The sequence below is a fragment of the Malania oleifera genome, chromosome 13 (genome assembly GCF_029873635.1).
Source record: "Malania oleifera isolate guangnan ecotype guangnan chromosome 13, ASM2987363v1, whole genome shotgun sequence".
NCBI lineage: Eukaryota > Viridiplantae > Streptophyta > Magnoliopsida > Santalales > Ximeniaceae > Malania > Malania oleifera.
Genome location: NC_080429.1, coordinates 46,865,937 through 46,938,025, shown reverse-complemented (window position 1 = coordinate 46,938,025; position 72,089 = coordinate 46,865,937). Strand labels below are relative to the sequence as shown.

General features: G+C 34.6%; 1 protein-coding gene across 1 annotated transcript; it reads right to left on the bottom strand.

Annotated features, from left to right (window-relative positions):
* Positions 1 to 36,404: 36,404 nt before the first annotated feature.
* Positions 36,405 to 40,799, bottom strand: LOC131146343 (WRKY transcription factor 72A-like). The gene is made up of 6 exons (XM_058095906.1): positions 40,242 to 40,799; positions 39,449 to 39,532; positions 38,916 to 38,999; positions 38,244 to 38,774; positions 38,026 to 38,139; positions 36,405 to 37,664 (listed from the first exon to the last, which is right to left on the bottom strand). Exons 1-6 carry the CDS (start codon positions 40,374 to 40,376, stop codon positions 36,747 to 36,749), a joined length of 1,866 nt encoding a protein of 621 aa, XP_057951889.1. The 5' UTR covers positions 40,377 to 40,799; the 3' UTR covers positions 36,405 to 36,746.
* Between the last annotated feature and the right edge of the window lie 31,290 nt (positions 40,800 to 72,089).

Below are 72,089 nucleotides of genomic sequence, written 5' to 3'. Positions count from 1 at the left end.
ATGGATAGCATTTTACAAGAAATACCAATGTCTGAAAAGACATGTGTACGAGCTGACTTGAACGGTCACATTGGCAAGGATAATATGGGATATGAGAGGATACATGGAGGTCATGGATATGGAGGTAAAAATAAGTCCGGTGATACAATCGTAGATTTTCCTATGTCTTACAATTTAGTTATATTGAATACTTGCTTTATAAAAAGAGAAGAACACTTGATAACTTTCAAGAGTGGGTACAAATAAAGCCAAATAGGTTTCTTCTTAAATAAGAACGAGGACCATCTATCTTGTAAGGATTGTAAAGTTATTCAAGGTGAAAATTTGACTACACAACATAGAGTCTTAGTATTAGATATGCATATTAACAAATGGAAGAGGAATAGCATTAATCAAAACAAGAGGACTAGATGGTGGAAGTTGAAGGGAGATAACATAGTAAAATTCAAAGATAAAATGAACAAAGAGTGTGATTGGAAAGTAGAGGATAAGGTTGATTCAAATATTGTTTGGAGTAAAATAGAAAATTCTATCATAAAATTAACAAAAAAGGATTTAGGTGAGTCCAAAGGAGTAAAGAAAGTTAGTGGTTGGACGAAGAAGTCCACAAAGTCGTTAAGACAAAATGAAATTGGTATAAAGTATGGTGAAATTGTAGAAATATAGAAAATCTTGAAAATATAAAGAAGCGAGAAAAAATGAAAAAAAAAAAAGGCTACCAATGAAGCTAGACAAAGAGCTTATGACACTTTATATACTAAATAGATACAAAAGAAGGAGAAAAAGACATTCATTGACTAGCTAAAGCTAGAGAAAGAAAATGCAAATATTTAGGTGACATTCATTGACTAGCTAAAGTTAGAGAAAGAAAATGCAAATATTTAGGTGATGTAAAATGCATAAAGGACAAGAATGATAATGCCTTAATTAGAGATGAAGATATGAAAGAGATGTGGCGAAGATACAATTAGAGTCCTTGAATTTAAGATGACATTAAATGAAAAGTGGGAAATCTATAGGACTAGATAAAATATTAATTGAAGTTTGGAAATGTTTAGGGGATAAAGGAATTATTTGGTTAAGTAATCAATTCAATAATATTATAAAAGCTATGAAAATGGTAAAAGAATGGAGAAAAAGTATGTTAGTACCTTTTTATAAAATCAAAGACGATATTCAAAACTGTAATAACTATTGTGGAATTAATATTATGAGTCATACGATGAAATTATGTGAAAAGGATATTGAACATAAAATAAGACTAGAAACGAAGATATCAAAAAGTCAATTTGATTTTATGCCTGGGAGATCAACAATAAAAGCTATTTCTCTTTTAAGAAGTTTAATGGGAAAGTTTAAGGAAAATAAGGAGGACTTGTATATGGTTTTTATTGATCTAGAGAAAGGTTATGATATAGTACATAGGAAAGTGCTTTGGTGGGTATTAGAAAAGAAGCGAGTTTGCAGTAGATATACGAAGGTATTTAAGGATATATATATGATAGAGTGTTGACAAGCATTAGGATTATTAGGGGGGGGGGGGGGGGGGGGGGAGGAGTTCTAGAGAGTTTCCAATCACAATAGGTGTTCATAAGGACTCTACTTTGAGTCATTATCTTTTTACTTTAGTAATTGATCAAATTACTAGGAATATCCAGAATGAAATCCCTTGGTATGTTGTTTACAGATGATATCGTGTTAATTAATTATAGTTGGAGTGGAGTGGAGTCTAAACTAGAACTTTGGAGAGCCACATTTGAGTCTAAAGGGTTTGGGATAAGTAGGAACAAGACAAAATATTTGAAATGTAATTTCAGTAAGGTAAGGAGTAGCAATAGAGAGAAGATTAAACTAGATAATCAAGAGATTAATAGCACTAATAGATTTAGATATTTTGGATCTATTATGTAAGGTGAAGGGGAAATTGAAGAAGATGTAGTACATAAAATTAACATAGGTTGGGTAATGTATAGGAGTACGCCAGATGTGTTATATGGTCGTAGAATACCCTTAAAATTAAAAGGAAAGTTTTATGAGACGACTATAAGGCTATGCTTTATGGTTCAAAATGTTGGGCAACTAAGAAACAACATGTACAAAAATAGAAAGTTGCTAAGATGCATATGTTAAGGTGGATGAGCGGTTTAACATTAAAAGATAAACTAAGAAATGAACATATACGCAATAATTTAGGTATAACACTAGCTGAAAACAAGATAAGGGAGGGGGACTTAGATGGTTTGGGCATTTGAAACACGGTCTTAGTAGAGCACATGTGAGGAGTGATTTAGTCATGGTTTCTAACATAAAAAAGGGTAGGGTTAGGCCAAAAATAACTTGAAATGAAGTAGTAAGGAAGGATTTAATAGCCCTTGTTGACTCTATGAGCCCAATCCGATTTTGATAATGACAAATCACTTGGTATTTGATCTGTGCATTGAGTTTGTGAATAGGAACTATATTAAGCATGCACGGAAGGATAATAAGTCATGGAAGCCATAAAGTAAAGCTGACATATCTTGGCAAGATCCATGGAACTCAAAGAGTACGAGAATCAAGATGCAAGCGGCAAAATTTAAGAACGTCATGGGAATGGGTACTTAGAACTCATGTATTTACATTTTCGTATGATTTAATTTGAGGCTTAACATATACCTTAGAATGACTTTAGGACTCATGCATTTCATGAACATCATTAGGGGACTTTCATGGACTTAAAAATGTTCTTAAAACCCTGGAAAGTATTTTTATAAAGGACCCAAGAAAGAGAACAAAGTAGATTTTTAAATTAGAAAGGAAAAATTCAAAAAAGGGCACTTCGGTAGCCTGAACTCAACCCCAGTTGCCCGAAGAATTTCTTTAGGAGCCTGAAGATTAAGTTCGGTAGCCTCAAGAATTAATGGAAAACACAGAATCTAGCCGAGGCACTTCGGTCACCTGAACTTGGGACTTCAGGTGCCTGAACTTGGGACTTCAGGTGCCTGAACTCGCCACTTCAGGAGCCTGAACCATACTTCAGTCACCTGACCCTGTATTCCAAGTTAATTTTTCAAAGCTTTAAGGGACTTCGGTTGCCTGGGCTTCGACCCCAGTTGCCTGAACTTGGGGGAAAATTTAAAAATCAGATTTTTATTAAAAGAACTCACGAGCTATTTCTTTGATCCAATGGTTGAGGTCAATTCTAAGAGTAAGAAATCATATATACTGAATATCTAAACCCTAATAAAAAAGCCAAGATCAATGAGAAGAAAAGAAAACACTTTTTGAAAGCAAATTGAGAACGTTGAGCACTTTGCTATACGATTGCCTGCACTTCAACTTATACTTATCAAGCTTGGGCAAATCAACTCAGAAAAACAAAGGAATCTCATATACTCTTCTTGATTTCATTTTAGTATTAAGGTTTGGTAAATCAATCTTCTAGTTAGTAATTATTCTCATAGAGTTTCATTCTCTAAATAGATTTGTTGATTGATATTCATTTTTCAAAGAGCTTGGTATTGTAAAATCAATTTTTGATTAAGTATTAAGAGGTTGATCTTGAGTGTGTGCGTGTGTGTGTGTATATATATATATATTAAATCACTTTGATAGGATTACACTTGAAAATAGCTTTAGCTATTGATTAAATACTTTAGGTTCAAGTGAGTTTTTCCATTCAAAGACTTGATATTTTTTTAATACTACAAATCCACTTGATTGGATATCCTTGAAGTTCATAAATATATATATTGTTGAAGGATATTTTCTGAAATAGACTACATTAGTTTTTTATCTTTGGAATACATACCGTCTATATATATACTTGCATATTACAAAGATCTTGTTGTGATTGAATATTTGAAAGAAAGGCTTTTGATTTTGATTAATATAATATTCAAGATAAAGCTTTTAATAAGTTCACATTAGATATATTTGTGCATCTTTACAAAGTGAACTAGAACCCTAATATACTCTAAAGCGTTTCAAATATATCTTTACTTGGGAGTTTTTGATAAAAAAAGATTTGTGTGTTGAAGCATATCATTCATAAACGATTGTATCATCTCATACATTCTAAGCTTCACGTTACATAATATGTTAATGTATTAGGAATTTGAATTGTACTCACTAGCTTTTGTTGGAAGAGATTTTGAGTGTTTTACAGATTTCATTGTATTCATGATTCGCTTGTGAACCGGGGTTTGAGGAGAGAGCTGTATCTCTTGTAAGCAGCGGATTAGGAGGGAGTTGTACCTCTTGTAAGCAGCGGATTGTAAGGGAAACTCCGTCCCAATTTAAGGAGCAGAGATTATAGTGAAATCCTTGAGTGAGTTGCTCAAGGCGAGAACGCAGGCCTAGTTGGCTGAACCTCGTAAAAATTGCATTTGTCTTCTCTCTTCCTTTAACTCTTTACTTTCTGCACTACATTATATTATTTGCATTGCATGTGGATGTTGAATTACTTTACACTCAATTAATTGGGTAAACAGAACTCATTGATAAAATAATTTTAATTTTTTCATAAATCCCTAAAATTGATTTATTAAATATACAAATAGGGATTAAGTGGTAAATAGGTTTAAAGAATTTTAAAATACCCAATTCACCCACCCTTTTGGGATTACACCTAAATCAACAACCCTTAATCTAAAAAAAGAAAATGCTCTAGATTGGGTGAATTGGCGGAGAAGGATTCATGTAGCCAACCCCAACTAGTGGGACTTAAGGCTTGTTGTTGTTGTTGTAATCCTTGTGTAACTGCCTAGGATCTTATTAGGTGACTCAAACTTCTTATCTTCAGAAACCCCTATGTAATTTACTAAGAACTTATTAGGTGGCCTCTATATCTTTCCCAGCATAGGTAATCCCTACCTAGTTAACTAGGTCTTTACCAAGTGACTTATATTCAATTTTTCATCTTGAGAAACCCTTATGTAATTTAATAGGAACTTTGTAGGAAGCTCTATATCTTTTTTATTATATCTAATCGCTATGCAATAGGATAGGATCTTACCAAGAGACTCCTTCAACTTGTTGATGTTCGTTCAACTTGAACATGTGCAGCGGAAGCACACAATCACACATGAATCAATCAACAACCAAATGCAAACACTTGACGATGAAATATACTCAAGAATCAATTAAAAAATGATAAGAAGAACAAAAAAACACAACTAGAACATACAAGATTTACATGGTTTGACAATAGCCTACGTCCACGAGAGCAGCACTTGAGTTTTCACTATGATTATTGTCTCTCACCCCAATAGCGTTACATAATGATGTTTATATAACATGTAATGTGAAAGTAGAATAACGTTCCTAAGAGGGGGGGGGGGAGGTGAATTGGGTTAATTAAAAATTTTAAGTTCTTTGTCAACTTTTTACTTACTTGTTTTAGTACTTACAACAAAATCTTAAGTAAATAAACCAATTTAAAATCACAACCAAAAGACTCCACAAAACCAAGAATTTGTAACTTGATGCTTTCAACTTTTGATAACAACCTTGTCTTTTATATGTAAGCTCTGTTTTGTTTTTGGTTTGTAATGCGCTCTCTTAACCAAGATTTCTGTAAATTAACCAACATACTACCAACGTACTTTCTAAAATTAAGAGTCTTCTTTGATTTTATTAATTAAGCCCTGCAACCTGCACTTAGCAACCACAAATAGAAATATAGTGTAGAAAGTAAAGAGTAGGGTAGAGAAGAACACCAAGTTTTTATGAGGTTCGACTTATCCCCAGCCTACGTCCTCGCCTTTGGCAAACCACAAAAGGATTCCACTATATTAGTTCCTTTCTAGGCAGAACAACACCGGTACAATCACTCCTTCAATTAGGTTAGAGTGTGCCTCTCCAAATGATATCCTCTCGTTCGATCCAACGATTCAAGCACCCGAACCGTCAATCAATCTACAAGACAAGATTCGAAAGAAGGTGTACAAGAGATGCTCTCAAAAGAGCTGATTAGTACAAATTCAATCTATATACTTCAAAGAAATTCAAATATGAAATTCAGATTGAAGCTCAAAGAGTGTATCACCAAATAGTTCTTTCAAGGGATGAAAGAATTTTAGAATTGTAGCACAAGATTCGAGACTAAGAGTCAGCAAAGCCTTAGCAAATTTTGTGCAAGATGAGAGTGAGAGAGCCTTTGAGAGTTTGAGAACAATTGAGAGAGTATGAGAGTTGTAATTGATTCTTGGTAATTAAATTCATTGGTATTGGGGTTATTTATAGATTTGGAAAAGTGTCTAACTTGATCCCCAAGTTTACTTGGAGTAGTGTCCAAGTTTTGAATAGGTTTGAGCCCAGCAATCTATTTTTTTAAAATATATCCATTATAAAATTTAAAATCTGCTACGTGGCAGTAGCCTGAGGGCTTCTAGTCAGTCGTTTGTTAATAAATTACACAGTTACTTTTCACAGGCAATAGGGTGGCAGTCGCCTGTCACCTAAATCAATTTTAAAAAATAGGCAGAAGGGTGACAGTACCCTGATGAAACCTGGACATGCTTCTCAAAATACCTTGTCAGGCACTTGTCAAGGTCCAAGAAGTAGCCTAATGAGGTCTCTAAGTCTCTTTTACCTAATAAGCTTCAAAATGATTTCATAATCAAAATGTACTTGAAGTACTTACATTATATATCCTAATTGACTCTCTTCATTTATTTGAACTCTTTGAGAATATTAATGAAGTTGTTGCTTTGTGTTCCTGAGTTTCATGTTTCTTTGAGCTTTCAATATTTATCACTTGAGTTGATATAAGCTTTCAAAGTGTTCCCTTTGATCTTTATGAAGTATGCTGATCCTTAATCTAGTTTTCCTAAAACATCACAACTTTGAAGAAATCAAGTAACCTTACTTTAGTATCATCAAAATCAAGATTCGTAAGCCTTGTTTAGGCTAACAATCTCCCCCTTTTTGATGATGATAAATAAGGAGCAAAAATAAGTGAACCTTAAAAAGGCCCCCCCCCCTTCAATAAGCATAAAACTTCAAAGTAAACATTTAAGCACAATTTCATATACTTCATAATGTCATTAAAGCATCCATTTCATAAGCTCAAAATATCATCATGCTCATCAAAATTTTATGCACATCATGCTTATATAAGATATCATACTCCATAATAAACCTTTTGCTCATAAGCATACTTCCCCTTTTGACATCATTCAAAAAGGAGAATTACAAGCACATAGTGAGCATAAAAAAACGTGTTCCATACATTCATAAAAAATGTGAACAAAAGTCATAGTGTTAAAGTTTACAAAACATCATGAGAACAACTATTTAATCAGATTCAGTGGCATCATCTCCAGCATTTGCTTCTTCCTCTTTAGAGCCTTCTTAGAAGCTTCACTTTCATCCTCTGAATTCTTAGCAAATTCTTCTTTTGAAGCATTATCACTTTCCTCTTTTTCTTCTTATTCTTTATATAATTCCTCAGCATCATTAAGAGGTGCTGAACTAATGTCCATGGGAGCTGCATCCCGGGAAGAACTAGTGAGATGCTGTTTTAGTTTGACAAAATGCTGATCAAGTGAGGAGTACTGGGTTTCCATATTGGAGACTTTGTCTTGAAGGGAAGTAAGACCAGTTCTCATGTCAGAACTGAAACTAGAGTAGTGCTGATAGAAAGGAATATCTAGTACTTTACTAAATTTTGGATCGATGGCTAAGATGTGGTTTCGATATAATGATTTTGCGTGCGACGAGACTAGCCATTTCTCAATTTCATCGTTGCTTACTTGGCGAAAGGAGGAAGCCTTGTCCTTGTGCCTGACTGTTTTCGTTCTTGGCATATTAAGAAGTTGTTTGAGAACCAAAAAACCCTACGACAAGGAGGTTTAGGGTTTGATGTGGTGAAGTGGTGATGGAGTAAGGGAAGGTTTTTATTGAGAGATAAGGGAGAAATAAAAGAATTTGGAGAGAAGTAGAAGAGTAGAAATACGACTGGGGTTTAAAAAGAGATGTTTTTCACGTGTTTTAAAACTGGGTTGCCACTTGTCAGGTGCCTGTCTTTGAAGGGTCAGGCACCTGTTGAGTTATATTTCAACAGGTAGTAGCCTGTCAGGCGCCTGCCTCTTATTTGGCAGTCACCTGCTATGCAGGCTGCATGTGTATTTCTCTGTTCTTTCTTCTAGTTGACTTCATGTATATGTAACATTCCTAATTCTTGTCTAATAAATACAAATTGATCTTTTGAAAGTGGTTTTGTAAATATATTAGCTAATTAATCATTTGTATTAACAAACTCAAGAGTTATTTCTCCCTTTTGAACATTATCTCTTAAGAAATGTTGCCTAATGTCAATGTGTTTTGTTCTTGAGTGAGATATTGGATTCTTTGAAATGTTTATAGCACTTGTATTGTCGGACTTAATTAGGATTTTTTGATATTCAAGATTGAAATCTTTTAGTTGTTATTTCATATATAGTGTTTGTGCACAACAACTCCCAACTGCTATGTATTCAGCTTCAGCAATGGATAATGCTATGAAATTTTGCTTATTTGAAAACCAAGAGACTAGCGAGTGTCCTAGAAAGTGACAAGTGCCACTAGTGCTCTTTCTATCTATTTTACATCCGACATAATCCGCATCTGAATAGCTTATCATTTCAAGACCAGTTTGCTTGGGATACCACAATCCTAAATCAAGTGTTCCTATCAAGTATTTTAGAATTTTTTTGACAACAACTTGATGAGATTCTTTAGGTGCTGAATGAAATCTAGTGCATATGCACACACTAAACATAATATCGGGTCTACTTGCTATCAAATATAGTAAGCTTCCTATCATTCCCCGATAATGTGCTATCAACACTCAATATGGTATTAACAATAAGATGCTCAAGAGTGTTCAATACAAGAAAAATCTTGGAATCTAAGCAAAGTACTTCAATAGAAAATCAATATTCCAATGGTATGAATAAGATAATCAAATTAGTTCAAAAAAGTTTTCCTTAATGAAATATGCACAATACTAGTTTGAAAATATTTGCTTTTTTGAAAAATCTTTGCACAACAAAAACCAAGCTATTGGATACTTGCAACAAAGATGCATATATCCTAAGCTTACTTAGTTTATCCCCATACAAGATTTATAATATGAAAATCTATGGGATAAACCAAAACTAAGACTCCCCAATAAAAATATTGCATTCAATCAATCAAATGGGAGTTTCTAGCAATTTTAGCAATCACAAGCACTCTAGAAATGTTCTCACAATCTCAGAATATATCAAGGAAGTGAAGATTTTGAGATTATTTGGCCAAAGAGAGTATTTTGAAAAGAGAGAATTTTTGCTAATCTAATTTGCTAGTTCTTGTCTAATCTTGCAAATGAGCCTATATTTATAGGCAGGGGTAAAATTATAACCGTTTGGGATATATTGGGAATAATTAAAAAAGTCTGAAATAGTTAAAATACAATTAGCCCAATTTAACTCAGTTTTACTACGGTTAAAATAATTTTAACCCATCAAGGTTCAAGTGGTTAAACCGAGGTTCGGTCACCCGACCATACTTAGTAATAAAAGATATTCAAAGCAGTTTGGTCGCTCGGATTCAGGTTCGGTGACCTGAATCAAAGTCAGTAGCATTGATTCGTGACTTTGGGTGCTTGGTCCTATATTCGGTGGCCCGAATCTGTGTGTTCGGTCACCCGGGGTTCTTTTTGAACTAAAAAGATAGGTCGCTCGAGTTGGTGGGCTATCCCTTTCGAAGGGTTCGGGCACCCGAGGAAGGTCTGTACATTATCGGTCGATCGCCCGAGAGCCTAGGTCAACTGTTGACTTGACAACAGTTTGGGCACCTGAGGAGTTTTGAACTCCAAAGGTTCAGTCGCCCGAGCTCTCTTAAATTCCTAATAATTGTTCAATTTAAGGAATAAATCTAACACTCCTACATATTATATGATGTGTGTGAGTGTTGGTACCTAGAGTCATGCTATGGTCTTATTGAGCTCACCATATATCCTATATATGCATGATGTGCAGGTAAGATAAATACAAACCACATCATTGAATTTACTATTACAGACCCATATTACAATCATTGAATTTACAATTACAAGTTAAAGCCTTCAGGGTCTTCTAGTTGCTTCAAGTGTCATTCCTTGGGATATTTATTTAAGTCTGCACAAACACTTGACAATCATCAAATACCAGAGTATTTGTCATTATCAAAATCGGGTGCGACCTATAAGGTCAATAGTCACTACTACTTCTTTTATTGAAAAAAATAAAATAAAATTTATTTCATAATATTAGTGACGAATTTGTAGATTTGTCACTATTAGCCTCTTATTAGTAACATATTTGGGAACCGTCACTAATATTTATTTTATTTAAAAAAATAAAAATAATTTATTGAAGAATATTAGTGAAGGTTTTGAAACCGTCACTAATACTCAAAACCCTAAATCCCTTAACCCCCACATATTTTCCCAAACTCCCCCCAAATTCCCTCCTTCCTCTCCCGCCTGCTCCTCCCTCCTTCTCCCTCCCGCTCCTCGCTCATCCTCCCTCCTCCCTCTCAGCCTGCTCCTCCCTCTTTCCTACCATCTCCTCCCTCCTCCTCTCAGCTTGTTCCTCCCTTCTTCTCCCTCATGTTCACTCATCCTCCCTGCACGCAGCGACGTCCTCCCGCCACTGAGTCATGAGCTGCTGCCCACTGCATTGCTGTTTCGCCGCTTGTACATTTCCACTGTCTTCCCCTCCTGCCACCGCCACCTTCGCTGCTCTTAGGTAACACTTCTTCATCCTCCTCCTCCTCGTCTTCTTCTTCTTCTACAAAGGACTATATATGTGTGTGCATGTGTGCATACAGTTGTGTGTGTGTGAAAGCGAGTGTGTGTGACTGTGTGTGTGTGTGTGTGGCAGCGTGTGTGTGCAAAAAAAATATTTGTGCATATGATTTCCTATATATGCAATATCCATTGATCTATATGAATTATTTGGTATGTCAACTGAGGAGATGAAATGATTTTTGTCCTAAACTGAGGTGGGATATTAGAGTTGTAATAAAGAGTTCAATGAGTATGGTTTGTATCTCAATTCTTGGCATGATGTCCAGGATTAGTGTCCTTCAAATGACGCGTTTGCCCCTTTAATAATGATTTGAGAGTGGGTTTTACAAGCTTGTTCGAATCATTAGGGCTAAAAATAAAATCCCTTGGTGTACCGCTACCTGACTCTTTGGAATTGATGGAGACAACTTCCTTTTCTTTTTCTTGTTTAACATAACAAAAAGTATGACAAAAGCACACACATACAAATTAGTATGCTACAAATAGGTATTGCAAAAGTGCCCCAGGTGTGATCATATTCATCACTAGAATTATTGTCACTGGATTCAAGATTTGTTTGTTGATTCATTTTTTCAAACCATGCTTCATAATCAAATTCTAGTCTTAAAATGTTTATTGTTCATAATGGGACTCTATAATGGATAAGCTTAAAAGATGCAGTTATCAATTTGATGAAAAGCTTCTAGAAAATTAGATTATAAACTACAGTATGTGAGTTGTATTTCATACCTTATGAATAGTAGTTATACTATCATGTTCAAACTTAAATTTCACACTAAAAGAACCCAAAAAGCCCATCCTCCATTTATCACTACGAAAAATGTTATTAAAGTATTAATAGCAAACTAAAAACCATCACTAATAATGTACTTTTAGTGACGATAATTACATCCGTCACTAATAATGCATTATTAATGATAGTTTCTAGTTCATAACTAAAACTTTTGTTACTAAACGTACATTTTCCTACTCTAATGATGACGTCAATACATTAGTAACAATTTTTTAGTTATTAGTGATGAAATCTATTGGCCACTAATAGTCTACTTATATATATATATAAATGTGTGTGACAATGTGTGTGCTCAAGTTTGAATGTTGATAATTTAATAATGTGTGCGAGACAAAGTGCTATATATTATTTTTGTGATGTTGGAGTAGTGTTTATATTTTTTGAGAATATATTGTCGTCTTAACAAATCCTTTTTTCTATTGAAAATAAAGATTATTGTGAGAAGTATATGGATGATAGCTTTTTAACTTTTGAATTTTTAAGTGAAATTGAAATTTGAGATGTTAGGCACAACATGGTATTGGACGTCTTATGTCTAAATTAATTGTAGTTGTATAATGACTAATGCTCAACTGATTTATGAATTTCATTGATATTAATTGAATATAAATATTTAATATGACTAGATATTATAGAAAAACCTTGGTTTTGTAAAAAATCATGAAGCCATATAAAATTATCAACATTCAAACTTGAACACACATGAAAGATTGTATAGACTCGAAGACAATATGAAACATTAGAGAAATTCTAGAGTAAATGGGTGAATATTTTCTCGTAATGTTATTGTTAAGTATGCCTCTCTGAAAAAAAAAATTATTTTCAATATAAATCTTAGGGTTTCGTCTTTCTTGGATAGTTTGAGAATACAAACTTATTTATATTGTGAATTGTCCCTGGAATTTACTTTCTTTAGAATGCCCAGTCTGTATAGGCATGATTCCAACTTCATGTTCCTACATTATAAAAAATGCCCAAAAGTGCACAATTAAGAAATAAAACCAGTACTAAACTTCAAATTTTGAACTTGAAATTCGGATAAGTTGTTTTTGGTTAAATTATATTGAATTACGACATTTTCGATCCCTCCATTTAATGAATAGGAAGCAGAGGCAAGTTTTATTTATAACTATATGAACTTGAAATATTTTGAAAATTTAAATTTAAATGTTGAATGACTAAATCTTTTTGATGAATGGTATTATGTTATATGAATGATAAATTGAACTGCTGAAATACATGCTTGTTTTGAACACCAACTGCATAGCTGATGCAGTACATTGTGAATTGAATGCTGGCAGTGGATTCAGGTTCTCGCATGCTCAAACTCACTGGTATCTGCATGATATTTATTATTGTGATTTGTTTGCTTGAATCTATCAAGTTTTAGTGCATGAATTTTTTTTGGAAATATCCAATTTATAGACGGCATGGTGCCAAAATTTTGTTAAAGTTTTTCCAGAATAAAACCATGTACCACTACAAAAAACTCATTTTTTTGGGCTAGGGGAAGGGGAGCCTAGGGTTCTTTAACTTTATAGTTTAATTTCAACCATAATAAAATCCATGAACAAGCACTTAACAAAAATCAAAAGGTTAAACTTTGTTAATCTATCATAATTTAAATTTTAAGAAACAAAGTATAATTTAATAAAACCCTAGAGACATGTTAAATAATTTATCTTTTTTTTTTGGTTTATTGGAAGAATTATTAGGCTATACCAATAAGAATTTTTTACACTATTGAATTACACCTCATATTTACTCAAATTGTTACAATCTTATGCAAAACCTCATTGGCGGATGTCAAATGCAACAATTTCTCTTGGTAAATGTGAGTTTATTGAAGTCGTTTTAAAAATGTTTGGTCTCCTTGTGAAAAAGGAGCTACTAGAAAGAAAAAGCTAGATTTGAGTATTTGATGAAAAAATTTCTAAGGTGTTTAAAAGTATGTAATTGTTGGAATTGGTGTATTCCCAAGAAGGGAGGGGGGGGGGTGAATTGGAATTTTAAAATTTATCTCCTAGGTTAAATGAAATACCCGTATAATACAACCTAGGGTCTTTTTATGCAATTCCAAATGCACCAATGATATAATGTGCGGAAATTTAAGTCAAACGCATCATTCACACCATAACATATATGTGCGGTAAATGTAAAGTGCGGAAATATAAACAAGGCACATGATATGTTATCGGGGTTTGACTAACTGTGCTTACGTCCCCGCCTCTAGCTCGCCAGCCTGAGGATTCCACTAAAGGCTCACTTAATGGGTGGAGTGGCGCCAATTACACCTAGGTCAATTACCACAGGGCTGACCTCAACCTTTATAACCAGGTCAATTAGCGGGGCTAACCTCAACCTACACCTTACCAGGATGGTGTACCTAGCTTTCCTAACTAGGTCTATGCCAATCCAGGACCATTTCAACGGGCTAGTCTCCCTTTTTATGCCGGTGCCTGGAAATACAACAGATTTGCTCAATCAATGAAACGATATAGTGATTATGCTTTCAAGTAAAGCAGATGTGTACCTAGTTACGCGCAATCACATACACTACCAATAAGATATAATAAGTAAGCTCAGTGTGGTCTACTATTTCAACTCTCAAATTATTTGCTATCAATGTAATCAGTGCACGAGAGTGCAAATCGGTATAATCTTTGTATCACAAAAGGTATTCAATCAACATGCTCAAACAAAGATGTCAATCAACCCTCATATATATATATATATATATATATATTTCAACTAGCAGATTTTCTCAATAGTGTAAAGCACAAGTAATGTATATGCTTGGTTTGCAAAAGATGTTTAATCTTTGTATTCAGAAAATGATATATATGTCAGTAAATGTTGTAACAAAGATTTTAACTCATAAACAAATATCTCTTCAAATGTTTTTCAAGATAAAGCACAATAGATATTTGAAAATGATTTTGAAAAAGATTTTGCAACTAAAATGAAATACAAGCTTCTCAAGATGTTGCAATGAAAGTGCAATCTTAGAAGATCAAACGAGGTCTTCTTAGGAAAGACTTATTAATAAAGTCTTCTAAGAAAACTCAAGGTTTTGCTCTCAAACAAAATCGAATCAATCAAGCACAACAAATAGAAAAGCAAACCTTTTAAAGTAAACAACACTCAAACCAAACTTATGAATGATTTTGGCAATGAGAGAAGGTAAGTATGAGTGTATGGAGCATAGAAATGAGTAGTATAGATTTTGGGAATTTCAAAGAATTTTTCTTAATCCAGGTTGTTAATCCCATGCTAATTATTCCAAATGAGGGGGTATTTATAGACTTCCCCACAAATATAACCATTAGGGACACAGGTGGAATAATTAGAAAAGTTTTAATGACATTTAATTATTTTAACCCTATTAAAAAATAGTTAACCACGGTAAAAATGTAGGGCAACTCGAGAGCACCGGTCGACCAAAACACTTTCGTCCAAGTTCATATGGTTCGGTTGATCGAGAAAAAAATGAACTACCTAGGTCAGTCAACCGGAAAGGTATGTCCGAGGTGATTTTTCTAATTTAGCAAGGTTTGGTCAACCAGGACTAGAATGAACTAGGCTGGTCGGTCGACCAGACCGTTGGATTCCACACGTGGGAACTTGGTTGACCAGGTTGGTGCAATACAAATTTCGCTCAGTCGACCAGGGAGTCAAACTGTTGACTTCAAGGGGGTTTGGTCGACTAGAGTCAACTTAACTATCATAGCTCGGTTGACTAGACTGTGGTCAATTGGTTGACCTAGATCGGGGTCGGTCGACTAGGGGCAAAATGACCTGTATAGATCGGTAGACCGAAGGTGCACATATTGTGCAATTCAGTTTTGTTTCATTACACAATCACGTTATTCAAGTGCCTAACATATTCAAGTGCAATGGTGAGTGTCCTAAGGTCATTTCTACGTCTTTTTGAAGACCCCAAAAAAAAATACGATGTCAGTTGACCTTAGGTCGACCGAAGGGTAATCCCTATGGTCTTTCTAGGGTCATTTTCATTTTGAGCTTACCTATTAAATCATGCAAGTGATACATGCAATTATTACAAGCCATAGAACCTAATTACTGTTACAGACCCTTTGAATAAAAATGAAGTACAATACAACATATATATTGGGTCTTCAACTTCAATCTCTTCTTTGTGTAATCATTATGATCTGCCAATTAGAGTTCTTGCACATAACCTCAAACATGTATTAAATACAATGAGTATTTGTCGTTATCAAAATCGGGCGTGACCTATAAGGTCAACAATAATCACTAGAAAGAATATGGTCCTTTTAGAAAATTTAATTAATACATTGACCGTGTTATAGTGTTAGAAAAAATTAAAGACAACAATAGAAAAAATTGTTCGTGAAAAAAATTAGCTTCTAGCTTTTCAATTTTCAATTTTGTAACTTCTAAAAAAGTAAAAGTTGATTTTTAGAAACTAAAAAAATTACCAAAAGTTAGACCTACCTTTATCTTTTAAAAAGGACAAGACAAAAGAGGGGTATCAAACTCACCCTAAACAGCTTAAATGTTTATCTTATTATTTATGAATTAATATATTACAATTATATATATATATATATATATATATTAAAATGAAGTGCTCACCTGAGCCATCCGTAATGATTTTATTTGGTTTAGTAAATGAGTTTTAAAATTATATTTATGTTGAACTTTTCTATTCAATAGGTGTGAATATTTTCTCATAATGTTATTGTTAAGTATGCCGATCTGAAATTTTTTTTTTTGTTTTCAACATAAATCATAGGGTTTCGTCTTTACTGGCCAATGCCTCCGCAAATAAAGCCTTTGGATGCCTCAAAGTATGGCCACTCGCCACGATGCGCGGTAGAGGGTTCAGGACCCACCAAGGGGAGAGTCTTCTTCTAGGGGTTGAGCTGTACTGAGTGAGCACGAAAGGGTTTCAGATGAGATGAGAGCACCAAGGGTGACTCTTGAGGATGTGCAGTTGCTCCTAGCATGTTCTGCTATGCCACCCATTGGAGAGCAGTCCTCGAATGTTACCCTAGGGCTTACAGAGGACATGTCTACTTATTCGGTGTTGTTCCGTACAATTAGGCTGACCATGACGTATGATTGTGAGGCTTCTCCTCTGGCAGACATTCTTGTCGAGTTGCTGCCTCGGGTCCTCAGGCCACACAAACCACCACCCTCCCCTTTTACCCCTAAATTGCGCCGTCTTCTAGAGAAAATGGCATGAAACCGAGACACTGCTAGAGCAGCCGCCGCCTCGCCTTGCTCATGCAGTTCTGATTCTGATTCTGATTCTGGTTAGGATATTTTAGATGCTTGGGATCTTTTTATGCGCTTTCTCTTTTGCTTATGTATTGTGTTCATGCACCCTTTGCTTTTGTTTTATTTCTTTTTCTTTTATTTGTTTTTTCCTATATTCTGTTTTACCATGCTTTTGAATGGTTGTACGCGTGCTTTGATATGTCTATCTACATTGTATTGCCTATAAAATTAATGAAAATACATTGTGCTTTTGGTTTCTACCTGTATTTCGTGCTTCACTATATCATTACGTTTTTCTAGCTATTTCTGGAATTTATGTGGATGTTACTTACACAAATAAGGTAGGTAGATAAGTGATCACTTTTTTTTTATCCTTATTGTGCATTCATTTGAGATTGTGCACGGTTAGAAAATATTTGGAACAACAAAATATAGAATACTACGCTTAGGAAAAGCCAACTAAATGCCATATGAAGTAAACTCCCAAATTAATTACTGTCATTTATTGTGTTCATTGAAGTTTAGACTTGTTCAAGAATGGTTACTATACATTCATGCCTCATCGTACATGTGAGACTAAACAATTATTGAAATTCAATTGATTATTAGTCATATTATGTTGACTAATAATCAATTGAATTTGTTAATTATTTGTTTCACTTACGATTAGTCATGTTTGTATTTCAACCATTCTTGGATTGTCCAATGTGGACAGTTTAGGAAGTTGTACTTACATTGTTTTCATCATTCACGCTTTGTCAATTGTCATTATATATTTCAAGCGTGTCTCTACTTGTGCTCTCTGGGTGCATAGTGGGGTGTCGTGACAATTTTTTAGTGATGAAAAACTAGCAACATGTTCACTTCCCCCATCTCATGTACTTGGAGAGTCATGGGGAGATGATGCCGAAATTTATAATGACTACGAAAAAGGAATTTAAGTGATTGATCGCAACGTAAATGCAACATTCCTGAATGGAATAGGATCCGTACCCTTTAGACAGAAGGTGGTCGATTATAAGATTTACGATGCATGCGTCATAAACATTATGAGAATGTAATCAACACCATTTACTTGCACATGTTATAGGGTAATTAATGAATATGGATAAGAGTTGAATGAATGCTCGGGGTAGGTTTTTTTCGGAATACGTTAAAGGGGTACATGATTTCATAGAGTTCGTGCGTCCTCGTGCAGACAATGCTAGTAGAAGAAGGTATTTTTGCAAGAAATTTCAAAACATAACATTCAAACACATTGATTTGGTTCATACACATTTATTAGACTTTGGAATGGAGAAAAGTTACACAGCATGGGCGTTCCATGGTGAAGATTACATAGTTCAGAGCGATGATGATGATGATGCAGATGAGGGGGCAAATATAGTAGGCGGTGATACACATTCGGAAGGGTTATGTGAAATGTTAGGTGACTTGCAAAGGGGGATTGCAGTGGACATGGATGATGTTAGTGTGTCGCGTAGTGGTGATGAATCTACTTTAGCAGGTACCATACCTTGTGATCCTAGTACATTGAATCGACTCGGTAAACTATTTGCTAATCTCGTGAGGGATGCACGGGTGCCCTTATATCCCAACTATAAGAAGCTCTCAAAATTAGAGTTCCTAATAAAGTTGCTTCATGCAAGGACAATGCATATGTTATCTCAGAGCACATTCAACATGCATTTAAGCCTCATTAAGGTGGCACTGCCTGATGGTGAAACACTTCTGAAGTCCTTTTATGAGGCGAAGACATACATGCTTGAATTGGGTATCGATTACACTCTAATACATGTGTGTAGGTATGATTATGCACTCTTTTATGGTGAACATGAAAATGTGAACGAGTACCCAGAATGTGGTGAACCGAGGTATACAACTAATCAAAAGAAGGGTAAAAAGGTTCCCTAAAAAATTTTGCGATATTGTCCATTAATCCCGCGGCTGCAATGATTGTACATATGCAGAAAGACTGCTACCGATATGAGATGGCATCAAAAGAAATGTCTTCAAGATGGAAACACTCTAAGCCATCCAACGGACTCTAAAGCTTGGGCTAATTTTGATAAAATTCATCTGTGGTTTGCTAGTGATCCTTGCAACATCAAACTTGGCCTTGCTTCCGATGGGTTCAATCCTTTTAGTAACATGAACAACCCATATAGCATGTGGCCAGTTATGATGATGTCATACAATATGCCGCCTTGGAGATGTATGAAAGAACCTTTCATTTATATGTCTCTGTTCACCTGGTAATGACATTGATGTGTACCTGCATCCGTTAATTGATGAGTTGAAAGAACTATAGGAAAAAGGAGTGGATACATTCGATGTAGAAATCAGGACAACATTTCAGATGCATGTTGCAGTGTTGTGGACAATTAATGATTTCCTTGCTTATGGCAACCTATCAGGTTGGAGCACAAAAGGTTACTTAGAATGTCCAGTCTGTAATAAGGATGTTGGGTCCTTATCTTTGAAGCATGGACGCAAGTTATGCTTTATGTGTCATCGTCGTTTTCTACGACCTAGACATCCTTAGAGGAATCGTGGCGTCAAAAGCTTTAATGGAAAACCTAAATGAAGGTTGCAGCCAAAGCAACTAAATGGAGATGAGATATTAAACCAGCTCAGGTTGATCGGAGATGTGAAATTTGGGAAACTACCAACCAGTAGAAAAAGAAAACGTGCTGAGTGGGAGTTAAATTGGACAAAGAGAAGCATCTTCTTTGAGTTGCCATACTGGAAAGATCTTCCACTACTTCACAACTTGGATGTCATGCACATTGAAAAGAACATTTGTGAGAATGTCATTTGTACATTGTTGGATATGAATAGAAAGACAAAGGACACCGCAAATGCTCGTCGGGATATGGAAGACATAGGAATACGAACTGAGTTGCACCTGTTTTGTGATGGGGACAAACTTCTCATGCCATCCGCTTGTTACACATTTTCGAAGGATGAGAAGAATAAATTCTTTGAATGATTGAAATCAGTGAAGTTCCCTAATGGATATGCATCGAACATAGCTCGATGCATAAACACGAAGGAAGGAAAGATATTAGGAATAAAAAGTCATGACTATCACGTCCTTCTTCAAAGGGTTCTACCCATTTTCTTTCGTGGACACTTGACCGAAGATGTTCGCTCATTCTGATTGAGCTGGGGATCTTTTTTCGACATTTGTGCTCCAAAAAATTGAGCGTAAACGTATTTGAACGGTTAGAGGGTGACATCGTGATCATACTATGTAAGTTGGAGAAAGTATTTTCGCCAGCATTCTTTAATGTGATGGTCCACCTAGCCGTTTATTTACCAAGGAAGGCCATAATTGGAGGATTGGTCCAATATCGTTGGATGTATCCTATTGAGAGGTAAATTATAAAGTCTTTCTATAATGGTCATGTGATTTCCTCATTCTTTTTTTTTTCCCCTTTTTGTGTCTACAAGTCAATAATGCTATGTAAAATGCACAGGTTCTTGTCCACTTTGAAGGGGTATGTGCACAAAAAGACACGAATAGAAGGTTCAATCATTGAGACATACATTGATAGTGAATGTCTTGCATTTTGCTTAATGTATCAACATGATATTGACACAAGGTTCACTCATGAGGAGCGAAATATAGACATTCACGCTATTAATGACAAAGACGAAGAACCGAGGAGCTCTATATTTCAAGAAAATGTTCGGCTGTTCGGTGCACAGGTTTACAATTTCATGGATATGATCGACCTACAAAAGGCTCATTTTTACATCCTTAATAATTGTGATGAAATTGTTCCATATATCGAGTATGTAGTTCGAAAATCTATACTATTATCGCATTGTATTTACATATGCATATTTATATGCTTACTTAAAATTAACATGTACTATTGTTGCATATAGCGAACATAAAGTTGAACTTTTGGCCCAAAATGAAAGGAATGTCGACGAAAGACATAGAAGGAATTTGTCAATTAGTTCGGGAGCCATGTAAGTAACAAATACTACCTGAGTACGAAGTAATGTACATTGTCAATGTTGATGGCTTACTCATCTAAACTCATGTTTATTTAATAGATGAAAGTCATGTATTACAATAAATAACCAACGACAAGTACACATTGGCATGTGGTCTCGATCAACGAGTTAACCACTACAACGGTTGCATTGTCAATAGGTTACAATTTCATACAAAGTCCCTTGAACTGAATAGAAGATCCAAAATTGTGGGGTTGCAGTGTTAGGCACAAAAGGAGATGAAGAAATTGACTATTTTGGTGTATTGGATGACATTATAGAGCTTAACTATGGAGCCAACAGATTCGTCCACTTGTTCAAGTATACTTGGTGGGATATTGGCAATAAAAAAAACTGGGATAAACATGGATGTCCACTTTACCAGCGTCAATTTTAGCAAGACGTGGTAGCAAAATGACCCTTTTGTGCTAGCGACGCAAGCAGAACAAGTGTTTTACCTTAAAGACACAAAATTGAAGGGTGAATGACATGTGGCATAAAAGATTCCTCCTTGAAGTTTGTATGCTATTACATAAGTTGTAGATGGGGAGAAGAGTGCGAGTGACGCTGTATTCCAAGAAGATGAGCCATCTGTTAGTGCAGCAGCGCAATCTGCTTTCAATATTGTCGAAGAAGGAGCCGATCCTATACCATTGAATAGGGTTGGTGCCATGGTAGAACATGTAGGGACTTCTGATATTACAATTGAACCTTTTGTAGACGTTCACTTCATCGATGATTAGGAAAAAATTGATGGGAAAGATGAAACAGCGTTCGAGTACTGTAGTGAAAAGAAAAACACTTTAGAAAATGAGGATGATACCGATTTTGAGAACGTATAGGGGGGTAAGCATATTATGTTTGTTACTATGTATCTGACATGTGTAAATAACTAAAAATATATTTATTATGCATCTATATAATATTTGTACTTCTTATATTTACTTGTTAAATATTTTGCAGACATGACACTAGGAGGTCGTTGTGGCTGACTTCCTTCCAGGTTCTCTACTACATCGCTTGAGGATGATGCGACATCCTCGAGACCAGCGGAGCCCATCGGTTTTGATGCGGCACCATCATTTTCTGAGCCATCGGCACCTCGGCCAAACATGGATGCCTTAGTTCGGGATGACATGTAGGGTGAGTTGCCCACCATGATGGGCAACGTTGGTAAAGTTATAATTAATTTATATTGATGTAAACTATTGATTTTTATTCACATGTATGATTAAAATATTGTTGTTAATTTAACTCTTCTTTCAGCATTGACATCCATGGCCAGGTCAGGCCATGGTGTAGCGAAGAACACGACACTTAAGATGTAATGACCTCAATTTCTTAATATAAAATGTAACATAATAAAAGGAAAAGTTGACCCGAACCCGTGGGTAACGGGGACACCTGTCAATCACAGCAGAAACCTAAGCAGCAGCAAGCATAAAATCTAAATCATTCATCCATAAGCATAATACTAGAGTTTACTACAACATCATTATACTGTACTTTATATACATCCTCATAAACATCAAAATAACACTAGGATCAAACAAAAAATAATTCTGACCCTAGTACAAAATCTCACCCTCCTAGTGGGGTAATACTACGGACTCCATGGCGGCTACGACCCACCGGTTACTCAGGGTCTCCTGAAAAATATATTTAGTTCGGGGGTGAGACACTTCTCGGTAAGGGAAAATAAACTAAATACAACTGTGTGGCAACATGAACATTTAATGCAATTATACATATACAGTACATTTAATATATCGATAAACATTCATCATAATATACTAAATTCTCTTATACTTTCATAATTATTAATAAACCATAACATACATAAAGCATCTGTTATAACTGATAATACTGAAAACATACCCAGGATGAATAGCTAGCTAATGTCATGTATTACCCCCCATGACGGGTTGTGCAGCCCGAAGGCGGGACCCTGCAATGGCTGGCCGACCACTACCGAGTCAAATATGTCTGTAAGTACGATAGGCCCACCACACCCTGGTCCGTACTGCCAGGTGGACGTCTACAACTCTACATTGAAAGCCACACCGACTATCCATCTCCCACCCCCTCGTGGGGTGGTTAGTACAAGTCTGAACATAGATATCTGATCTATATAACTACGGTACCGAGCTCCTGAATTGAACTAAACTAACATCCGGGTTTTGGTAACATATGGTACATTATAATATAGCATCTTTCATAATTACGGCCTTGTGCCGAACATTTCATAATTACGGCCTTGCGCCAAACATTTCATAGATACGGCCTTGCGTCGAAATCATACATAAATACGGCCTTGCGCCGAAATCATACATACATACAACCTTGCGCCGAATCATATATACATACGACCTTGCGCCGAAATCATACATACATACGGCCTTGCGTCAAAATCATATATACATACGTCATTCTGAATATAATCATTTAATCTTATATTTGTCAGAATCATAATGTACTGTATACTTTCATAACTTCTCAAATCATACTACATTCATATCATCATCATATCATAATATTTTTCCATGTAAAATAATATTCATGGCACACTTTTTCTGTATAAAACCATACATTGCATTTTAAAATCATTCTTTCTGACATCTCATACATATATATACATTTCAACATATCAGCAGTATTTTTCTTAAACGTACATTTCCTTCGTAATTTATAGTTATAATACATGCTTTTCAGAAAATAACTTTTCTCATAAATAATAATAATTTACATGAAAATGACTGCTTTAGTTTATTTCATTACCTGGCTACTGAGAAAGCCCCTAAAATATCCTAGTCTAACCCCTGTAGGATTTCCTGATCAATACCCTGAAAGTGAAAACTCTCAGTATTAAACTTTAGTATTTCTATGTGTATATCATTTTCTATAACTGTCGTAAGACCAAATTTGGCTTAAAAAACCTTACCTCAACTCAGGGATGATTTCCAACTTGCTTTCACCAACGATCCGCTCTGGCAGATTTGGAGAGAACTTCCCCAGGAGCATCGTGGTGACTTCAAACTATCGATTCGACGTAAATTTAGCCCGAAATCGAAGAAAGAGAGAGAGAGGAGAGAGTTAGCTTAATTGTGAAGTTAAAAATTCGGATTTTGATATTTATAGAACTAGATTCGTTGACGAGCCACGTCATTCGTCAACGAATCCTTTAATAATTTCTTAGAAGAAATTCAATCCTCGTCGATGAAATTCAGTCGGCTCAAAACCTCTCTTGGTATTTCTTCATTGATGAAATTCAGTCTTCGTCGACGAATTCTCTTAAACCTTCGTCGATGAATCCCCTGTATTCGTCGACGAAGTCGACTTCCTCCTTCTGTTACTGTTTCCATTTCCCTTCCTCTTTATTATTTAAATTCCATTTTTATTCATGTTGTCACATAAGAAGCACCTGTAGAGGATGGGGCAACGCATTAGGATCAACATTCCTTTAGACTTCAACGCCACACGTGATGATTAGTGTCCAACATGGACGTGAGAGCTCGACATTATATGCCGACCGTATGCTCAAGTCATCGCCTTCAACTAGCCGCAGGTGACTGAGGCGCAGCGCATGGTTCTTTACATGCGCATCTTGGTAAGTAATCCCAAACCTTTAATTTTTTTTGACTTTATATATCAGCAAGACAACTATCTAACGTTCTAACAGTAATACCTACGCAGGAGGAGTTCAACATGTACATTCTCCATGTGGACCATGTGAAAAGGGCAGTAGACGTCCAACTGTGCAATAAATTTAAGATCTATTATGCGAAAATGCGCAAACATTTTCGTGCGATGGGAGATCAAGTAGAAACCCACCCATACGATCAGATATCCCAAGAGGATTGGGAGGTGATATGTCGCCATTTTCGCAATCCACACTATCAGGTGATGTGTTTGTATTATAATAACTACTTTAAGCTTTGATGTGGCTAAAAAGAAGTCATTACATCATTTTGTAGGCTATATGTGAAAAAAATGCTGCAAACCGCAGCAAACTCCCTACGACGCATTGCAGTGGGTCGAAGTTATTCGTAGATCATTGAAAGGTAATTGCTATATATATTAGACTATCTAACCATTACCTAAATTAATAGTAATGATGTTTATATGATAATGTAGCGTGATCCCGAGACGGGCGCAAAGGAGCCGTTGCCAGATCTTTATCAGAGGACACACCAAAAGTTCTCGGGGGAGTGGTGCGACGGTGCACAGGACAAACATATAAGTCAGAGAGAATTAATAGTTTCTAATTTTATTCAAAACATCGAAGTTATATTCTTATTTCTTCTTGTTTTCCATTTTCATGACTGAAAATGGGCGATAATGGTCGAGCTGAGGGATGCACCTGTTGTAGAGGGGAGCCAGCAAATGACAGATTACCAGATAATGACTCAGGTGCTTGGGGAATAAGCGGGGGGCGGGGTGAAAGGTCTTGAAAATGGATACATTGCCCCAACAACATCATCTTCGATGGGTGCAGCGGCCCGAGACGTCGAGTCTCAGTTGGACGAGATGGTTCAGCGGATGCATACGATGGAAATGGAGAACCAGCAATTGAGAGACATGGTGTCTAATGTATCGAAGGAGAACTAGAGTTTGAAAAACATGATGTCTAACGTGTCGATGGAGAACTAGCAATTGAAAGACAAGGTCACCATCGTTGAAGCCACGCTCGCCGCAATTCTAGGCAGGCAAGTGCAGTTCGAAGAAATGATGCGTTGATCTCGACCAAATGATGCAGATGACTCCTCTCATTAGAAGGTATGTAAAACGTAATTTCAATATTATGTTGGTAGTTCTGCTGCTTGTTTAATTGTGCTACTTGATTGCATGCGTAGTCTCGAATGCCTCCTACATGACGGATGCAGTGGATGTGAATTGCATGCTAGTAGTGGATATAGGTTCTCGTGTGCCTTGAACTGAATAATAAATTACTTATTTGAACCTATCAAGTAGAAGTTTTATTGGAAAACGTCCAATTTACAGAGGACATGCTACCGAAATTTCGGTAGAATTTTTACCCAAATTAAAACATTTTACAAAGATGACTATGTTAAAATAAAGGATAAAATATTTTTGAAAGGATGAGTGAAAACTAATTGAATATTTAATTTCATCCTAGTATAATCAACGAATAGTTAGAGGAGCTCAGCTCCACCTAGGGAAGCTAGGTCCATAAACCTTAAACATAATTTCTTGGAGTTCATTTTTGTTTTCCTTTTTGAAACTATTCTTATTTGTTTGGAGATATTGGAACTGTATTGATTGTGCTGTTACGAATTTATTTATCGTTTCGGCAATATCATATATGCGTAGATAGACCCTAGGTTGTGTACTACTTCTGTTGGCTTAGCTAAATCTAGGAAGGACTTTTATGATTTGTGGGTTTAGGAAATGTTCTATTTATAGACGACATGCTACCGAAAATTTGTTAAATTCCGAACATTTTCTTAACCTCCTCCCAAATAAATCTTCTGAACACTATAACTTAGCCACTTATGGACATTAAAACCCGTTAAAGAATCACAACTCGAAACCTCCTACATATTGAAAACTTCTTTAGTTAAACTCAAGTTAGCAAATTAAATCCTAAGGACCAAAGGCAAGCTCAAAAATCTTCAAAAAACTACAAAAGACAATCTTAAAACCTTCTAAAAATGATCAGCAAAGTGTACATGAGAAATAGACTTCATTCCTGCCAAGCAACAAACCTTCCACAAGACCACAAGCCTCACACCTAATTAGCACTCTAATTATGTTTGTATGTATCTATGGATGCATGTATGTGTGTGTATATATATTTAAAGAGATCATAGTGTTTCAAAGCTTACTTATATCTTCTTTTTGTTTGTTTTCTACCACTTATATCTTTTAGACAGAAATTGAATTAGTTGATTGATTGGGCCTTTCGTTCAGTTGCCTAGTCCCTTAACCAAAAAGGGTTTAAACAAATCACCCACTTGCCAATTGCCACTTAAAAAAATCACCCTAGCCTCTAATTCCACAAACACATTCTTCCGAGCTTCAACCCTCGCCTCGGCTCTCATGAGCCTTCTCACCTTCACGAGAACTCCTCGAAGGCCGCAATAACCTCTTGCATCCCTTCTTCCTCCTCTTTTCCCTATAGCTCGTTACTTTGTTATCCTCTCGTGAACGAATTATCATCTCTTTAGCATCTTTGTACTTTTTCTCCAAGCCTTCCAATTGATCTTCAAGTAAGGGTTTACTGAGCACCAATTCTCCATTCCGCTCTCCAATTGTATATGCTCTTCTGGTGAAGTTCACTCATGAATAGAGAGTAGAATGGAGAGCTGGCGCTCAGTAAACCCTTGCTTGAAGATCAATTGGAACACTTGGAGAAAAAGTACAAAGATGCTAAAGAGACGATCATTCGTTTGCGAGAGGATAATAGAGTAACGAGCTATAGGGAAAAGAGGAGGAAGGAGGGATGAAGAGGTTATTGCGGCCTTCAAGGAGTTCTCATGAAGGTGAGAAGGAGGCTGTTGCTTATATGAAGAAAAAGTTGAATGATTCAGAGTTCTTGCGAAGGTGAGAGCCGAGGCGAGGGTTGAGGCTTGGAAGAAGCGATTTTTGGAATTAGAGGCTAGGGTGATTTTTTCTTGGAAGAGGATACGACTTTGTTGATGAGGTTCAAGGTTAGTTGAATTGTGTTTTAACTTTTTCTTGGTAATATTTTCTTGATGGATGGTATTATGTTATATGAATTGTATATTGAATTACTGGAATACGTGCTTGTGTTGAATGCCAACTACATAGCTGATGTAGTATAATGTGAATTACATGCTGGTAGTGGATTTAGGTTGTTGCATACTTGAAATGTTTTATTTTGTGAAAACAACCATGTTTCAGGTACATGTTTTATGGGAAAAAACCATGTACAAAGATAATTATGATAAAATTAATGTTAAAATATTTTTGAAAAGATGAGTGAAAGTTAAACAAAAAGTCATTTCATTAAACCCTAAATTTGCATCTATTAACATACATGACATATCATTTGCTTTTAACTATGGATAAACATTATCATTTGTACACCACCAGTGATATTCTGTTTTGAGAATGAGTTAAAGTGTTTTCGTGCGTGGTTTGATGCATGCAACTGTATATATTCATACGTACGCCATTCATATTCATTTCAGTTATTCGTTTAGGGTTGAAAATTATTGTACGACACACTCTTTATAGTTTTCCTCATGATTATACTGAGCGTCAGCTCTCCATTATGCTCTCCATTTGCATACTACTTTTTATTTTATGATTCTTAATTTGTAGGGTTTGCGGTTGTTATAATATCAGCACGATGCCTTGCATGCACTACAGTCGTCGGATGCAACTATTGATTATTTCTTTGTAATTTTTATTGTTATTTGAACAAATGAAATTTTTGTATTTTAATTTGAATTTGTATAATGTATTTGTATTTGAATTTTAAATTTTTTGATTTTTTTTATCTGAATAGATGTTATTTTTTTTTTATTTTAATTGAATTTGTGTTTGAATTCAAAATTTTGAATAATTTATGAATGTTGTAGTAATTATGGTTTCAAGTTATGTATGTGAAAATGTAATTATAGATTTTTACAGGAATTGATGATTAAAAAAATTAGTATTAATTTTTTTTTTTAATTTTTTAATTATTAGTGAAGGATTAAAATTAGTCACTAATACCCTACTATTAGTGATGAATTTAAATCCTTCACTAATACTACACTATTAGTGACGAATTTGTAATTCGCGACTAATACCCTACTATTAATGACAAATTTGAGCAGAGCCGATGTAAAATTTATAGTGACGTTATTAGGGTTTTAGTGACTGTTATAATCCATCACTAATACTATATTATTAGTGACGAATTTTAAATTTGTCACTAATAGTTAGTAGTAACGACAGATATAACAACTAATTTAAAACCGTCACTAATACTTATAAATTTGTCACTAATACTATTAGTGACGAATTTATAAGCATTAATGACGGATTTGATCATTCACTAATACCCTGATTTTTTGTAGTGTATCCTTATTTTAATTTAAAATTGGCAAAAATATGGTAAAAAGAAGGCCTAGACAATGCTATTAGACATGCAAAGGAGCCTTTTTTAAGTTCAGGGGCATTTTTGGAAATGGAAAAAGAAAGGTAAGAAACCATAACCCTTGCTCTATTTAAAGACCTTACGAGCACAAGGGGAAAAAAGAGAGAGAGGAGGCATAAGAGAGAGAGAGAGAGAGGATAGCAGGACTCTGCCAAAAACAAAGGAAAAATCTTCAAATACCTAATTTCTCACTGAATCAAAGTGCCACAATCACAAGGTATGTTCACTAACTTTGATTTTTATTGAAATGTTGCATTTTGTATGCTTAAAATCAGTATATGGCTAGATTTGACATCTTAATACGCATATAAAGGTAAGCTAGCTTTGAAACTAGGGTTTCAGTCATAGTATGGTTGAAAGGTTGGGTGTTTCTGTTGTCTTCTCTAGTGTGAGGTCATGTTTAGGCTGCAGAGGGGAGAATAGAAAGAGAAAGTGGAAGGAGATAGGTGGCTGAAGGCTATGGTCGGTTATAGAGAGAGAGAGAGAGAGAGAGAGAGAGAGAGAGAGAGAGAGAGAGAGAGAAGTGAGTGTCTTAAAACTTAAATTTTGCATACATGGTACGCTTAAAAGGTAGGGAACAAGTAAAAATAGGTCTAAAGGTCCAAAATGAGTTGAAAACAACTTGAAATATAACTCAGAATAAGAGAAATTTTACCATTGCCATTATTCCCAGCGATGGCCAACCAAGATGAGGACAATCCTCTTTTGTAGCATTTAAGTCATTTTGTTGGTTAGAAAAGATCCTTAAGAGCACTAGGAGTCTAATGGTCGTGACGTTGTCAATTTTGGCCATTGGAGGGGGCTAAAGCAAAGAGATTGATGTTTTAGGATTTTGACATCTTCGTTAGTGAGTCACAAGAGAAGGCAATCAAAACAGTATCTTCTGAGACTCCCCTTGCCCATGCACAATGCGTGTGTCGCTAACTTGACCCGACTCGATGGACTGGTTGACTAGCCCACTTTTTTTATTTTATTTTATTTCTTATTATTTATTTATTTATTTTAATAAATATGTTTTAAGTAAAACATCAATAAAAATGCTTTCTAATTGCAAACAAAATTGAAAAAAATAATCACGATTTTTTTAAAAAATAATTCTAAAGTCATTTTATTAGTTTATTCTATTTATTATTTATTAATTTTCTTTAATTTGTTTGTTTCTAATTCAAAAAGAAAATTCTTTTAGGTTTTCACTTAGCTTTCTTCTTAGTAATTTTAGGGGATCTATTTCCAATATTTAGGGACTTTTGAAGATAATATTTGTCCTTTTTGAAGTTTTTATTAAATTTTCTTTATTTTTCTTCATTTTTAGACTTTATAACTTGTTGAAAAACCATAAAAATTGCAAAAAAAAAAAAAAAAAAAAAAAAAAAGGTGAAAAATATTAGAAAAATTTAGGGGGATTTTTATTGTGATTTTAAGATTTTCAAAGTTGAGTATGAGAATGAAAGGACGTGAAAAAAATGAGCCTCAAAATCACTCAATATCTTGTTTTGTGTGCATTTATTCATTTTCGAATGATGGAATAATTATGTTGAGTTAAAATGCAATTGAAAAGCACTCTCACGAGGTTTGATTAGAGTGATTTATGTTAATTCAAATTGTATATGTTGCCTTTATGATATATGGCATCATTTTGTTGTGATTTGATGCTTGAGTCTTTGTCTAAATTTGGTAATGGTTTTTGATCTTTGGAAATTTGATAACCATAAGCATGAATTAATGATTTCGACAATGGATCCCAAAATGACATGTTTATTATTCTTTGTGTGATTCTTGAGATAAGAGAAGTGACAAGTTACCCTTGTGAGGTGGGATAATACTTAAAAGATAGGTAATCTAATTTACTAAAGATTTGAAGGTCCTTTTAAATTAACGTTTGAATATCCCAAATTCATCATGATATCCTTCGAAAGTATGAGTGTATAGGAGGTGCTAGTACCTGTTAGATTACCACTGTACCTAAAAGTTTAAACTATTAGGTTGTGGGCCAACAATGCATATCAAACTTGAAGACTCCCTCACATGTGCAGCTCTTGACAACACGTGGAGAGATAAACACACAATAGATTTTTAAATGCCACAAAATAAATGCAGGTGACAAGACTAAAACCCAAGACCTCCGGGTAACGAGTTCTGATATCATTAGATTATCACTTTACTTAAAAGTTTAAACTATTAGGTTGTGAGCAAACAATGAATATCAAGCTTTAACAGTACCTTCCCGTCACTTAACTCAATTCCCAAACACGACTTTGGAATGTATACTATAGACTATTGATTTATTGAATTCTAGGATTAGCTAAAGATCAATTAAGTGAACTCAACTATATCTAGACAAAAAAAGTTAGTGATGATTCCATGAATTTATAAAGTGCATGATAAAACACAAACACATGTTTGAATAGTCATCTTCTTCAAGCCATCAGATTAAAATGTAAGAAAATTTTTAGATGCTATTTTTTTTTTAGGAAAATTTTCATAAATATACCGCAGTCAAGGATCTTCAATTATCATGAACTTCACATCAATAACCTTTATATGAAAAAGAAATAAATCACAAACTATAAACTTTACATACCAGAATCAGCCATATCGAACTTATCGAGAAGAACACCCGGAGAATTTGAAGAAATCGTATCTCCCACTTTTTCTCTTTCTTTTTCCTTCCTTCACCAGATTTATGGGACCTCCTGATGATTAGAGAAGTAGAGGCAGAGAAAGTATGATTTCTTTCTTCCTATGTCTTCTTTGCAGCTAACACCACCATGTAGCTAACCCTTAGAGCTTATGAGCTTTTCTTTTCCTTTCTCTTCTTTAACTCTCTTTTCCTACCCGTAGAGCTTAACTTGATGTATAACATGCCCTTATAGCTAATCCCCATAATAGTATCATATATATATATATATATATATATATATATATATATAAATCTCTTCAAACTTCCACCATTAATTTCTCATATTAAATAAGCTAACCCTTTAGTTAACCCACACAACCATTAATTCATATCCTTATCATATGGGACACATACCCTATATGTGGGACCCATATCATTCATGTGAGACATATCCTTTGGGATATAAATCCTACATTCTCCCATTTGGCCCATATGAATGATATTAATATGGGTTAACAAATAACCATAATGTGCACAAAACATTAGCTTATTTATACTTTTCAATTAGATTACCATAATATCATAATTAAGCAACCCATTAGTACGAGTCATGGCGGTAAATATCATTAGAGCGACATCTTCCCTTCCATGTACCACAATACTAATAAACCACTTAACTATGATCCATAATAGGAAGTTACCATACCGTCCCTCTAATGTCTTTGTCAAAGACCATTTCTATTTAACAGTAAACCATCTCCATAATCACATGATTGATGGTAAACAAAAATAATGTTCAGAAACACTTTTATTGATATCATTATACATGTTATAGAACAAAACATAAAGATTCACTATCATACATCAAGGATTACAACAAATACCCATGTGATCAGCATGTTCTTTAAATTCCTTTGGTGTCAATCCCTTCGTCTGCTATCATGAGCTCAGTTCTTATATGTTCTATAAACACTGTCTGTTTCTGAACTTCCTCTTTAATAGCCAAATGCTTGAGCTCCATATGCTTAGCGTCATTAGAGTATTTTTTGTTTTTGGAGAAAAAGATTGCTGCGAAGTTATCAAAATAAATTCTCAGTGGCTTGACTATACTGTCGACAATCCCAAGCCCTAAGATAAAGTTTTGCAACCACAAAGCCTGAATCGTAACCTCAAAGCACGCCACAAATTCAACTTCCATAGTAGATGCTGCTATGATAGTTTGTTTGAAGCTTTTCCACGATATTGCTCCTCCAGTTAATAGGAACAAATAGCCATACATTGACTTATGACTATTAATGCATCCAGCAAAATTTGAGTCGGAGTAGCCAACCACCTCCAACTGATTTGTTCTCCTATATGTGAGCATACATTGTTTGGTTCCTTTTAAGTACCTCAAGACTTTCTTTGCAACTTTCCAATGCTCCATTTTGGGATTACTTTGGTACCTCCCGAGCATCCCAACTGCAAAATTGTTATATAGTCTCGTACAAGTCTACACATACATCAAACTCCCAACAACAGATGCCAAAGGAATATTTTCCATACTTTTCTTTTCGAATTCATTCTGTGGACAATCTTTTACACTGAACTTGTCCCCTTTAGAAATAGGAGCAGGAGTTGGTTTACAATCAGCCATATGAAATCTTTTCAGAACTTTATTAATATATCCTTTTCGAGACAACCCTTACAGTCCAAGTGATCTATCCCGAAATATTTCAATTCCAATCACATAAGTTGCCTCACCCATATCTTTCATTTCAAAGTTCATACAAAGAAATCTCTTGGCATCATTCAATAAGCCAAGATCATTGCTGGCAAGTAAAATATCATAAACATATAGAGTCAGAATGATAAACTTGCTCCCATTGACCTTTAGATATATACACTAATCAACAGTGTTTTCTTTAAAACCAAAGATCGTGATGGTATCATAAAACTTAAAATACCATTTCCTAGAAGCTTGTTTGAGTCCATATATTGATTTCTTTAATTTGCAAACCATGTGCTCCTTTCCTTTAATCATTAAACCTTCAAGAATATATATATATACCTCTTCATCTAAATTCCCATTTAGAAAGGCAGTTTTCACATCCATTTGGTGCAACTCTAAATAAAAATGAGCCACCAAAGCCATTATGATTCTAAGAGAGTCCTTTTTAGACACAGAAGAAAACGTCTCTTTATAATCAACACCTTCCCTTTGAGTGAAATCCTTTGCTACAAGTATAATTTTATATCGTTCAATGTTGCCATTACAGTCGTGTTTGGTCTTAAAAACCCATTTACACCCAACTGTTTTAAACCCATTAGGAAAATCAATGATGTCCCAAACTTTATTTTGTTACATAGATTTCAACTCATCATTTATGGCATTGATCCATTTTTTAGAATTATCACTTTTAATGGCTTGTGAAAACGTAACCGGATCCTTACTAGTTCCTAAATCATAATTAGCTTCTTGCAGATATACTAAATAATCATCATAAAAAGTTGGTTTCCTTACTCTTTGAGATCTCCTTAATGCTATTTCTTGTGATTGTTTTGTAATTGGCTCAATGGTGACATTTTCATTATGAAGTGATACATCATTAGATTGTTGTTCAGTGTTGTCATGCATTTCAACAACTAAAGTAACAACAATATCTATTAAAGGTCTAAATATCGGTATAGGAACCTGAATTTCTTTAATGATCACATTTCGTGATATATCACTCCCACTGATTTCACCATTTTCAAGGACAAGTTCATTCATTTCTTTGTTGTCATCAAATTTCATTGTGGTTAGTTCAGCCATCAACCTTCATGCAATGGACTTATTAGCTGAATGAAATCTATCCTCCACTGCCTTAAGATATTCCTTTGCACTATCTAGTTGAGGGGGTATTGATTTAATATTATTTTCTATACAAATTCGCATAAAGATCATACTTAATCTGTTCAAATTTTCCCATGACTTATATAAAGCTCACTGTTCTGAACTGCTGGTTTCAGTAATAGCAGTCAGTTTATCCATTCGTAGAGATAAGTCTAGATCCAGAACATCAAGGTGAAACTAAATCTGCTCATTCCAGTAAGAGAAATTTGTTCCATTCAAGATTAGAACAGAAGCAGCCAGCGAATGCAATGAAACAGGAACAGACACTGCAATAACACAAAATGCTCACTACATTAATGCTTTGAGTTTAGAACATTTCATTAGTAAATTGCGTTAAATCTTTGGATCAACTTATGCAATATACTAATCCTTACACTTACTGGTAATTTTCATTCATTCAAGCATAACTGATAACCTTATAAAGTTTAATTGGTCCGTCACCTTTGGGAAGACATCCTAATCTCACTATCATTTTTCAATTATCCTGATTAAATCAATGATTATTTGAAAGTTGGTGCACCTTTGGACCAGCCATAATATTCAAATAACCATTCTGTTATTATTCTTTGCCATATTATATTTCAATCAACGTTTACAACTTTTCTCAGTAAGATCACTTTGGCGACAACATGCTAACCATAATAGAAACATTAATTGATTCCTTATTCAACAAAATTTATCCATAATTTACAACAGATAATCAATTCCCCAATATAAGAATTTTACTAACTTACCTTCATGTAAAATTCTCTAACTTATGCATGCATAACATGTGAGTGTTCCATTATTAATCAAGTTATAATAAAATTATTTGCATGCATATCATTCAGTAGCCCTACTTTAATATCACTATACATGGGAAAACCGTCAACGATCCACATGTAAGAAAATTTTCAGACCAACAAAAATCCCATAAATCCATCAAATATCACATATATTTTTAGAAATCATTTATCATATGAATTCTTTAGTTCGATTATAGAAAATATCATGAACATAAACTTTCACATGAACCCATAATAAGATTGTAAGAGGTTAAAAGAAATGATCTTTATCAGATCTTTATCATGAAAGGTAGATCATGATAATTTCAACCTGACTCTAATACCACGTGTAAGAAAATTTTTAGATGCTATTAGTTTTTTTTTTAGGAAAATTTTCATTAATATACTGCAGTCAAGGATCTTCAATTATCATGAACTTCACATTAATAACCTTTATGTGAAAAATAAATAAATCACAAACTATAAACTTTATATACCGAAATCGGCCATATTGAACCTATCGATAAGAACACCCGGAGAATTCAAAGAAATTGTTTCTCCCACTTTTCCTCTTTCTCTTTCCTTTCTTCACCAGATCTATGTGATCTCCTGATGATTAGAGAAGGAGAGGCAAAAAGAGGACAATTCCTTTCTTCCTATCTTTTCTTTGCAGCTAACATCACCATGTAGCTAACCCTTAGAGTTTATGAGCTTAGTTTTTCCTTTCTCTTCTTTAACTTTCTTTTCCTATCCTTAGAACTTAGTTTGATGTATAGCATGCCTTCATCGCTACTCCCCATAATAGTAGCTAATATTATATATATATATATATATATATATATATATATATATATATATATATCTATATATATTTATGCATAGGAATCTCTTCAAACTTCCACCATTAATTTCTTATATTAAATAAGTTAAACTTTAGTTAACCCATACAACCATTAATTCATATCCTTATCATATGGGACACATATCCTATATGTGGGACACATATCATTCATGTGGGACATATCCTTTGGGATATAAATTGTACCAACAATCCATAAATGTTGAGAGTGAGTATACAAAGATTGCACATACATATATGGACATACTCTACTGCATGCACACTCACATACTGGCACATACATGCTTTTCTTTGAGAAGCTTTTTTGAAATATTTTATTAACAGGGGCTATGGGGTCATTACATATAAAGAACATTTCATCAAACAACAACTTGGTTATTTCACTAAAAATTAAGTGATAAAATTTGAAGACTATACATTTATTTAACAAAAATAAAAGTTGATATCAAGCTTAATGGATACTCTTAATTGTTCAGTCATACCATATTTATCTACATATAAAAATTTATATAAACAAATCGTCACCAAAAACAATTAACAAAACACACTTGTACTTTCACCTTCTCTTAGTCGCCATACATCAGCCACCTCCATGCACACCACCATAACGGCTTGGCATTCATAATCTCAATTGTTATGATCTCTGTTATCATTAGAAGAAGCAGATGCACTCTTGGAGGAAGAAAATGGCAATGGAGGTGGTAGAAACGTCAAGCTTCCTGCTGGTTGAGAACTGGTGCCTGAACCCGTTCCGTTTAAGTAGCTAGGCGCACAGTCACTTCCCTTTGGATTCGACTGAAGAAACTGGTCAGCCCACTTCAGCTTCTGCACAAAACTTTCTCCCGCACCATGGCTTCCGTGAACCTCACTGTTGCCTCCGATTATCAACGAAAGAGCAGTGGCCAAAGCCGACTGGAAAGTCGGGTCTGAAGTGATAGCCTTGGTTGCAGCTGCAATAGTGTTATCAGGCAAAGACTGCTGAGAATGATGAGCTGGGTTATTCTTCTGCAAGAAAGACTGGTAGAAATTGAAACTCTCTTGTGTTTGTCCGATGCCAAAGCTAGAGGACCCCATGTGGCTGTTGTTGTAGGGTTGGGTGCCATAGCCGACGAGGCCGCCAGCCCATGTGGATATCGTGGGTGTGTTGGACTCTGAAGAAGTGAAGTTGAGACTTGAGGGGGAATATCTTGGAGGGAAGGTTGAAGATAATGATCGATTGAAGCGAAATGAGGAGGAAGAAGAGGATGGGGTTGAGGTGAGGTCAAGAGTGATGGTTGGGTGAGAAGGAGAAGATAAGAATGAGGAGGAGTTGGGAATGAAGCATTGCTTTGATTTGGTGTTGTCTGTGAGGTAAAAGCTGAAGCCGTGGAGGTGGTCTGTGGGTTGGGTGAGGCCTGGTTGGGAGGTGGATGAGCCAGACATGAGCATGCGTGCTGCTGCTGAAGTGGTGGAAGCCATGGCAGTGGCTGAAATTGGAAGCGGGTGGCTGTGTGTTCCTTCATAGGTCGTGATCAAGACCGACATGTCTTCAGCACATCTTTGCACCTGCAAATTTGTGAGGAAATATTAGTGAAAACTAAGGAATATTGAATTATGTATTTAAGCAACAAACGGCAATTAAATAAATTAATAATTATTAAGTGCAATTTAAGTTAAGATTTGTATATATCTAAATTAATTGTGCTTAAAACTTAATCAGCATAAAATTAGTTCAAGTAAATTAAAGAAGTAAATTTCATTAAATTGCACTCGCTCCTTCTAGTTTTATTGGCACTTGATATGGTACCAATATAAAGCTTCAATGTTAAAATATTGTAATTAAAACTTTAGGGAACGAGGTACGCTTTATGAAATCATAACAACATGTGGTGTAGCTCACTTCAAATAGCTAGCAAGTTGTTGATACCTGTTTTCTAACTGGGCAGGATGGTGCAACTGTGCAACGGTAGTATGCTCTAGGGCATGGGTTTCCTTTTGCAATCTTCTGTCCATATTTTCTCCACTGGCATCCATCATTCATCTGCATAAAACAATGCTTTATTTTTGTCAACTTAATCCTGTATTAGATTTAAATTGATCAAGATGTATAACAGTCTATTTGAAATATATCGAATGGATACTTACAGTTGGGGTATCGCATCTGGCTCTGACAGAAACCCTTGCTTTCTTGCTCACATGGGTTTGTTGTGAGATTTCATCATCTCCACCTCTTGTTGTCTTTAGAACTTTACTTGGAGTCCAAGTCTCTCCTGCATCTTCTTTCGGTTCATCAAAGCTATTCTCAAGACTTGGATTAGGGGAAGGACGTTTAGTTGCAGCAGTTGCTTCGTATTTGCAATCCAAACCTAAAGCCAATCCTTCTTTGACTTGTAGAGCATCTTCTGTCTTTATGCCATATATTTTGCTCTTTTCATTCATTTTTGAATCATTGGACATTCTTCCAAGGCTAAGGGAAACAAGCTCGGGCTCTTCTATTATTTCTTGACTAGTATTAGTAGTACGCATAGACTTCTTCGCTTCTTGTTGAACAATGTCATAGAATTGCATTTGAAGGGCTTCATAATCCTGCATAATTCGATCTAAGTATATCTTTAGCCTTTGATTTTCTTCCCTCACCTCACCCATTTCAGCCCTAGCAGATTCAAGTTGGTCATCCTGGGGCAAAAAAGTAAGCAAGCTAAGTGAATTGGTAAGTACCAAATTTATATTGTGGGGAAAATAATCATAAAAAAAAACTGCTGCATAATATATAATCTTAGTAGTATTTTTAAGAAGACTAGTTAAAACACTACTAACCTCATCCTTCTGAGTTGAAGATAAAGAAGCTCTGGATGAGTTTGGTTCCACATATGACTTGTCTATCTTAGCTATGGCTACTGCCTGTTTAAGCAACAAATGGTTTTACGATGAAATAAAAATTTAATCGATTGAGATTATATATATGAAAGAGAAAATTGGAAGATTTATGTAGCTAGGGATGGTCAAAATCTTATTAACCAGCTAATATAAATTTTTGAACTGTAACATCACCAAGCCAACATATTACCTATATTTATAGCCAGAATATAAAAAATAAACACATCAATAAGCAATTACTTGTAGTTGGTGACCATTGATGAGTATAGTTTGTGTTTTGAAATCAAGTTTTTACTTTCGAAAATAATTTTGCTTCTTTTAAGCATAGAAGGTTGGTAATAACTAGTGCATGTGTACATATATATGAAGGAAAATTAATTACAGGTTTTAATGGACAAGGCGTGTGAAATTTGGCTAGAAAATATCCAAATGGAGATATTATCAAATTAAGTAGTTAATCTTTCTCAATTTACCTCTTTGCTTCTGCCTAAATCCTTGTGCTTTTGTGAATAAGATCGATTCAGCTTATCCTCATCCTCTTTTCTTGCACTTGGAACCTGGACATGCATCAGTGATTAATTAATTCGACCAGCCTATGAATGGAACAAACTTTCATATTAGTATTTAAATATGTAAAACATTTCATTATAGTTAAAATTTCATAAAATTTTGACGTCTAAAATAGATAGACTTTTCAAACATTATGGCAGCCACTAATTCTAAAAAAAATCTCAGAAATAAACAAGGAGAAAGATTCAAGTTCAAGCTAGAAAACTTTCAAGTCACTTTATAGTCAATATTTATGATCTTTTCCAACTTGATAATTAAGTAGTCCAATTTCAGAACTCAATTAATGTAAATCATGAATAAACAAAAGTTGACTCAAGATATTTGTTATATGCATTAATTGCACGCGTTCTCAAATAGGATTAATGAAACTGCTTTTTAAGAATCATAGATATTTCACCCTGAAAAGATGCGAGAAATTAAAATTTTCTGTATGTGCGATGATGATGATGATGAACTGAAAACTAGATCATGACAACGAGGAGTGACGAGGACGAAGAGGAAGAATCCCTCCAACGTTATGACGATGACGATGACGATGATTATCGGTTTTTTTTTGTTTTGTTTTGTGAAACATTGATAACATCAATATTTTGATGAAAAATAAAACATTTCAATATCGAAATTAACAGAAGGGAAAAAAAATGGATGATGCATGAGCTTGAAACGAAAATGATATCACAAATTAATCTTCAGTACCTTAGCAAGAATCTCTAAGTCTTTGCAACCATGATCATCATTGCTGGTATGTTCTTGAAGAACTCCCCTCTTGTCTTCTTTGACTCTGTCGTGGCCGCCAGGAACCGATCTCGATCTCAAAGCAGCAGCTTCCATATCTGATGTTAAGTCTTCAACTTCCCCTCTTACCAAGGAATTAACCCATGCATATGCACTGGGACTTCCTTTTTATAAGCAGAGCCTGCAGTATTTGACTCCTTTAATCTAACAAATTCAAACCCATCACCGCCTCCATCCATACAATCACAAAATTGTCAACACCCCAATTGCACTCTCGTCGATTAGAAAAATTCATTAAACCACTAATATTTCTACAAGCAAGTCATTTTTAATTTGGGTTTTAAAGTTGAGGTGCAAAAGCTAGAAGAATTCAACTTCAACGTTAAAATTAGATAACATCAGAGAGAGAGAGAGAGAGAGATGTTCAAGACGCAATCGCCGGTGTTAATAAATAAACTCAGAATCTATAAGGAAGGCCGGACAGCATCTTTGAATTGAGTTTCGTGGATGAAATGAAATGAACGTCAAAAGTGAAAAGTCGCATATATGGACAGGGCAGTACTGACAATTGGTGATTACCAGTCAAACTTTTCTCGCCGCTCTCCGCTGGCCGCTTTGTTATCGATAGTATTTAATCTATACGGTAATACTACGTACAGTAATTTTTTTTAACTGTTAGTCCATGTTGATGACATCATTAAATTAAGATTTGATCCTTTTTTATTATATTTTTTTCATGAAATATTTTGTTTGAAAAGAAGAAGAAGAAGAAGAAGAGAATCCACTTTGTTATTGTATTTTTTCTTTATCCTGTGAACTAAGAATAAAGTTTTATTTTAATATGATTAAAAATTAAGAAAAATTAAATATTAATGATACGTAAAATCAAATTTTGTTTATTAAGTTTCTATATATTTATTTTCTTTCTTATTTTCAATGACGATCAAATATTTTAAAAAATGTATTCTTTTACATTTCAATTTTTTTCTCAATAATTTTTTTAGTTCCAAATGTGCCCACGTGGGTTGAATTAAAGACCTAAGCCCTGAACTTGATCACAGTAGTCAACGAGGTGACATTTAAGATAACTAAATGCTTGGTTGGTTAGTAAATTTTTTAAATTGTTCTATGTTGATCAATGTTTTCTTTTTCATCTCTACTAACTAATTATTCTAATACAAAGCAATTGCATTGTTTGGGGTATTGACCCAATTGTGTGTGATATCAATTGTTGCTGGCATAGCATATGCCTATTCTTAGCCAATTGAAAACATTTAATAACTCATTAATAGAAAATGGGAAGAGTGATGAGATATTAGACTAAAAAGTCTCTTCCTTTGTTTGGTTCAATCATTTTATTCTAAAGTGAAAAAGTTTAAAGTTTTGATTGATTAAGGAAATTTGAGAATGATTATAGTTGTTGATCACTCTTCGAATATTGGCATAAAAAATCTATTCCGTACTAGGGCTTTGAACCCAAGGTTAATTGTAGTCTGTGTATGAAAGTTTTTGGGATAGGTAGAGGGCAAAACAATCCCAAAGATGAAAAGGAAAAACTAAGAAAAAGATAAGATTAGGATATTGAACACCCTTTAGCTAGCTATATCATCGAGTAAGGGTATAATGATGCCCTAGGGGTTTTACTAACTGAGTAGTTCCAATATTTTACTTGAAGTGAAGTTGGATAGCTAATCTATGGCTCAATGACCTTCACTACAGATAGAAGCTCTCCCTATAGTGAATGCTTTTTCCATGTGTTAAATTTGTGTATACAAGATATTCAAATTCTTTCTTATGCTTCTTTTGACTGAATTAAGACAAATTTTTTTTGTTCTATTATTCATTGAAGAAGTTCATTGATGATCCAATTATTCTTACTTAAGAAATCATTGGTTAGGTTTAGCATGGAGGTTTTATTACATTGTCACAATTGTGATACGAATATGAAGTTTCAATCAACTTATAAGAATTTGACAAGAGAAATTCCTAGACCGAGATGTCAACCCACTATAAATCTTATGCAATACTATTTTCATTACATTGCTTATTTGATTTATGTAATTGTTTTCTTCTCTTTTTTTTTTTTGGGGGGGGGGGGGGGGGGAGTGGGGGTTGAACAAACCTTCCTATTGGGTGTTATATTTAGATCAACAATAAGAAATTATGATAGTTAGTACTCACAAGTAGCAAGTCATAGAGGAAGTGAATTGAATTTAATAAAAATTATGTGCTTAATTACTAAATTTAAAGCAAATTAAAAAAAAAAAAGCATACCAATATTAAAGCAATTACACTAAAAGAGAAGGGTCTCACAACGTCTTGGAGGGAACAACTCTCAAAACTAGCGATTGAATCTTCGAATCACCTCGACTGGATGGTGGACTACTCGAGATTAATTATGTGAATAAGGGTAATGCTTGTGGTGAGAAATGGGTCAAAATTTAGTCCAAGGGAGTCGCCACTAACCTATTTGTTAGCTTTGGTGCAACCCCAAGAGGGGGGCCGGTGAATTGGATATTTAAAAAATCATTGTCTAGGTCAATCATTTTAACAATAGTATTATATAACATAGGGTCAGTCTATGCAATCCATAAAAAAACATACACATGCAGTAAAATAAAGTGCGGAGAAGTAAATAATACACATGAAATGTTATCGAGGTTCGGCTAAAATGCCTACATCCTTGCCTTGGCACACCCACACAAGGATTACACTATAAGCTCACTCAATAGGTGAAGCGGCAGCATTTACAACCAGGTCAATTAACGGGGCTGACCTCTACCTACACCTTACTAGGATGGTGCACCTAACTTTCCTAACCGGGTCTAAGCCAATCTGAGACTATTCAATAGGAATAGCCTCCCTCTTCAGGCCTACGTCTGGAATACAACAATCAATATAAATTTTGCGTACATGAAAATATGCTTTTTCATAAGCGGATATGTACACCAGTATAGCTCAAGTAACATTGTAAGCACGAATGATATGTAAATATACTCAGTGCTCTAATGTGTGCTAAACACTCAAATAAGTATAGATTATCAGTCCATATCTAGAGTGTATATCAAAACAAGATTTGAAACATAGTATGTGAATATCAAAAAATCAAATCAATGTTTCAAATATGTTAGCTAGTTGATTTAAACAAACTCAACAAGATATTATCAATGTACCAAGCACAAGGAGTGTTTGAATACAGGTTTTGAAAATGATTTTGCACACAAAAAGTATAGGCTTAGGTGTCTTGCTATAACAATGCAAGAACCACAACCTTCCAAGTCTTCCCACACAAGATTGATCAAGTTAAATCAGTGAAAGAATTTGATGCTTCTACTCTCAATAAAATAAAAAAAATCAATATAATCTAATGAGAGTATGAGCATACTAGATTAGACACAAGCACTTTAGAAATACTCACAACATTTGAAAGATCAAAGAAAATGAAGTGTATGGGTGTTTTGGAGTAGTATAGGCTAAAAAGAGATTTTTGAATTTGAGATAATCTTAACCTTAATCAAATTGTTAATCCTTGCTAATTATTGCAAATGAACATGTATATATAGGTAAGGAGGAATTTTTTACCGTTGGGGACTCAATGGGAATAATTAGAAAAGTTTAAAACAGGTTTACAAAAATTAACCCCATTTACCCTTTTAAAATAATCAGTAAAAATATTTTAACTCGAGAGGTTCGGGTGTCTAGCTCCAAGTTTAGTTAATCGAACCAGCCAATTCGGTCGCCCGAGCCCATTTTGAACGTGATCGTTAGGGCGCCCGAGTTGTTGAAAAGGAACTTGATACGGGTTCGGGTGCCCGAGGGAGATACGCTCAAAATAGGTTCGGGTGCCCGAAACATGAAGTCAACATGTTGACTTGTTTGGTCGCCCGACCTATTTTACACGGCTTTGGTTTGGTAGCCCGAACCCACTCAACCTTTTCAATTTAAGGTCCATTTTAGCCAAATTTAATTCCCTTGATATGAAAAGTGATGTTGGGGACTTTGTGTACTAAACGTAGGTACATAAGGTCCAACTAAGGTCTGTATGAGCATACCTACCTACCATGCATGATGCAAATTATTACAAGCTGTAGAGCATATAGTCCATAACAATATTACATCCAGAATGAAGAAATGAAATAATAAATACAAATACAACACAAAATTCTTCATTCTTTTGATACTAACACCGTATGCTTATCAAGGTATTTCTTTCAGCTCGAATGCGCGCACAAGGTGAACCTGCATGCAAGTCTTAGTACAACCATCAGTACCAAGAGTATTTGTCATGATAAAAACTGGGAGTGACTTTGCATAAAGTATTTGTCATGATCAAAATTGGGAGTGACCTATTAGGTTAACAATCTTCCCCTTTCTGATGATGACAAATATTTTATACAAAAGTGGGTACAGCCTAGAAAGGCTTCCCCTGACTTTATGCGTAAAGGCAATTTAAGCTCAAAATAAATAATTTATTAGTGGGTAATTAAATTTAGATTTAGCAAAGTACCCAATTTTGCCTTTTCTCCCCCTTTTGGCAACAACAAAAATGGGTAAGCAATCAAGCAAAAAGGCAAAGGACATCATTTAGATACAAATGGTATATTGGGAGGATTTCTAAAAAACGTTTCGCAGCCTGCCGTTTGAAGGTAGACCATTCCCAATCATAACTTTGTATCTAAGTGACCTAATTTGAGTTTCAATCAACGATATATAGCACATTTCAATCAATCAGCTCAAACCGTACATAAATCAAAGCACAAAAATAGAAATATAACTATCCATATGCACGAGATATGATAGCTATGCATTGCAAACTAAAAATGAATTCACAAAGTATAGGGCAATTAAACACGCAAACAATATAACTGGTCACTCAAATTTAAAATGACATAATAAACATGATTAGACCAAAATTATCCACAAACCATAGCAACTTAAATCATATCATAAGACCCGTAAAAGATTTGATTTTAAAACATATGGCATATAATAATAGGTAGAAGGTTTGAGCATCAAACAATCTAACTAGTTCGTATGCATTTTCATGTATTATCAATGAATCAGTTATGCAATGCAACACCCTTAGTCAATTTAAAAAAAAAAAAAAAACTTCACGACTTAAAATTTTATTACAAAGAAAGCACATGTCATGAAGGCATAAAATAAATTCTATATAAGTTCAATTATTGCTTTCACAAATGTATATATATACATATGTATAAAAATATATCCCTTTAAAATTTTCAATAAATGATGGGGGTATATGCTTGCTGAAAAAGAAACTTTAATTCAAAACAAACAAGTATAAATTTTCTAGTTTGTCAATGAAGCACATACTATAATATAACCAGAAAATCACAACCATAATGATCCTAAAAATTTAATAATCACATGCAAGATCATATGACAAATCAAATGACTGTGGCAAATCAACACGATTAAACTTAAGATTTTCAATATAATCATTTTATTTAAGCACAAGTCACACTTGATTCAAGATAGATCTAAACTAAATGTATTGGTGAGCATAACAAGATAGGAATTTAATTTAAGATGCTCCCCCTATCAATTTGAATTCTAACTTAAATGCAATAAGTTGCTTATACCAGTTAAAGACCATTTTCAATCTGCTTAGTGGTATAAGCCGTTCATTTTAAAACCTTTAAACCAACCATACTGATGATTTATCAACTATATTCTAATTAATATGGTCGTCCCTATAGGCAATAAATGCATCAGAAAGTATGTATTAAGGCATATAATAGAGTTCATGACCCAAGAACATTCCATATCAAATCATAAAGCTTCAAGCGCAGGATATAATGTTCAGGGATTTTAGAAGAGCTTCAATATTCAAAAAGCGAATTGATGCATATAAGTCATTTATATGCTTCCTATAGGATGGATCTTTGCCTTTCTAAATATTTGATGATTATGTTAGGATGAAGTTTAACATATTCAAATTATTTTCACTCATCTATGCAAAAATATTTTAAATTTAATTTTATTATTATCATCTTAAGACAAGGTTTTATGTTGAGAAAATTCCTATCGAAATTTCGGCAGCATGCCGTATGTAAATCGGACATTTTCCCATAAAACATGTACCTGATAGGTTCAAATAAGCAATTTATAACTTAGTTCAAGGCACACAAGAACCAATATCTATTACCAGCATGCAATACACATCACTGCATCCGCCATGCAGGAGACTTTCAACACAAGCATGCAATCTAGTAGTATAATCAACAATACCTATAAAGTATATACCATCCATTAAGATAACATGAACAATAAATGACAATGGATAGTTAGTCACAGTTCAGATCTCATAAGGCATGTAGACACAAAATATAACTACGAGAGCATTTAATTTGATATGTCCATGAAAGTGACAAGCTCCCCCTGAGTTATGCACTAATCCATTTTATGCCTTTTTCATTTTATAATTACTTAGCCAAGTGTTTAGATTTTTTGTGATTTAGTCTTGGCTAAGCATGCTTAGGCTTAGAGGACCAAAGATTCTTCAGGGTCACAAGCCAATGTATGCCTATTTACTTATGAATTTCAATATATGATAGAGGCCAAAGTTCAAATAGCTTTTCTTTCTTAACATTCATGCATAGGTTTCAAAGTTATTGCATTTTCATATATGTTAAAACCTATGACCATCATATTAGCCATTTAACTTATGTCTAAGGATATGAAGCTCTAAAGGATATGACTTAATGTTGTGAGAGCTTATGAGGTGAAGTAAAGAATAGATACTCTTAACAATTAAATTTCTATTGAGTTCATAGGAGTATTTAGTAGAGGTAGGACATTGTTCAAAATGTATTCGTGCTAGCTAATATGTGCTAATAGTTAGACCAAGAGCAACTAAGAGTATATTTATGGAACAATGCTCTTCAGAGGATGGAAATTACCCTTTAGATATGATAACAATTTAGAGCGAGGATACGAACCAAGGAATGGGAGAAACTTTACCAAATATGATCGTGGTTTGGTAAGGAGTCTTATGGATGGGATGGTGAACCAAAATAGAGAATTTTTATATTTTAAGTTCAAAGGAAATATTTGATTTAACTAGATGAAGATTTGATTTCCTTAGTGGATGCCCCTAATTTTGTTATAAGGAGGATGACTTTTAACAAGCACTTATCAGATTAGGAATTTATAATAACTAGTGCTTACACCTAGAGTAATGTCTAAGTTTTGATCCAGGCCTTTATGTTAAAAGATAAGTTTAGGGATAAAGGATATATAGTGAGACGAATCCCTAAACCTCAACTTTATGACATGGACAAAGTATGCTTAACTTAGGATTTTCATATTTGCGTGTGAGTTAAGTAATAAGAATTATATACTAGGCCTAGTTGCCTTGTCCATTCTGAAGTGGATTTTTATTTAAGTATGCTACAACCAATGTTTTCACATTTTGTCCAATTATCATGATATTTTTTCATCAAGTGATTAGATTGAATATTTTACTTGACTTTTCACATTGGCTTAATTATCTAAGATTCTTAGTATTTAATATAGTGTATAGTGAATGCATCTACTAAGAATTTTCATTTTAAGCACTAACCACTTCCCAAGCCTACAGACACCACTACCCCTTATGGCTAATCCTATGCACTAAGGAAGAATCTGAGAATTATGTAATTTTAATTCAACTTCTTTCTTCCTTTGGTCTTGAAAGGTTTTCCTTCATAATTACCCATATCATTTCTTTTTCTAAGCCGCTAGCACTTCTAGATAGACAATTAAACCGAATGTGCCACATCATTTTACAAGATAAGTAAGTTTTATGTATGCATGAAGGATTATGCTTACAAATCTTATTTTTGCTCGATAAGGCATTTTTGTGACTGTGGGATTTAAAAAATGAATCTTTTTTTAAAGATTTATTTCCTTTAGCTCTTAAGGGCTTATCGTGATTATTCTTTTCATTTTCTTCCAAGCAATTAATATTCAATATCTTCTCAATCTTGTTCTTCTCTAAAATAGCATGATAATATTTTAATTCATCTAATCACTACAAAAAATAAGGTTATTAGTGATGGTTCAAACGTCATTTTGTAAGTATTAGTGACAATTTTGAATTAGTCGCTATATTTGCCGTTACTAATACTTATTAGTAACAAATTTTCAAACCATCACTAAAAACCTAAGCCCGTCACTATAGATTCTACACCGGCTCGATAAAAAATTGTCACTAAAGTCATAGTATTAGTGACGATTTTAAATTCGTCACTAATGCTCTATTATTAGTGACGCTTTGGAAATCGTCACTATTGCTCACAGGAACCGTCACTAATGCTTTATTATTAGTGACGGTTTTCAAACTGTCACTAATATTAAGGCTTTAGTGACGAATAAAAGCGTTACTACCATACAATAAGTGATGATTTTGAAACTTTCACTAATATTTAAATTGGACAATTAGTAGTGACGGTTTTAAAATCGTTACTAATAATGTTAAATTAATTTTTTCCCAATTATTAATTTCTATAAAAATCTGTAATTACATTTTCTTATACATAACATTAAACCATAATTGTTAAAAAATTCATAAATTATTCAAAATTCTAATTCATATTTAAATACAAATACAAATATTTTATACAAATTCAAATTCAAATACAAATATATTATGCAAATTCAAATTAAAATACAAATACATTATACAAATTCGAATTCAAATATAGAAATTTCATTTGTTCAGATAACAAAAAAAGTCAAAAGCTGCATCCGTAATGCATGACATCGTACGAACGTTGTAACAGTTGCAAACCCTACAAATTAAGAAAGTTAAAAAAATTAGTATACACTTTTTGAAAAATTTTGGCAACATTTCTCCTATAAATATGACATTTTCCATAGAAATATGCTCCAAACCTAGGTGTTTAAAATAAACAGTTCACAATAATCCAACCAGTAATGAATTTTACGAGTATACAAGAGCTTCATATAATAAACATTAAATAATGTAACGTATTCATGCATCCCATAAACAATATATACTAGAATATAGTTGCAAGTGCTCGCATATCGTAGCTTGTATGTGCATAAGAAACCAATTTTAACCACACAGTGCAAGCGAATAGCATTAATGTGACACCAGATAAGACAGCTGAATCACACCTGCAAAATTTAGAACTAATCATTGTATAAATCAAATTTTTTTGCTAATTCTTTTGACAAGGTTTTAACCAAGGAGAAACCTTAACAAGAGATTAAGACATGTACAAAATGCTAATCTAACTCTGCAAATAGCAGTGAATGGATTGGCTAAAACTTCCTAGCAGCTTGGGTCCATGCACCTCAAATCCAAAATATCAGAATAACTTTTTACATGGTCTTTTTAAAAATATTTGTAGAGAGTTTAACCGCTAAGGCAATTTCTCATTGCTTCTGTGTAAAAAGCTTATCTATAGACTGATTTTGGCACTAATAAATAGGTGATAGACCTCTATAGATGGTCTTTAGTTGTACCAGCATTTTCCCAATCCTGGTTATTGGAGCTTACCTTTTTATCATGATGTTTTTCTATACATTTATATTTTGTTTTTCTAGTTTGGGTTCCACAATATGTTTTGTTCCTATGGACCAGTACTCTATTCTGGCGTTGCTTATGTTCCTAAGGCTTTTGTAAAAAACATTTCATATAAGCAATAGAAACCAAGCTAATTTTTACACAGAAAAAGCATTCATAAACTGAGGGAGAGTTACATGAAACAGAAGGTCTAGGCATAAATAAACAAAAAAATCATGCCATCAAATTAAAATGCTATTATCTACATTGATCTACAAAGGAATTAATGTTAAAATGTACATTGATCTGGCACCAAAAGAGTCAAACAACAAGAGAGAAATTTTTCCTTCTAATTTTGTTTGTTTCATAAGACATTGATCATCTTGGGGAAATGCGGGAAGTTTATCTTATACATGTCAGCAACTAGTATCTCTGAGACTGCATCATGCCTATTTTAACATTGTGCTTGAGAATGCAGAGTTTGATTATTGTATTTGAGCTTGGGTGAAATTCAACAATACTTCATCCAATTTTATATGGTGTTTCATCCAAATTCATAGAAATTGAGCACTGTATTTGGACTTGCGAGCAATTAAACAAAACTTGATATAATTTTGTATTGTGTTATATGAAAAATCGTAATTTCAAATACAAGCTCCCAAACACAAGATAAGTGCCCTTTTATATTTTGATCAAGTCCCACTTGCTAACCCCAACCAAATCCCTTATGTGTGTGTGTTTGTATGTGTGTGTGTGTGCGCATGCGAGTGTAGAGAGAGAGAGAGAGAGAGAGAGATTAAACTAAAAAGTTGAGAAAAATACTAACCCCACCACAAGAATATTCAGCATGATAGTAGCTCCAACCGCAATAACTGCCAACTCTTCCACCTATCATAAGATCTTGTTATTAGATGCAGCAAACATACAAAAAATCAATATGCTAAATCTATCTCATTGGTTGTTTTCTAAATATAAATTATATAGTTAGTCTTTAAAATTTTGTTGATTACACTTGAATCCGTGAAGTTTTAGTTTTGACACTTCACTCTTTACACTTGCTATCAAACTGTAATGTCATCCTTGACAATCCAAACTAGATAAAAAAATGTTAACCTTGCTAAATAAACTTTTGGATGGTATCTTTTGAATCACTTTTTTGCCACTCTAATGTGCAAAATGGCCTTAGTTAGAACTCCAGGCTAAAGTTGCGCTAAGGCTAGTCATGGATGTCTTGTGATTTCTTTGCTGCCCAAAGGAGCCAAAAAAGGTAATTGCATAGGGAGGGATATATGCAAATTAACATGTAAAAGTTTGTGCTGTTTCATCAAATATGGAATAGACAAGAAATCACCATTACCATTTCCAAATTGTACTATCAGAATGTCTATTCGTAGGTTATTCCATATTTGTTGGAATAATAATAATAATTTGTGCATGTCATTAGCCTTTAAATAACGCCCTGTTATTCTTCGTAAACTAGTACACTCCTCTACAAATAGTTACCCATTCTCATTTCACAAATCAAACCTAACCTAAGAGCTAATTCGGCTTCTTTACACAGTGTGACTCAGTTCATATCAGTTGGCTTAAAAATGTTAAACTAGCAAAGAAAGGGATGAAGTATACAAATTTAAATAGATTTAGGTATTTAGAGTATTACCGCTTGGGTGTTGTTGTCAACAGTAGTGACAACAAACAAGAGATTGAAAGTGATGATGAACTCAAGAGCAAACGCTTGGCGATGGCTCACTGATGGAACCGTAATTGGAATGCTTTATTAAGTTGATTGCTTATTTTTTTTTTTTGTTCTCCTCCTTTCTGTACAAGGATTTATTGTCCTCTTCATTGTATATTCTTTTTCTCCTAATAATATACTTTCATTTCATATCCACAAATAAATAAATAAATAAATAAATCCTCATAACTACCTCTTATCTTAAAATAAAATATCAGTTTGTATTTTGTAGTTAAAGGTGCAAACATTTCCCAGTTCATTTTACAAGAATGACATTTCTTTCCTAATGCAAACGAGATAGAATTTAGGCAAGCATATGATAAAAATATGAATGCAGAATCAAAATCATTAAAATCAGATTCCTAGGAGCCATTGGAAAGAAAATACCCTATAAAACTCTGGTTTGATGAATGAATAATTGTGTAAATTATTTACAATACATCTTTGAGCAAGCAGACTTTAGCAAATCGCCTTTTATTAGTGAAAGATAGTTCCAAACCATCCTCCAGCTGCACATTGAGAGTATAAATTTTTGTTATAGTATTTGAAAAGCGGCAAATCTATAGAAAATAATAATATGAGAACGATATTAAAGAAAATTAGAGCCACGTGAAGATGCTCCTCTCGTCATTACCCAGTTCATGTGCAATATTCAAAAGGATGGCATGGTTATAAATAAACAAGTCAAAGGCATCAATGAACAACACAAATGACAAATATTTTTTTCTTTTTAGGGAAGGAGGAGCAGGGTTGCACCTATTGACTAACATGTAAACGAAAAAAAAAATATCAAATAAAATTGACTAACTCGATTTCGCGCCTACGCCTCCATCGTGTGCATCCGCGATCGCCATGGATGCGGAAAGGAGACGCTGTGGGTGGTGGCTTAAGATTCAGTGGCAGGAGGACTGCACTGCGTGCATGGAGGAGCAAGGAGGGAGGGGCAGGAGGGAGGAGCAGAACGAAATTTGGGGAAAGAAGAGATGACAGGAGGGAGGAAGGGGTGGGAGTAGGAGAAAGAAGAAATTTGGGGAAAGTGTGGGAAATTATGTGTGTTAAGGAGGGGATTTTAGATTTTGAGCATTAATGACGATTTCAAAACTGTCACTAATACCCTCAACTAAATTTTTTTATATTTTTTTAAATAAAAACACTATTAGTGACGGTTTCAAAACCGTCACTAATACTATTAGTGACGAGTCTCTCAATCTATCACTAATACCCTTAAATAAATTTTTGTATACTTTTTAAATAAAAACACTATTAGTGACCGTCACTAATACCCTCCCAATCTGTCACTAATACCCTATTATTAGTGATGGGTTTCCCAAACAGTCACTAATACCCTTAACTAAATTTATTTTATATTTTTTAAATAAAAGCACTATTAGTGATAGTTTCAAAACCGTCATTAATACCCTATTATTAGTGACGGGTCTCCCAAACCGTCACTAATACTCTTAACAAAATTTATTTTATATTTTTTTAAATAAAAACACTATTAGTGACTGTTTCAAAACCGTCACTAATATCCTTAACTAAATTTATTTTATATTTTTTAAATAAAAACACTGTTAGTGATGGTTTCAAAACCGTCACTAATACCCTATTATTAGTGGCGAGTCTCCCAAACCGTCACTAATACCTTTAACTAAATTTATTTTATATATTCATAAATATTAGTAGTGACGATTTGTTAATCGTCACTAATAAGTGACTTTTATTGACGAATTTAATCCATCACTAATACCCTAGAATCATCGCTAATATTTTCCCAAAAAAATTTTCGCTCAAAAATTGTTTACCGCGCAGTTTTTAGTGATGAAAGTATTAGTGACGATTTTAAAATCGTCATTAATAGTGTTGTATTAGTGACGGCTGCTAAAACCGTCACTGATGCTTACACTATTAGTGATAGTTCTTAAAAACCATCACTAATACAAACTTTTAGTGACGAAATTGAAATTGTCACTAATGCTTTCGTCACTAAAAACCAGCTTTTTTTTGTAGTGAATTGCTTTCCTATCCTTTTATTCTCATTTTTCAAGATTGTTTTCTGCTTATACATCCTAACTAGAAGTTTATGCATTTTAAATAAAATGCATTCTAGTTCTTTGTTAAAGGGCATGCTTTCATCATAAACTTTAACATATGATTCATCACAAGATTTTTCAGAATAAACATCATATGAATCATTGCATGCATTATCAGCAGTTTTATCACAAGGAATACCAGATGATTCATCATACAATATATTGCAATATTTTCACCCAGAATCATTGCACGCATCACTAATAGTATTATCAACAGATGATTCATCATACAATATATCACAACATTCAACACAAGAATCATCAACACAGGCAGAGATAGAATTAAATACCTAACTGTCTATTAATGCAATTGCCCTATTATTTACCACTTCTTGAGTGGGGGTCTCATTCCCCTGAGATTCACCATATTTCCTTTCAAGCTCATCCTAGATATCCTTTGCATTGCTACACACCATAACCTCACATAAAATATTAGAATCTAAAGCATGTAGTAAGGTATTCATAGTATCAAAGTTTACCTTCACTAAGTTCCTATCATGATCATTTAATTCATATTTAGATTTAGGAACATTAGTACAACTAGTGGATTTCACAGGCACACTATCACTCTGATCAATGACTTTCCATAATTTCCAATTTAAAACTTTCACATACACAGTCATTCTAAATTTCCATATAGCATAGTTATCACCACAGAATACTAGTGGGTGTGTGACCAATCTTTCCTCACATGAATGGGATGCACTAACACGAGCCATCATGATCTCTTACAAAATGACGTTTAAGTCTAAGTTACGAGGCTCTAATACTAATTATTAACTTTGGTGCAACCCCAAGAAGGGGGGATGAATTGGGTATTTAAAAAATTATAGCCTAGGTCAATCAGTTTAACGACAGTATTACACAACCTATGGTTAGTCTATGCAATTAATAAATGAACATACATATATGGTAAAATAAAGTGCGGAGAAGTAAATGTTGACCTTATAGGTCACACCCAATTTTGATAATGACAAATACTCTAGTATTTGATAGCTTTCAAGTTTGTGTGTAGGTTTATATCAGTAAATTAATTGATGACACGTGAAGTAAAGCCTGAAGACCCTGAAGATGACTTATTGTTGTAATTTATATAATTGGGGTCTGTAATAATTTATGTCGGTCCATAATAATCTCTGCATGTCATGCATGTAGGTATGTGTAAGCTCATAAATGTCATAGGCTAACCATAGAAACCGAATGACCTTAGGGCACCCTTCAGTCGACCGACGCCAGGTTTTTTGGCATACTTGAAAAGACCCTAGGTTCCTACACTTAGTGCACAAAATCCCCAATATCACTTATAATATTAGGAGAATTAATCAAAGTGAAAATGAACTTAAAAGGCATAAAATGTTTGGGCGACCGAACCCCGGGTAAACAAATCACCTCGGGCGTCCCAACTGTTGAGGAGTCAATAGTTTGACCAAACTTCGGGCGACCAAACCTATTTTGACCTTATCTTCCTTGGGCACCCGAATCCCTTGAAAGGGACTCCTCACCAACTCGGGCTACCGAAGCATACAGTTCAAAAGGACCCCGGGTGACCGAACATATGAGCTCGGGCTACCGAACCCTGAACCGGGCACCCAAAGTTACGAAGAAAACTTTCTGACTTTGATTTGGGCTATCGAAACATGACACAGGTGACCAAACCTATTTATATCACTTTTATTCCTGTGTCTGTTCAGGTGACCGAACCTCGGTTCAGCCACCCGAACCTCGGTGAGTTAAAATTAAATTAACCATAGTAAAATTGGGTTAAGTTGGGTTAATGAGCTTTTAACATTTTGAATCTTTTCTAATTATTCCCAACAAGTCCCCAACGGTTATAATTTTACCCTTGCCTATAAATATGGGTTCATTTGTGAGGATTAGTAAGAGATTAGCCAAAATTATTAGTATAAATCCTCTCTATCTCAAAATCATATTTTTGCCCATATACTCTCATATCCTTATTCTCTTGATACATTTTGGTATTGTGAGAGCATATTGGTTGTGTTAGTGCATATTAGGTTTTGCTAATACTCCCATTATTCTTGTTTGATTGATTGAGTTATTTTTGGGGAGTTAGCAAAGTTTATCCCACAGATTTAAATATAATAAATCTTGTGTTGGGATAAACTAGCAAGCTTAGGGTATTTGCACTGTTATTCCAAGTGTCCCATAGCTTTGATTTTGTTGTGCAAAAATATTTTCTACAAGCTATAATATTCTTCAAACTGCTCTTGAGCTCATTACATTGAAGGAAAATATTTTGGGTTAGTTTGATTAGCATCTTTGAAACCCTGATTAGCTATTGAGATTTGATATAAATTGTTTCAAAGATTTAGCTTGTCTTAGAACACTCTTGAACATTATTGTGATCATATCTTGTTGAGTGTTATTTCCACAATATATACACATCACCAAGCTTACATTTCCTACATTATTGATGTGTGGTTGATTAATTATACTGTGCGTAATTGGGTACATATCTGCTTTACATGAAAGCATAATCACTGTACCAGTTGATTGTAATACTGTTGTATTTCCAGGCGTGGCTTGAAGAGGGAGACTAGCCTTTTGAAATAGTCCCGGATTAGCTTAGACCTGGTTAGGAAAGCTAGGTATGCCATCTTGTTAAGGTGTGTTGGTTGAGGTCAGCCCTGTGGTAATTGACTTAGTTGTATTAGGTGCCGCTCCACTTGTTAAGTGAGCCATTAGTGAAATTCTCAGGCTTGCGAGTTAGAGGCAAGGACGTAGGCACAATTGGTCGAACCCCGATAACATATCGTGTGTCAATTTATATTTTCGTACTTTATATTTACCGCACGTGTATGTTATTGTGTGAATGATGCACGTGATTTAAATTCTACATATTACACTTATCTGCGCATTTGGGTTGATAGACCTAGGTTGTGAATGTGCTGTTGATAAAACCAGTTAACCTAGGATAAAAAGTTTAAATACCCAATTCACCCTCCTCTTGGGAATACACCAAAGCTAACAGTAAATAATACATGCGAAATGTTATCGAGGTTCGGCCAAAATGCCTATGTCCTAGCCTTGGCACGCCCGCACAAGGATTACACTATAAGTTTACTTAACGGGTGGAGCGGTACCATTTACAATTAGGTCAATTAACGGAGTTGACCTCAACCTACATCTTACCAGGATGGTGCACCTAGTTTTCCTAACTGGGTCTAAGCCAACCCAGGACTATTCAACAGGGCTAGTCTCTCTCTTTAGGCCCATGCCTGGAATACAACAATCAATATAAATTTTGCATACACGAAAATATGCTTTTTCACAAGCAGATATATACATCAATATACCTCAAGCAACATTGTAAGCACAAATGATATGTAAATATGCTTAGTGCTCTAATGTGTGCTAAACACTCAAATAAGTATAGATTATCAGTCCAAATCTAGAGTGTATATCAAAACAAGATTTGAAACACAGTATGTGAATATCACAACATCAGATCAAGGTTTCAAATATGCTAGCTAGTTGATTCAAACAAACTCACAAGATATTCTCAATGTACTAAGCACAAGGAGTGTTTGAATACATGTTTCAAAAATGATTTTGCATACAAAAAGTATAGGCTTAGGTATTTTGCAATAACAATGTAAAAACCACAACCTTCCAAGTCTTCCCACACAAGATTTATCAAGTTAAATCAGTGGAAGAACTTGATGCTTCTACTCTCAATAAAATCAAACAATCAATATAATCCAATGAGAGTATAAGCAGTCTAGATTAGACACAAGCACTTTAGAAATACTCACAATACTTGAAAGATAAAAAAAAAATGAAGTGTATGGGTGTTTTGGAGTAGTATAGGATAAAAAGAGATTTTTGAATTTGAGAGAATCTTGGCCTTAATCAAATTTCTAATTCTTACTAGTTATTGCAAATGAACATATATATATATAGGCAAGGAGGAATTTTTGACCGTTGGGGACTCAATGGGAATAATTAGAAAAGTTTAAAACTAGTTTACAAAAATTAACCCCATTTACCCCTTTAAAATAATCAGTAAAAATGTTTTAACCCGAGAGGTTTGGGTGCCTGGCCTGAGGTTTGGGTGCCTGAACAGACTTAGTCACAAAACCATTATTTAATGGTTCGGTGCCCGAATTGAGAACCGGTTGGCTAAACCATAGTCAGTAGCTAAATGTCTGAGGTTTGGGTGTTCAGTTACAAGTTCGATTAACCGAACCAGTCAATTCGGTTACCTGAGCCCATTTTAAATGTGATCATTTAGGTGCCCGAGTAGTTTGAAAGGAACCTGACACAAGTTCGGGTGTCTGAGGGAGATACGCTCAATATAGGTTCGGGTGCCTGAAATATGAAGTCAACATGTTGACTTGTTCAGTCGCCTGAGCCATTTTACACGGCTTGGGTTTGGTCGCCCGAACCCACTCAACCTTTTCAATTTAAGGTCCATTTTAGCCAAATTTAATTCCCTTGATATGAAGAGTGATGTTGGGGACTTTGTGTACTAAAAGGAGGTACCTAAGGTCCAACTAAGGTTTGTATGAGCATACCTACCTACCATGCATAATGCAAATTATTACAAGCCGTAAAGTGTACAGTCCATAACAATATTACATCCAGAATGAAGAAATGAAATAATAAATACAAATACAACACAAAATTCTTCATTCTTTGATACAAACACTGCATGCTTATCAAGGTATTTCTTTCAGTTCGAATGTGCGTACAAGGTGAACTTGCATGCAAGCCTTAGTACAACCATAAGTATCAAGAGTATTTGTCATGATCAAAACTAGATATGACCTATCAGGTCAACACTATTTTAACTATAGTTGAGGTTAGAACACATATTTAATATGCTATTAGATTATTAGTGTCTAAGCTATTCCTAAGTCCAAAAAACCAATAGTCAATAGTCTGAGTAACTAGGATAGATTTGAGAGTATGATTATGTAAAGGGAAGGTACTAGAACCCCTTTACACCAGTTTAAGGGACGATACCTGATTAGCCTAGGATTACATTTGAAATTAACCAACCAAGACTCATATTGTTCCAATTTATTTCAATTACCTATCTATACTATATTGGGCAGCCCTACGAAAGACAAAAGCTAACCTTACCTCAGGATCTTTGAAGGCATGCAAAGATACAACCCCCAATCATCCCTATAAGGATTATATGTTTATTAAGTTTGTTCCAGGTTTAGGGGTTTCTTTTACGTGACTTTTACATTTTGGGAGGCCTTGAGAAAATAGCCCCCTTCACCTATGATTTCTCAAGGGTATGCAAAAACATGACCCCCAAGCTTAGGGGAAGATTTATCATGAAGTTCATTTTAATAGCATATGCAACGAATATTCAAGGTAACCAAGCTAGAGCACATTCATGCATGTAAGGTGTGCACTTAACTCAATGAGTCAAATAGAATCACTACCGAGCAAGATCGAAGTGATTTTGTTAGAATCCTTACCCCTCAAGTGATAATCAGATATTATATAATCCCAATTTATCTCATTCCTCCTATTGGGGGGTGTGCACATACAAGCAAAATTGCACATGCGGACATAAAAAAAGGGGCAATCACACATTCATATAAAGTCATGCAATCGACAAAGCTACGCAAGATAAACTACTAATAAATGACCAAAAATAAGCAAAAAGGGATTCCAAGAATTTTCTAGAAAATTTCTCTATTTTTTCATTTTTTTTTTGTTGCAATTTTTAAAGATTTCAAAGAATTTTTATCAAATTTATTTATTTTTAATTTTTTTTAAATTATTATCTTTATTTTGTTTTTCCCAATTCAAAAGGGCTCAAATTTTTTTTCCTAATTATTTATATTTTTTAAATAACTTTCAAAACTATTTCTCATTTTTTTTGAATTTAAAATGAATTTAATATTATTATTAATTTTAAAAAATGGGGAGGTTTAGGGAGACTGGACCAAGTCAATTGGTTTGACTATGTCAACTAGGAGGACTTAGGTTGACCTGAGTCAAGCCAAGTTGACTTGATTTGACTCTGTTCAAGAGAATAGGCAGGAAGAGACTAGAGCTCGCCATGTGTAACCCATCCATGGTGACATGTGGCAGCTCATGAATGGCAAATTTTTTTTCTTTTGATTAATAAGAGAGTGTCGCGTGGCAAGTGATGTCATTACAACGTCACCTACGATGTGGCACTATACTACTGGAGCTAAGATGAAGACACAAATTGCTCACGTGGCAACAATCCAACCATCCAAAGAAAACACACCACAAACGACCATAATTGTGCCATATCATTGAATGATGTCACACCTATGTCACCTATAATACACAAACGAGGATGTGCCATGTGTCACCACCCGATTGGTGACACATGGCCTACTATGGATTTTTTTATCTAAAATATATATATTTCTTTATTTTGATTTTCTTTTCTTTTCTTTCCTTGCTTCTTTATTTCTTTTCTCTCTTATTCTCCCAAACTCTCACAAAGCTTTCACTATCACCCTCCCTTTTTTGCTCTCTCGCTCTCTCTTTTTGCCCCAGCCACCGCCGCCTGCAGCGGCCTCTGCCATTTTTGGCAGAGCTAATGTAGGCCTTCCTCTCTCCAGATTGCTTGATTCTCTCTCTGATCTCTCCAATCTCTCTTTATCCCTTGATTCTCTCTCAAACCTCTTACTGTTCCCTTGAATATTCTCTCTAAACCTCTATAATCTCTCAAATATCTTTTTGTTTCTTCCAATTTTCTTTTAATTTGTAGGTTAAATGAAAGCTCAGTGGCAGAGGGTTTCAAGATCTCTACCAGATGACACCCTTGTCCTAAACTTGGGTTGAATCCCAAAGGTTAGCCACCCCCATATTTTCTCTATTCTCTTCACTTTCTTTTCTTTTCTTGGATTTTCCTAGGTTTCGTCGCATTTTCCTATGAGCCAGCTAGGGGTGTGGGCTGGTTTGACTCTAGTGAGGTTGAGGATTAGGGTTAAGGTTTTGGTCAGTAGTTGAGCTGGTTAGGGTCATGGTTAGGTTAGGCTGGCTTTGAACTTGAGCTAGGATTGGGCCAGGGTTTAGATTATTTTAGGCTTAGGCTAGGTTGATATTAGTTGTGGGCTTTGATAGGTTTGGGCCGAGTTGAGTCCAATGATTGGGCTTAAGCCTTAGATGGGCTAGGTTGGATTAGGTAAACTAGGTGAGATTTGGCCTTACGATTTTTAAGTCACTTGGATGGGGCTATTGGGCTTAAGTTTGAATAGGCTGGGTTGGGCTATTCTACGAGTCTGTAAGTTGTGTGGATAGGTTAGGATTGGGCCAGGATTAGGTTTAAGGAATTAGGCCTAGGCTGAATTGGTTATGGTGGTTTTGGTTCGTGGGCTTATTGGGTGAAGTTGGTCAAGGTGGTTTTGGGTCATAGGCTTGCTGGGCTAAGTTTAGATTGGGTCCTAGTTGGGCTTCAGGTTAGTTTGTGTTGACCCTATGGGTCATACCCAGTTTTGATAATGACAAATACTCTTTGTATTTAATGGTTGATGAGTTTGTGTCCAGGATTAATTGGAAGTATCATATGGTGCACGCATATGGACTTGAAGAAGATAAAGACCAGAACATTTATTTGTTGTAATTTAATTGAGTTTTATTCGGGTCTGTAATAAAAAAATAGGCAATGGTTTGTAATAATCAATGCATTACATGCATGATAGGGTAGATAAGCTGAAAGGATAATTGAATGACCTTAGGGAGACGCCATATTTTTGGGGTTAACTCACAAAGACCATAGATTATCTTTAGGACCCTAAATATTGCATAAAAATGTCTCCCATAGTCTTGAAAATAAACATCGTATAAATAGGGACAATTTAATAAAGGGAAAAGATCGAACTGCCCAAGGATAGCATGTTCGGTCGACCGAACCCCCACCAGGTCAACAAGTTAACCCTTCGGTTGACCAACTAGAAATGTAAAGCAACATAATGGTCGACCGAACTAAAACGTGGGGTTCTCCCAACAATACGGTCGACCGATCCTAGCCAAGCCTATATAGCTTGGTCGACCGAACCTCCTTGGGGTCAAATGTTGACTCTTCGGTCGATCGACTTGAAAATGAACTCCAACGCTCTAGTCGACAGAACATTCTTGGGAGAAGCCCCAACCACCCGATCAACCGAACCTCCTAGTTCAAAATGATATGGTCGACCAAACCGCATAGATTTGAAAAATCGCCTTTGAACACATCAAGTACGGTCGACCATCTTTCTAGTTCAAAATACTCCCGATCGACCGAACCCTGTTATTCGATCAAAAGAACCTTAAGTACGGTCGACCGGTGCTCTTGGGTTAGAGAAAATTACCGAGGTTAAAATGTTGTTATTTTTCATTAACCTCATTTAAACATTTCCAAAAAATGACAAATAAGTCCCAAACGGTCAAAAATTCAGGGAAGTCTATATATACCCCCTCATTTGCAAAGATTAGTGGGAGATTAGCAAAAACAATTAGAAAATTTTCTCTGATTTTCAAAAGCTCTATTTCTCACATTCAAGCTTCATTCCTTCATTCTTACTCATCCTTATTGCAAACTTTGCCAAGTAAGAGTGTTATTGTGAGTTTCTAGTTAAGCTTACACTCTCGTTAGTTCTAGTTGATTGAGATATATTTTTATCTGAGAGTAAGCTTGAGTTTTTCTAGGAGACTTCATTAATAAGTCTTTTGTAGGAAAACTTTGTAGAGCTTATGAGTTTTGCATCATCATTGCAATACTCAAGAGTTCGTATTGCGTTTTGGTTATGAAATAATATTTTATAAATCGATTTCAAATATCTTTTGTGGTTTATTTTGAGAAAAATATTTGTTGAAGGTATTTGAAGTGTGCTTGAAGATGAATACCATTTTGCAAACCGATTTCAAATGTCTTTTACAATTTATCTTAAGAAAAATATGTGTTAAGGATATTTGAAGTGTGCTTAAGATCTTTGTTGCTACATTGTGATTGAGACTATTATTTTGAAACAAAGATCCTATCACTTACACTCTCACGTACTGATTGCAATATTTGCATAAATCTTTGAGAGTAGACACTAAGACTACATTGAGCTTATCTTATCATATCATTCGGTCGTGTGTTGATTATATTGGTGCAAATATGCTTGATTGAGAAGCATATAGTTTGTATGCAAATTTTATTGTAAATCTGTTGTATTCCAGGCGTGGTCTGAGGGGGAAGTAATCCAGTTCGGAAGGATTGGTTGTAAAAGGTTGAGGTCAGCCATATGTTAATTTGACCTTCTTGTAAAGGTTGAGGTCAACCGTGTGCTAATTGACCTGGTTTTATTTAGGTGCCGCTCCACTCATTAGGTGAGACCATAGTGTAATCCTTGTGTTGGTGAGCTAAGGCAGGGACGTAGGCAGTTTGCCGAACCTCGATAACATTTATGGTGTTGCCTCTATTTGCTGCTTTATCGTGCATGCTTAATTAAATCACTTGTGCAGTTTAATTTTCGCTGAATATAAATACTGATTTATCTTATACGCACTAGATTGACTTTAGGCTTGTGTAATACTGCTATTAGTGGATTGACCTAAGGGATTAATTTTTTAAAATACCAATTCACCCCCCTCTTGGGATTGCACCAAAGTCAACAGTTTGGGTTGGGTTTAGTTTATTTGGGCTTGGGTTGGATTTAGGATTTGGGTTTAGTTTTAGGTTGTTGGATTGGGGATTTAAGATTAAAGTGGGTACGAGCTTAAAGGCAAATGGGTTAGTTGACCCAAGTCAAGGCTCACCTAGATCGGGTCTGAGTTGGGTAAAAAGTTAACTTCGGTCAAATTGACCCAAGTGACAGGTTTAGTTTGACTTGGATCCAAGTTAAATATTTGACTTGAGTCTATGGGTCAGTTTTTAGGGTTTTTGGGTCATGTTGACCCAGGTCTAGGTGGTTTGACCTAGTTATTCGGGTTGGCTAGTTGAGTCTTTGGAAACTTTTTGCAGGGTATTTTGGGGGTTTTACTTCAAACATAGGTTTTGACTTGGGATTTTGGGGTTTGAATTTGGGGAACTTTGGGATGCTATTTTGATTCTTGAGATTTAAACAAGTTCTAAGCAGCTCACAATTTCATAAATATAAAAACCCAGAGCAATTTGTTCACAAAACAAAGAAAGAAAATGAAAGTAATGGTATAGTCCCAATATGGGGGTGAATTGAGTATTTTAAAATTTAATGCGTTCAAGCTTGATTAATTTTAAAACTTAATTACCACGTGCCCTTACTATTTCAATGACCATGGAAATCTAATCAGCGAACAACTATGCTAATCAAGAATCCTAAATATAAAATCAAATCATAAGATGTATATATTATTTTTACAGCAAATCAATATTGACAATAAGATGTTTAACCATACAAATATTTTTTCTTCTATTTGAACAATTAATCAATCAATGTTAAACAATTTTAGCAGATTAAGCCAAGCATGAATTTTCAGCTTGCAATAGTGTTTGATCTCAATATGTATTTAAATCATTCAAGACATCCACAAATCAACCTAAGCATTCATACCATTCCTAAATCAATAAATCAATTAAGCACATGAATATCAATATATAAGTGTGAGAAATTAAGAGATAAAAGGAAAGAAGAACACCAAGATTTTTACAAGGTTCGGCAAGGTGCCTATGTCATTCCCTCAAGCAATCTGCTGTGAGGATTTTCTTATCTTTCTATGTTCAACATGTGGAGTTACCCCTCTTCTTTCAGTAGGTGGAACACCTCTCTCCAATTAGTAGGTGGAGATCCCTTTCTAGAAAAAACACCCCTCTTGCTAGACTGATTATATGCCTGAATCGATTCTTTATAAAACAATTACAGCAACAAATTTTCGTATAAGAGAAACACTCTCAACATAGTGGATTTGTACCAATTTAAATCACTAACATACTCTCAACAATAAGATGCTATGAAGCTCAGCAAGTTTTCTAGGGTTTTCTAGTTTGAAAAATGTGAAAATAGGAGCAAAAATTAGAATTTAATTTGCAGCAGTGAAGAACACGCACAGCAATGTATGAAGCTTGAAATCAAAGAGCATTTTGTGCGATTGGTTGCCTTAATATGATTAAGATTACCATTAAATAGATGGTTTTTGAAATCTGACTGTTTACCCAAAGTTTGGAAACAATATATTTTGAAAATAGAAAGAAATCGCATTGTTCGCAACTTAAATCGTGAACTTTGGTCACCTAAATTGATAGCCTGGTGCGTGAACCATTTAAAAGATGTGAATTTGAAACAAACAGTAGCCTTTCGGTCGCCCAAACTTTGAATTTGGTTCCTGAACTTGTTCGATCGTTTGAACTTTTAGTTCGGTTGACTGAACCAGTTGTCCAGTTGCCCAAACTCACTATTTCTAGAACAAGTTATTCAGTTAATTGCATTCGATCGACTGAGCTAAAGCCTTGGTCACCCAAACTCTCTAAAATTCAGTTTTCCTTGTAATGACCTCAAAATTATATCATTTTTTTTATATATCATTATATATATTACTTAAATATCCCTGCTATAGACTTTCAGGTCTCAGATAGGTGTTGAAGTATTTCTATAGATAGTGGGCACACCTATGCAGCGGGAAAACATAAATCACATAACCAAAAATATACATACAATACTAGAATCCAGTAATTTTCCATATTATATTTAAATATACTAGTATCATTTCCCCAAAACTCAAACCTCCTTGTACCAACTTACCCTAAGTATAGAGCAACCAAGGGACTCTCTAACCACAAGCTTGATCTGCTTGCCTAACCGGCTCACCTGAAAAATGTTAAAATGATGGGATGAGTCGACACTCAGTAAGTGGAAATATGTTATTACTAGTGTGTGACGACCAAGTTACATATCAATAATAATAACATTTGAAACTGTAAAGTTGGAAAATCAGTATAAATAGATTTTACGTTAATCGTAGCTTAAAATATAACTGTATCATCTGAACTTTCTATCTTTCGTATTGCTTATATCATACTATATACATTAAATGCTATAAAACTGTATACATACATATATATATATATATATATATATATATATATAACTATGCTTTTTCCCTGGAAATTAGTATGCCATGATTTGACCCCTCATGATAGGGTTGTGTGGCCTGTAGGCGGGACTTAACGCTGGTCGGCCCTCTAGGTAAGTCATTATACTATACACTACCTCAATTCGATCAAACTGCATCCACTCCTAAGCACGGAATTGGAATTGCTACCTCGTCAAACCAACCCCCTCAACCCAATTGGGGAGCGCTATCCTCTCCGAGCATGGTTTGAAGGTACCTGCACACTATCTAAGATATGTGGTTGCACTCTATTCTGTATATAGCAATGGTACCGTGCTTTGTAGACTGTATATGTCTGTAATATTTCATCAGGGATCTGATACTATATAAATATATATACTATAATCATATTTGATGTTTTTATCATGTTTCCAAAATTACCATAACATTATAATTCTGTACTATAAATCCTGTACTATCTGAACAACATGTTTGTAGCATCTTGATGCTCTAATTATATATTCTGTCTGTATAAACTATCTATATAAACTGAGTGTTATGACATTAGGAAAACATGACATTCTGTAAATACTGTATATACTGATATGAGTAAACATCCGTGTACATGTATATATATCTGTCTGTGTAAATATCTGAATATATATTGATATGAATAAAATTGTAGATGTACATATGCTCATATATACTATATAACATGATATTCTAAGAAAAACTGCATAAGATTCTATATCAGATAATATCTACTCAGGCCACACATTTTTTAATACTCTTATTCTATAAAATTTCATAATAACTGGTATACATGCATATAAAATTTCTAATAATATAAGTAAAATCTCCTAGCATAGCATATTTCCCTTACCTAGTTTCTGAAAAGCCTTTATTGAACTCTAGCCCTACACCGTAAGGTTCTCCACTCAACATCCTGAAAACGACATCCCCCTAAGACAAAACATCAGTATTTTCTTGCATACAACATTTCTTATAACTGTAGAGAAAGCATATTCTGAATAAAACACCTTACCCTGAATTCAGGATGAATTTCAAACCACTTTCACCAACAATCCGCTCTGGCGGACTTGCAAAGAACTTCGTTAGGAATGTCATGGTGGCTTTAGATTGTCAATCCAATAAGAAACGGGGCCGAGATCGAAGAGAGAAGGAGAGAGGGTCGTTTAGAGAGAGAAAGAGAGTCTTTTGCGCCCAAAATTCTGCTAAAAAAATCCAGTTTTTGGCAATTTATAGCCCCGGATTCATCGACAAGACACGTCATCTCGTCAACGAGTCCTTAAGGAATTTCGTCGATGAACTTCCTCCCTCGTCGACGAATTTCAGACTAACCCAAAACCTCTCTCGGTATTTTCTCGTCGACGAGGCATCGCTTCATCGATGAAGCCTCCTTATGAGCTCGTTGATGAACTCCCTGTATTCATCGATGAGGCCTTGTGTAAATTTTCCGGGTTATTACATCCAAAGTGCAACGTTGTCGACGAATGCGAAGCCCTCTTTATTATTTAAATACCATTAATTTTCAGGTCATTACATTCCTTTTATATTTGATTCCAAAATTTATTTGTCTTCTTTTGAAAAGATGTTTGGACTTTGAAAGAATATTTTTCAAGTTATTAAAGCAGGTCTCTAAGTCCAATTTATCCTATAAGATTCATAAACAAACTTAAAATTGAAAAGTACTTACATGAGACTTCTAATACATTTAACAAGAAATAAAGCTTTAAGTCTTCATATTTTGAAGCTTTCATCCAAGCTCTAGCTAATCTTTATTTACCTATTTTCTACATGGCTTTTGAACTTAAATGTAAACCATTGTGCTTTTATAAATACAATACCTGAAACTTCACTTGAACGCACAATTAGAGTTCTTTGTTTGACATTATCAAAACTGAGATTAAGTCTTGTTAGGCAAACAATCTCCCTCTTTTTGATGATGACAAAAAAAGAGCAAAATAAGTTAGTCTTGGTAAGACTCCTCCTCACAATAAGCATAAATATATAAATGTATAAATTTTAGTATACCATCCCTTAGGAAAATACAAGTACAAGTATGCATATTTTTAGTATAAGCATATTTTCTCAAAAATACAAACATGCTTATCGTCATTTTGCTTCTTCTCTTACATATGAACATACAAACATGCATATCTTCATTTTTCTTGTTCTCTTACTTACATTGAACATATATGAAAATAATAATTTATTTTGCTAGTTCTCCCCCTTTTGACATAAAAAAAAGGAAATTCAATAAAAACATAAATATAAAATCATAAGTTCACCAACCGTCCAACATGCAGTTCACAAAGATGACAATTAGCACAAAGTCATAAGCAAGCAAACAATATTCAACATGTAGACAGATTCAATATTGCCTAAGGAGAACACACAATGATTTCAGATAAAGTAGAGAGCAATCATTCATAACGTGCTAAAGTTGTTTTAAAAAAAAAATATTACAATCTGAATTTCAATTGTTCCAAAGAAGAGTTTTAAATAGAAACAACAACAACTCTCATCTAGTCCTCCTTAGTAGCATCATCACCAGATGAGCTTTCATCCTTCTTATCATCATCATCCTCTTCACTCGAACTCGCTGCCATAAGAGCTTTCCCTCTGGATAAGGAACCACTACCCATGTTGCTTTCAATTCGGGCATGTCGCTGATCAAAGGAACTAAAATTGGATTGGAAGGTCTGTTGAAGTGCATTAAATTTAAAATCCATATCTGCACAAATAAAACCATATTGCGCATCCATATCCTAATAATAATAATAAACCAAACAGGAGGATCATTAGCAGCACTAAAATGAGCAAGTGGTCCTCTATGGGGTGGATTATTTCTTTGTTCATGTGCATATCCCTCCTTTATTTGTACATTTACATTATCTCTCAGAGGTGGTTGGTGTTTAGGAATCCAACCAAGTGCACCAACATACTCATATCCCATTAGCTTTATTGTGGTCAATAAGAATTGATTTGAGGTTTTCCTTTTAAGAAAGAGAGTTGAAGAACGAGCTAGAACCAGGTTCTAAAAAAAAGGTTCAAAATCCCTCCATAAGGAAGTATAACCCATCTACTCTCTTCTTTAGTGATCATCCATTTTAGTATAAGGGTAGGAAGATCCAAATGCTTGCCTTTGTAAATACACCACATAACAAAACAGTCTAGATAGGAAATATGGTCTCTAGACGCACTCCTAGGAAGAATGTTATACATTATTAGCAAGTGAATGATCTTTGCCTCAATAGTTAGTTGCCTATACAAAGACAGATGACCAAACTGAGTTTGTGGATTAGTTAAGACTAAGGGAAAAAAGTCTTGAGGGGTAAATCCTTGGTCCATAATCTAGGATTGTTCAAGGTTTGGACATTCAAACACTCCATACCAAATTCTAAATCTTTCGGCTATTGTTTGTGGGGTTAATGCAATAGCTTTATTCATGATTTGGGTTGTTTAAATATTTCCTTCCCTTCCTAAGTTTGAATAAAATATATGAACTAGGTTTGGATAAGTGTCTTGGGTTGATAAGAGATGAAACAATCCCAACCTAAAATAGAAAACATTTGAAGAATATTGGGAAAATTTGTTTCCATAAAATGCATATCTAAAACCTTACCAAGAATAGATTCTATGGAACGAAGATGCCTGTTGTAGATCATCTTTACTCCCGGAGTCAAGAGCCAGCAATGGATGTGCTTTGTGTCATTTGGGCCTGAAGACGTGTTCTTGTGAGCAGTTTGATTTGTCTTTGGCATGATTTGAAGGTGAAGACAAGAGAAAACTGAGAAATCCTTGCTTGAGAAGCAAGATCTAGGCTTAGATTTGAAGTTTTGGAGCAAAAATGAGTGGGAGAAGCTTCGAAGGGAGTAGGACGCAACATTGGGTGAGAGAGAAAGAGGGTTTGGGCGGCTAGGGTTCTAAAAAGTTAAGGGACCTTTATTTTTTATTTTTTGGAAAAATAAGAATTTAGATCTACGAAGTTCTGTCACCCAGACTAAACGTTTAGTCACTCAAAAGTCTTCTGAACACTCTTTATGACCATTTCAAGGTGGGTTTAGTTGACCAGCCAATACCCTTCGGTTGCCCAAACTCCTGAATCTTTTGTTTTACTTAAAATTTAGTGCAGAAACACTCATATTAATAAACATTTTCTTCTCAAATTATTTCCTGAGCATACAGTATGCCTAACTCACGTCTTATTGATATGAAACGGTCCTTTTGAAAAGGAGTCATGAAAATATGAGCCCATTGTTCATCTGTGCTAAAAAGTTTAAGAGTAATGGCTTCCTTTTGCATATGATCTCTAAGAAAATTATGTCTTATGTCAATGTGCTTAGTCCTTGAGTGAGATATCGGATTTTTGGATATGTTAATGGCGCTAGTGTTATAACATTTTATAGGCACGACCTCATATTCTAAATTATAGTCTTTAAGTTGTTGCTTCATATACAATGCTTGACCACAACAACTGCTAGCTGCAACATATTCAGCTTCAGCAGTAGATAATGCCACAAAATTTTGTTTCTTGGAAAACCAAGATACCAGAGAGTGTCCTAAGAATTGACATGTACCATTTGTACTCTTGTAGTCAATTTTGCACTCGACAATTTGCATCAGAGTAACTGATCATTTAAAAGGATGTATCCTTAGGATACCATAAACCTAAGTCCATAGTACCTATCAAATATCTTAGAATCTTTTTAACAGCGATTTGATGTTATTCCTTAGGTGATGCTTGAAATCTAGCATGCATACAAATGCTAAACATAATATCTGGTCTACTAGTTGTTAAGTATAGCAAACTACCAATCATACCTTGGTAGTATTTTACATCTACCGATTTTCCTTACTCATCTTTATCAAGACTAATAAAGGTGCTCATTGGTGCTCCCAATGCCTTCCCACTTTCTATATCAAATTTATTGAGCAGATCTTTTATATACTTAGATTGGTTTATAAAAGTTCAATTTATAGCTTGTTTAATTTGAAGACCAAGAAATGATTTCAGTTTGCCCATCATGCTCATCTCAAATTCAACTTGCATGCATGTAGCGAATTCTTTACATTGGTTCTCATTTGTAGCACCAAATATGATATCGTCCACATAAATTTGAATAATAATTATATCATTTGCTTGGATTTTGATGAAGAGAGTACTATCCATATTCCCTCTCGAGAATCCACTTCCTAGTAGAAAGCCACTCAATCTCTTATACCAAGCTCTAGGAGCTTGTTTTAATCCATATAGGGCTTTCGTTAATCTAAAGACATGGTTTGGAAAATGGAAGTCTTCAAAACCTGGGGGTTATGCTACATATGTTTCTTCATTTATAAAACCATTTAATAATAATTTTTTCACATCAATTTGATATAGTTTGAAGTTTTTTTGGGATACATAGGCTAGTAACATACAAATGACTTCCATTCTAGCTACCAGAGCATAGGTTTCCTTAATCAATCCCTTCTTCTTGATTGTAACTTTGTGCTACCAGCCTAGCCTTGTTACGGACAACTATGCTGTTTTCATCCTTTTTATTCATATAAACCCATTCAATGCCTATTATAGAATGATTATTGGGTAGAACTAACTTCTAAAATTTATTTCTTTCAAATTGATTTAGTTCTTCTTGCATAGCTAATACCTATGAATCATCGTTGATTGCATCATTAATGTTTTTAGGTTCCTCTTGAGATAGGAACGCACAATGATCACACAGGTTCTTAAGTGAAGATCTAGTGGACACCCCTCATGATGGTTCACCAATGATTTTGTCCTTAGGGCAGTTCTTCATGAATTTCCATTCTTTAGGCAATTTAACTTGCTTTAGAGAGTCTATCATTAGATGGTTTTTTGGTTTCAATGCCTTCTTCTTTGATTTCATGAATTGCTAGGTCTTCTAAACACTTTCTTATATCTAGATCATCAATATCAGTAGTTTTAGAAGAGAATGGTTTGGCTTCATCAAATACAACATGGATGGATTCTACAGCGGATAATGTTCTTTTGTTGTAAACTCTAAATGCTTTACTATTCAGAGCATATCTTAGAAAAATCCCTTCATCTAATTTTGCATCGAATTTTCCTAGGTCCCCTTTATCATTTAGGACAAAACATTTACATCTAAATACATAGAAGTATGAAATGTTCGGTCTCTTTCCTTTTCAAAGCTCATAAGGGGTTTTATTTATTTTAGCCCTAATGGATACTCTTTTCATAACATAAAAAATGGTATTTATTGCTTCAGCCCAAAAGTATTTAGTCAAGTTATGTTCTAAACTTTCAACTAACAAGGCATTCTCAATTATTGAAGAAGGTTCCTTACCGACTTTGCTTATGTTGATAATTTTACCTTTAGCATTGTCTCCAAAAGTGACATGTCCACCTTGCTTTA

Coding starts and splice junctions, on each gene's coding strand:
- LOC131146343 (XM_058095906.1), bottom strand. CDS start 40,376: ATGGAAGCTGCTGCTTTGAGATCGAGATCGGTTCCTGGCGGCCACGAC. Junction 39,533..40,241: donor ACTTAGAGATTCTTGCTAAG/GTACTGAAGATT, acceptor ATGCATGTCCAG/GTTCCAAGTGCAAGAAAAGA. Junction 38,140..38,243: donor CCAGATGCGATACCCCAACT/GTAAGTATCCAT, acceptor TGTTTTATGCAG/ATGAATGATGGATGCCAGTG.